Source organism: Peromyscus californicus, unplaced genomic scaffold, assembly GCF_007827085.1.
Source record: "Peromyscus californicus insignis strain IS unplaced genomic scaffold, ASM782708v3 Scaffold_11__1_contigs__length_118956290, whole genome shotgun sequence".
NCBI classification, from domain to species: domain Eukaryota; kingdom Metazoa; phylum Chordata; class Mammalia; order Rodentia; family Cricetidae; genus Peromyscus; species Peromyscus californicus.
In genome coordinates, this window is record NW_026294402.1 from 31,027,284 (window position 1) to 31,099,372 (window position 72,089).

Here is a 72,089-nt window from a genome sequence, read left to right on the forward strand (position 1 = left end):
TCTTGGACATTTGTGTTATAATTTTTTTGGCATTGGTATTTTCTTTGACTGATGAATCTATTTCCTCTATTGTATCCTCTACACCAGAGATCCTCTCTTCCATCTCTTGTATTCTGTCGGTTATGCTTGCAGCTGTGTTTCCTGTTAGTTTACTCAGATTTTCTATTTCCAGCATTCTCTGTGTTTGTGTCTTCTTCATTGTTTCTATTTCCCTCTTCAGGTCTTGAACTGTTTTCCTCACCTGTTTCATTGCTTTTTCATGGTTTCCTTTCAGGGATTTATTGTTTTCTTCTGCTTTATTTGTCTTTCCTCTAGTTTTTTAAAGGGTTCTTCCCATTTTTTGTTTGACTTTTCATTTTCTTTATTGATTTCCTCCACTTTTTTGTTTATCTTTTCCTCAATTTCATTTTTGATTTTTTCTTTAAAAGCCTCTAGCATTTTCATGATGCTATTTTTAAGGTTGCTTTCTCTGCTTCTTCCACTTTGTGATGTTCAGGCCTTGCTGTTGGAGGAGGGCTAGGTTCTGGTGATGCTGTATTGCTCTTTATGTTGTTGTATGTACTTCTGCCTGGATGTCTGCCCATCTCCTCGTGGATTCATTCTTGATCTTATCAGGGCTCTTGGTCCAGTCAGAGCTGACAGATTCAGCATTTCAGGAAGCCTGCCTTGGTCCAATGAGACATTGCAGATTCTACTTCTCAGAAAGCCACTCTTGGACTAATCAGGGCTGGCAGATTCCCTGTCTCTTGAGTTTACTCTTGGTCCAATGAGAGCTCTCTCTTTCTCTGGGCTGGGTGGGAGCTCTCTGGGCCAGATGGGAACTCTCTGGGTCAGATGGGATCTCTCTGGGTCAGATGGGATCTCTCTGGGTCAGATGGGATCTCTCTGGGCTGGATGGGAGTTCTCTGGGCCAGATGGGAGTTCTCTGGGCCAGATGGGAGCTCTCTGGGCCAGATGGTAGCTGGGGGCTGGTCTCCACTTGAATTCTTTGATGAAGTTTATAGTTTTTTCTTTTACATTCTGTGTTCTAGGGTTCATCTGGATAATTCTCATTGACAAACATTTCTGTAGGATTGTTAGGTTTAAGAGGAGAGATACCAGCTTTATCCTTCATGTTTCTTTTGTATTTTTGTGATGAGATTTGGGTAAGTGGACTTCTTTTGTTAGTTCTTTGTCTGATGTGGGCAAAACAGGCTAGAGAAGAAGAGAGAATGTGCAGGCTGGCTGGTCTTAGAGGTTGGAAGTGGCTTAGCAGTGACGTCAATAGACAGAGTAGACTGGGCTGGGTCAAATATGTGTCCCCGTCCAAGCCTGGAGTGTGGGAATAGATCTAGCAGTGTGGAGAGGTTAGATTTGGCATAGGAGAGGCATGTGGTTTGGGGCCTGTAGTGAAGATCCTGGCAGAATCCTGGAGGTTGGTTGTGGTGCAGACAGAATTGGCCATACAGGATTGCCATAGGCCTGAGCAGTGGATGTAGGACCCAGGCTAGATCTGGTGGTTGGGGAGGGTGCCTGGAGGGAAGACTCACTGGGTTAGACCCTGGAGAAGGAGGTTCAGATTCTGGCTCAGGAGAGAGGTTGGATGTGGTATGAGAGGACTAGAATGTATGTATGTATGTATGTATGTATGTATGTATGTATGTATGTATGTGTGTGTATTGTGTGTGGGATTGTGCACTGAGGAGGATGTAGTTTATGTGCTGCAAGTCTCAAGGCAGTGATAAAAGTAGTTATAATTCAAAGTCATCTTGGGTCTGGGCAGTAGGGGGCAGGCTGCAGCCGTAAAAGGAAGGAAGAGAACTCTGAGAGGTACCTGATTAGAACAGACTTGCTTATCAACTCTGTCTGGAGAGGGAGAGACTGTGACTGTGGGTGCTGAGATCTACGTGTTGGGAGCCAGAGAAAGGTGGCTAGAGGGTCTGTGATTTAACAGGTAATACACACTGTTTGAAGGCCAGTCCATCCCCAAGAGGTGCCAGCCACCAAATGATACTTAAGATCTAGAAAGTTGTAGAGTTGGTCAGAGGAGCACAGGGGTTCTGAGAGTCTTCAGCACCCTCAGGTCACACCTTCTCAGGTGTCTCTTTCCTCAAACCTAACATGACCTCCATCTTACCTCCCTCACTTGTGTGTGTGTGTGTGTGTGTGTGTGTGTGTGTGTGTGTGTGTGTGTGTGAGAGAGAGAGAGAGAGAGAGAGAGAGAGAGAGAGAGAGAGAGAGAGATTCTCTACACAGCCCTGGCTGTTGTGGAACTCACTATGTAGACAAGACTAGCCTCAAACTCATAGAGATCTACCTGCCTCGGCTTCCCGAGCCACAACACCCGACATGAGTAAAATACTCTGACACCTGTTGGCCTTTGCTATCAAGGGGCTCTTGCACTGAACATCCTTACCCTTGTTCTGGTCCTTATAGAACTCAGGGGTCACAGCCTGCTGAATTTTATCTCATCACTGGCCCATCCAAGGCATTTCTCCCAGAACTCTCAGCTCTTTAATGGGAAACAGAGATCTCTAATTTCTCTCTTTTTCATTTATAAGAGTTCATCTCACCCTTCATTTCCACTAGCATTTTTTATTTCTTAATTTTTTTGAAATCTTATTTTTTTTATTATTGTGCATGAGTATATAAGTGTTGGCACCAGGGCACCTATGGATGACAGACAACAACTTTGTGGAATTGGTTCTCTCCTTCTGTGTTTCCATGGGTCCTGAAGATTGACCTCAGGACCTCAGGCTTGTGTGGAGGCATGTTTACCTTCTGAGCCATATGAACCATCTGTCTGCTTTCTAGTGCCTGGGTATTGTCATTGTATTTCCTTAGTTCTGAGGGAGAAGTGTGAAGCCAGAGTGGAGAGTGCTAGCAAGGAATCCCTAGGAAGAAAACTGCTCATGTGGACCCAAGGAAGAAAGAGTAGACATGGACATGAAAGGAAGTGGTGTGTGTGTGTGCGTGTGTGTGTGTGTGTGCGTGTGTGTGTGTGTGTGTGTGTGTGTGTGTGTGTGTGTGTGTGTGTGAGATGTGTGCATAACAACAACTAAAGAAAAACAGAGCATGAATTTGAAAGAGAACAAGGTAGGGTATGTGGGAAGGAGGAAAGGGAAGAGGGAAGTGATGTATTTTTAATCTCAAAAATAAATAAATTATTAAAAATAAACAGATGGTTCCCTTGTAGTCTATTGATGGCCACCTCTCACCAGGGCCTAAGAAAGCAGGCAGGACTTTTTTGTATTTATTTATTTAAATTTTATTTTATTTTATGTGTATGGGTGTTTTGCTTTCATGTACATCGTCTGTGCACCATGCACATACAGTGCCCACAGAAGCTAGAAGAGGGCATCAGATCCTCTGGGACTGCAGGCACAGACATGTATGATCTGCCATGTGGGTGCTGGGAATCAAACCCAGGTCGTATGGAAGAATAGCCAGTGCTCTTAACCCCTCAGCTATATCTACAGCCCAGAATGCAGGTGTTTTCTCAAAAGTCAGAGCCCTAAGTCGGTCCAATTCTTTGTAGTCTACAGGATCTTATCTGTAGTATCTTCATCCCATCATCCCTGAGACATCCAGTCTACTGGCTCCTCCCATTGCCTCTTACTTATCAGGAAGTCTCTGTAACTGTCAAGTGCATACACGGAATGATCGGATGGGTTGTGGCCCAAGTTCCACTTTCTCATGGGTTAGCTTAGTTTCATCATCCTTGAATTGGGAAGTTACTAAGCTGTACTTCCTAATTCTTTCAAACAGTTCTAGCACCTGGAAACAATGCACTCAAATATATGAGCCTATTGGGGCCATTTGTGTTTAAACTACTACAGTTAGAAAGTGGGTCTTCTCAATTCCTGTCATTCTACAGTAGACTTTTAAAAATGACTTTAATCTAGAGAATTTAATTTTTTAATACTGTATGTTTTCTTTTTTAATATACAGGTAATAATGACCACATTTTGGTTAAAAAGAAAACCTATCCTTTTATAAATACCTCAAATATATTTTCTTACTTTCACACAACAGGAAGATATAATAGCAGTCATTCTGTACTTATTGTAAGTGATGACCAATAGTTTCCAAAGACTCTAATTACCAAAGTTCACAAAGAGGCAACAAATACTCATGTATCTACTGTGTATATTGGTTTCGCCGCTAACATTACTGCAATGAAAGAACAGATAGCTTCCTTGGTGAATTCTATCCATCATTTTTTTTTGGTAGAAATAACACCAATTTTTTACAAACTTTCTCTGGGCTTGAGAGATTGCTTAGAGGATAAGAGTTCACATCCAAGCACCATGTCAGGCAGTTGACAAATGCTCTAACTGCAGCTGGAAGGGATCTAGTAATCTCTACTAGCCTCCAAGAATACTTGCACATACATATGTACACACACACACACACACACACACACACACACACACACACACACAACCAAACAACCAAAACACACGTATTGAAAAGGAGTTATTTTTTCCTAACTCGTTTTATGGGGCCAGCGTTTTGAGAATAGAGACATTATAAAAAAAAGAATCTGATTTGTGGCGTGGCTTCTGATCTCTAGGATTTTAAACAACCTTCCTCTCACTACAATACTATTCTTCTTAATTCCATTCAGCCAAGTTTTGCAGTTCCTGACATCACAGCCCATCTATACATTACTCTTTCATACAAGTCTGTGGTTTTTCCTTCCTTGAGTAGATTGGAGTCCCTGAAGATGGACAATATTGTGAAACATTCTGAAAGGAGCAATTAGATTCTACAACCATAGAGTTCAGAATAGGCTTCTTGTCTGGAGAGATGAGTTTTAAATTCACCCACAGAGAAGTGGAGATGTTTGAAATGGGGCAAGGGAAGTTGCTCGACCAGAAGCAAAGTCAGCTTGTTTTATCCAGGCTAAAGAGGTTGAGGCTTAACCTTGGACTGTATCAATAGAAACCATCCCAAAATAACTTAATCAAAAGGCATGAGAAAAATATGTGGAATTAATCAGTGAGTTGTCAGAAGAGAGAGAGAGAGAGAGAGAGAGAGAGAGAGAGAGAGAGAGAGAGAGAGAGAGAGAGAGAGAGAGAAGAAGAAGGAGGAGGAGGAGGAGAAAGAGGAGGAGGAGGAGGAGAAGGAGGAAGGAAGGAAGATTAAGAAAGGAAAACAGCCGGGCGGTGGTGGCGCACGCCTTTAATCCCAGCACTCGGGAGGCAGAGCCAGGCGGATCTCTGTGAGTTCGAGGCCAGCCTGGTCTCCAAAGCGAGTTCCAGGAAAGGCGCAAAGCTACACAGAGAAACCCTGTCTCGAAAAACCAAAAAAAAAAAAAAAAAAAAAAAAAAGAAAGGAAAACATACCTTGAAAGTACTGTGGTTTCCTTAATACAGCTTTGCTGTTGTTTCTGTTTACCTGAGTAAAATTGAATTGTCGGCCGGGCGGTGGTGGCGCACGCCTTTAATCCCAGCACTCGGGAGGCAGAGCCAGGCGGATCTCTGTGAGTTCGAGGCCAGCCTGGACTACCAAGTGAGTTCCAGGAAAGGCGCAAAGCTACACAGAGAAACCCTGTCTCGAAAAACCAAAAAAAAAAAAAAAAAAAAAAAAAAAAAAAAAAAAAAATTGAATTGTCTCCACTTTGCACCTTTAAATTCCCTGTCATGTGAGTGGCTCCATCTGATATGGGGTCATTTTTAGTTCATTTTCTAGACTTAAATGTGTTATCTCCTGTCTACATACCGAAACTCTGAAGTAATCTTGGTCCTCACTCTCATCATGGAGTCCTCTTTCTTCAGCTTAATATTATTTTATATGGATGGGCTGGGAAATCCACTATATTCTATGTGTGCCATGCACTTGCAAGCCTGTGAGGTAAAGCTATCATGTCCTGCCCTTGACACTGGGGTTGTCTCTTGCCAATGTTATTTTCCTGGTCAACACCCTAGACTGGCTGGATTGGGAGAGGAAGCAGAACACCCACTCTGCAGAGCGGAGCCTAGCAGCACCAATAAATGGGCCACATTGTTCACAGCCCAGAACGTCATTCAGAGTGGGAAGCCAAGGGAAAGTCTCAGCTTCAGCTCCATCTCACATCCTGGCCAGAACACAGCTCCTGAACACCTGCTGGACATTGACAGCCCACCTCATCCCTCTTTCCTTTATTCCTTTCCCCAAACACATGGACTGGCTCCTGTTCCTGTTGCTCCCAGGAGTCCTCCTGGTTTTGTGTGAGTCTCATTTAATGGGTGAGTGTCAGGGCAGGATTACAAAGGGAGTGGGGCTCTGGGGTCTGGGAGTGCTGTCCTGAGCTTCCTAATTGGGAAGGGCAGGAACTATCAGGACAGCATTGGATCCAGGTCTCTGAGTACTCTGGCTGGCACAATCCCATATTCCACCTTGAAAGCTTTTCCTGGGGCCCCCGCTGTGCAGTAACTCCACCAGAATCTAGTTCGAGGGATTTAATAAGGAGGTTGTTTGATGGAGAGGGGGTGAAAATCACCATGGGAGCACAAGATTTCTCTCAGCTGAGGTGCAGACCATGGTAAGTAACTAAAGTAAGATCTCCCCTTTCCTTGTCCCCACTAGATCCCCAATCTTCTCTCTCAACCTTCCCCCTACCAGCAATGCCTTCCCCATCGTTCTGATACAATATCTATGCCTTGTAGGGGAAAGTACTCTTTGCATTTCTTGCGATGAATATTTTGAGAAGACCTGCAGAAAGAACATGGGGGTCTGTCGATCCAGATATCCTGACTTTGCATGCCAAACCAAAGAAGTATATTTTCAAACTCCAACTGGAGGTGAGGCGAAAGCAAGAGAAGGGGAGGGGTGGGAGGCTGACTTTATGACTTGGCTAAGGGAGGGGAAGAATGCTGCATCTGGAATCCTATCTGACCCGTTAGCATTGGCATTGACTTAGCTGGTGGTCTTGGACATGTTCCTTCCATCCTGAGTTCAAGGTTCTAATCTATACAATGACCTGGTTTAATAGGTGGCCTCCAAATTCCCAACCTTTTTTTATTTTCAGTGACTAAACTATCAGATGAGTCTGCTACATCTCTTCTGAGATAAGTGCATGCTTGTACTGGGGTTGGGGATAAATCGTCTTGGGAAGAGACCTTCTTTCTGTGGAGGAACTCTTAGTTTCCAGCTTGAAGGGGAGGGAGGGACAACTTGGCTACATTTCCTCTCAGTGGTTTAACCTGCATATCTATGTCACTGCCTTACTTTCTTCAGAATATCTGTACAAATACTCCACCTTGAGCTGCCCAAGAAGATGTATGGAGTATGTGCGCTTTGTCAAGATGGAGAAAAATATCTTCTCTTGCTGCAATGAAAGCTACTGTAACAGTTTCCCAGAAAAAAATATCATTGTCCCAGTAAATAATTTGGCCTAAGTGCCTCCCTTGGTTTGTGGGGGCTTCCTGCTGGCCATATTCTGCCCGGTTCTTCCTGAGCAAGCTTCAGTGTTTGGAAATTTCTTCACTCCCATCCAACACCCACACAGTCTGCCAAGAGCCAAAGGTCACCTGGCAAAACAGAGAAAAAGGTGGTGAACTTTGAAATGCCACCTGGGCCCCGTCAAATCCATCAGGCATCAGGATCTGTTATTCTGGTTCAAGTGTGGGTGGACTGGGGATCATGCTGTGTGAGGATGCTTGTTACACCCCACATAGGTTATCAAAAATGTTATAGTAAATAGTGTGACCACATGCAGAGGAGGCATGGGCTGTTTCCACAGTAGATCAGATAGGAAGGAAAGGATTCTTGGCTGAAAGTGGACTGTCAAAGGTTCTCCAAATGTCTAGGACCCTAAATTCTCTTAGATCTGATACTGACTGGGTTGGGGAGTTCTTTTTATGAGGATTAAAGAATTTAAAGTCAGGAATAAAGTTTGAGGTAAAACCAACATAAAGTTTACTGGGAAGTGTTACAGAATCTGAACAGAGAGCGGCATGTTTTTTTTTTTATTAAAACATTTGTTATTCGTTTTATATACCAATCATAGATCTCCCTCTTCCCTCCTTTTGTCCCTCCAGCTTTCCCTCCTACCCCCAATTCCCTCCTACAAGAAGGTAAGGCCTCCCATGGGGAGTCAGCAGAGCCTGGCACATTTAGTAGAGGCAGGTCTGAGGCCCTCCCCCTGCATCAAGGCTGTGCAAGGTATCCCACCATAGGTAGTGGACTCCAAAAAGACAGCTCATGCACCATGGATGGATCCTGATCCTTCTGCCAGGGGGCCCCTTAAGTAGATCAAGCTACACAACTGTCTCACTTATGCAGAGGGCCTAGTCCAGTTCCATGGAGGCTCCACAGGTGTTGGTTTACAGTTGATGAGTTCCCACTAGTTTGGTTTGGTTGTCTCTGTAGGTTGCTCCATCATGATCTTGCTGCCCCTTGCTCATAGAATTCTTCTTCTCTCTCTTTGACTGGACTTCTGGAGCTCAGCCTGGTGTTTGGGTGTGGATCTCTGCGTCTGCTTCCATCAGTTACTGGAGAAAGGCTCTAGGGGCCTGGGTTTTAATTTGAGCTTGAGTAGCCCCTTTCTGGTGATCTCGTTGTTCTCCTATTGGACCTAAGGTGTTCATGCATTCTTAATGCAGAGAACAGGTCCTGTGCTTCTTTCCATAAGATCAGGAGGAGCAACACGGGGATCCTTGTCCTGGCACACAAGCACCAAAGCAGCTGTGATAGTGGCCCTTGTCTTGGCGCACAGGATGGAGCTCAGTCGAAAGTGAACGCTTAAGGTCCTGTCTTTTCCAGTTTGCCCCGGGAATGTCCAAGGCTTTCAAATTTCTCATGATTCCATGGCTGCTTGCCACTATCACTAAGTATTGACTCTAGTTTATTCTCCGAGAAGTCAACTGCACCTTAACCTATTGTATATCTCAGTGAGTAATCTCTTCTTGCAGAGAGTTGTGTGTCTTTCAGCTCTTGTGGCTTTTGTAAAAACTTCCTTCTGCATTTCTGCTTAAATTCTGAGTTGGACAAAACAGGTGTGAATGCAGCCTTCCCCCATGGCTTCAAGCATACTGATTCACAAGAACTGGGGCCAAGATCATGAAAAAGTCCAGAAAAAGTTCAGAGCAGTTTAAGATTTTTTTTTCCTGATTGGACATTTGTCTGGCTTTTCTTAACCTCTGGCTCGTTCTCTGAAGGTTTGTTTGTTTTCTGAGGAGTCACAGAATGGGGGGCTTCTGTCACTCTGAAACCAACCTTTTTAAACAGGAAAGGAAGAAATTCAGAGTCCAGAGTGCTAATTATTCCTAATACAGAATTTTAAGAAGAAATTCTTCATGTGTATGAATCATCTTTAAAACCTAGTAGTTTACTCTATTTCTGGTGTTTTCACATCCAGGTTAATGGATTTCAAAGACTCTTTAAGTTCTCTGAAATTGTGAGGCTCCCAGATAAGTCTTAGTCAGGGCACAGCCATCTTACAACAAACTGGCCAGAAGTAGGGAAGGTAATGATGCCCTCAGCTGTGTACCTTGCTTTCTCCCTGAAGGTCTGTTTGTGCCTGTCTCACCTGTGATGACCTTGATTCTCAGTGTCTTACCTGTTGAGAAGGGAGACAGCTTCCAAGTCCTCAAAACTACCTACCCAGCACTCCTCCACATCCTGAGCGGGACAGGACACTTTCCTGGCTTATTGTCCTGAGTGAAGTAACTGGTGACCCAGACTCTTCCCCTGTAAAGTGCCCTTGGATTCTCTTTCTAGCTAAATAAATTACACCACCCTATCTAGTTCACAAACTGAGGGCAGTCCCAGTGCAGACACAAGAGTTCAGAGGACACATGGAAATGAGAACAGAGGAGGAGCGCTAACCAGGCCCATCCATCTGGACCTGGCCTCAGCTTGGCCTGGCAGCCTTCCTTCCCTCACTCTCCTCTACTTCTGGGTCTACACTCCTCCTGTACTAACTACTGGTCTTCTCTGCTCACTGTTTATGTATGTTAGTGCTTAGCCTATGTTTAGAACATTCTTGTTTCTCAGACTGATGGATTTTTACTTGTTCTTTGAGTTAACTATCAATATTTTGTTGATGTTCACCGAGTAGATTCAAGTAAACAGAGTAATGGTCTTGTCCAGGTTCCCAGAGTCAAATGTGTCATTATTTATTTATTTATTTATACATCCTGACTACAGTTTCCCCTCCCTCCTCTCCTCCAGTCCCCTCCCCCTGACACCCCCACCCAAGTTCCCTCTTACCCCTCATCATTTCTTTATTTGAGAACTTAATTGTACTGAAGCGTGATGACTCAACTTGATCATATTAACTACATGCTCTAATTTCCATAACCTACATACCTACACATTCCTTCTGCATTTTCTACTAGGAATCTTGCAGTTTCAGCTCCTCACATGTAGGTCTTTAATCCTTTCATTCATTTGCAATTTTTATTCATTGACAAGTGGAATTACAGGGTTTTTTTTTTGTGTGCGTGTGTTTGTGTGTTACTCTTTATTGAAGATATTGTCTTTTCTCTTTTTGCTCTTCTTTTTCTTTGTTTTCTCCTGTGTATGAGGTGTGCGAGTGTGCATGCCTCTGTGTGTGTGTGTGTGTGTGTGTGTGTGTGTATACATGTGGAGGCTCAAGGCTGACTTTCAGAATCTTCCTCAATTACTCTCCACCTTGTTAATTGAGACAGGATCTCTCAATTGAGCCTGGAGTTGCTGACACACTCCTAGCCAAGCTGGCCTGCTTGTCCTGGATTCTCAGTGTCCACCTTCTGAGCTCTGCCTGGAATATCAACATCTCCACAGGTGCTGGGGTCTGCACTCAGCCCTCAGGGCTGTGCTGCAGGCGCTTTCTCCGCTGAGCCCTCCCCTCAGGTCTCCACTTGTCTTTCCTGCTGCTGTTGCATCTGTTTTCTGCCAGATGGATTGCTTCCACCTCAGGTCTGGTGTAAGGCAAGAACGCCCATGCAGCCTTCGGTTTCTTTCTGCTGATGATAATGCTACCTGTGGGCTTACTTTCATAGATGGCTCTTATTATGTTGAACAGCTTCCCTTTTATACCTAAACTGTTGAGAGATATTTACCAAGAAAGAACAGTTAACTTAGTTGAATGTACCAGTTGATTTTTATATTTTAGTCTGCTAGTGTGATAAACCACATTGATTGACATGCACATATTGAATTAGTCTTACATGCCAGGGATAAATATCATGCATTCATGATGGACTATCTTTGAGATGAATTGGTGAATTAATCTCCTAATGATCTGAATAAGTATAATCATTTAAAGGGAAAATTAAGGGACTAGCAGCCAGCTCAGCAGTTAACAGTGCTTGGTCTCTTCAGAGGACCAGTGTTCAGTTCCCAGCACACACAATTGATTGGCTAACAACTGCTTATAACTTCAGCTCCAGTGGACCTGACACTCTTTCCTGGCCCCCTCAGGCATTCATATATACATGGCATATAGACACATCCATATTCACATCAATTAAAAAAACTTTATTTTTTTAAAAAGGAAAATTAAAGTGTCTAGTTATCCCTGGAGTTTCCCAGAGACTGTGGAGTAGCCAGTAATATTCATCCTTTGTTTTATGTTGGAGATTATTCTTCTATGAAATATTCAAGGATTCAAGAAAAACATTGAAGAATATTACCTTATAAATCCAGAGAAGACTGTATATTAAAAAAAATCACTCCTTTTCCTGCTTCTTTACTACAGACAGTCCGTCCTTAAAATCAGACGTGAACATTAAAAACAAGAAGTTCCTGTTACGGAAGAGTACAGTGGGTTTTCTCCATTTGACTAGCCTACTTTAGCTGGACCATTATATAATGTGCTTAAAACAACAGCAATATATCTGAGCCCCTTCTTGTGTTCTGCATCCTAAAACGATACTCCGCCCACCCCTGCCTTCAGCAGACATTGCAGCAATCCTCGGGTTTAGCATTTGTGACTCACTGATACTAGGTGTTTAATCACAGCGACCCAAAAGCAGCACAGCCATCTACCTGCAACTTAGGGAAGTTTCGGAACTGAGCAGAACTTAGAGAAGAGCGCAGAACTCAGAGATCTTAACTTCAGACAGGAATCTTGCCATTTTGCACCATCTTGCCAATGGACCACAGCCACGCCCCAAATATGTGCCAGCAGGTGGCAGCACATTTCACTGACGCTGCCATCTACAGGAATAAGTTTTTTTTTTTAAATTTTATAATTTAATTTAATCTTACATATCAGCCATGGATTCCCTTGTTCTCCCCTCCCCCCCCCCACCTTCCCCCCTAACCCACCCCCCATTCCCATCTCCTCCAGGGCAAAGACTGCCCTGAGGATTGAGTTCAACCTGGTAGATTCAGTCCAGGCAGGTCCAGTCCCCTCATCCCAGGCTGAGCCAAGTGTCCCTGTATAAGCCCCAGGTTTTAAACAGCCAACTCATGTACTGAGTACAGGACCCGGTGCTAGAAACCCCATCCAATGACTGAGGGAACCAGATGCAGAGATCCATGGACAGGCCCCAGGTGGAGCTCCAGGAGTCCAGTTGGCGAGAAAGAGGAGGGTTTGTATGAGCGAGAATTGTTGAGACCAAGGTTGGATAAAGCACAGGGACAAATAGCCAAACAAATGGAAACACATGAACTAGGAATAAATTTTAAAGCAAGAGAAGGTTGGCTGGCATGGAATGCTGTTGAGCAGAACATCCCTACTTGCTAGGCAAATGCTTTAAAATGTTTCCTATCCTACTAAGGTAAAGCTAGAAAGCACAAGATGGATTATATAACTTTTAACCATTTACAGTTTGTGAAAATTATATACATACATGATTCTAATCGACCTGAAAAAGTAAATCAAAAGCTGATGGAATTAAAGTGCAAAATGTGTAGTTCAACTATAGTTGGAGACATTCATACATCACCCTCAAGTGTGTATAGAACAGTTACACAAAAGGTAATCAGGTAAACAAGATTCACAGCACTCTAAGTCAGGCCTGATGGCACAGTCCTGTAAAGTTACTACCTGGGAGGACCAGGCAGGAAAACTAAAAGTTCAAAACCTGCCTGGGCTACAGAGAGAGCTCAATGCCTACCTGGGACACTAAGTGAAACTATCTCAAAATAAAAAGTTGAAAGAACCAAGACTGCACAGAGAAACCCTGTCTCGAAAAATAAAAAAAAAAGAAAAGAAAAAAGTTAAAAGAAGGTAGCAGACACAGCTCAGCAGTGAAGTAGTCACCAAGCATTCACGAGGCCCAGGTTCAATCCACATTACTGAAAACAAGAGATCGTAAATGGACCTAACAGATGATGCTTCATCCAATATCAGAAAAAGGTGTGTTCTTCTCTGGTACATAGGACTGTACGTAAACTGTTCCTTTAATATCTTCTCTGTACTTCTCATCTCCTTAGGAGATCACAGAGTACTCTATATGCCTGGGAACAGAAGTTACGGTGAATTGTTTGCTGTCTGTTCATTAGCTGCCTCCTCCTTCTCATAGTGTAAGGTATTTTATGCACTTAAATCCATGATGATATCTCTTTTTCAGGTTGTAAAAGCATTGATTAAGTTCAAGACTCAACTCTATTCATGCTAATTGTAGGCAAAATACCAAGGATAAGAAGTGGACTGTGTCATCCTTAAGACTGATACCAAAGATCTTTAGACCTTGGATTCTGTGACTCCTGCATGTCTGATGCTTGGAGAAGCCTTTAGCAGAGAAAAAAACTAAAACAAGCAAGGGGATCAGGCAGGAGATTTGAGGGAAGCAAGGAGACAATCTAAATGTACCCCCCTCTAAGACATTATAACTGATGACTTGAGATGATTGCAAAAGTCCCCAAATTACAGCAGCTTGTCAGCACTCTGCACAATCACCACAGAAAGCCTCACTATATTCACAGTGTTCATGCATTTGGACTCCACATGCTGTGTGTCAGCCACTGGAAGAGAAAAGCAGAAACAAGTTGTCACTGTGTTAGCTCGAGATCCAAGTTTGAGTATATATTAAATGAGAATATATTAAATGAGACTATTTCTTCCATAGGAGTTACCAGTCCTACACTGGCAGTCCTGCCATGCATTCTAACTGTATTTAGCAAGATCCCTTCTCCCAGAAGTTTTATACTCCTGGTGCTGAGCTTGAGGTTATAGAGCAGTCGGTCTCAACATTCCTAATGCTGGGACTCTTGAATACAGTTCCTCACGTTGTGGTGACCCCCAACCATAAAATTATCTTCTTTGATGCTTTATAACTGTAATTTTGCTACTGTTATGAATTATAACATAAATATCTGATATGTCGGATATCTGATGTGCAATACCAAAGAGTTTTTGACACCCAGACTGAGACCACTGTTCTGGGAGGTGATACACACAGTAGCCCATCCCTATCATGTGGACAGGCACAAAGCACATGCTGAACTCTTCTTGATGGGCTCCAGTTTCTGTGGTAAGCACCAGGTAGGTGAAGATCCATATCAATTCTTCTGTCAAGGACCAGGTACCTTGGAATGTCAGGTGATTAAAATACACTGTGGCAGATGTCCAGAGATGGGCACAGCAGCAAGACAGGAAGCACAGAGGGGAGCCATGTAGACCAGGAGTAGGTTTTCAGGACATCGGAGTCTAAGCTGAGGTCAAAGTTAGATCAGCATTGGAATAGTGGAGGAGGACAGAGTGTGCGGAGTGGCATGTCTAGGCCCAGCGATTTAGACCCTTTGCACCCTGAAGAAATAGTTGTGGCTGTGGAGACTCATAAAGAGATCACAAATAAAATGGTGGGAAACATCTCCTATCAACTCAATATCCTCTTCTTATTAGAATTATCAGATCTGTGCAGGAGAGATGGCTTAGTGCTTAAGGGCACTCACTGCTCTTTCAGAAGATACAGGTTCAGTTCCCAGAACTCACTTGTCAGCTCACAATCATCTATAACTTCAGTTCCATAGTATCTCATGCCTTCTTCTGGCCTCTTTAACACCAGGCATGTATAAGGTACAGATACATATATGCAGGCAAACCCACATATATACACAAAAAATAAAAAAGAATTGTCTAACAAAGATCATTATGGAGGGAGGGCCAGAGCCTCAAACATGGTCCTCATTTGCATATATATACATATATATATATATATATTTTTTTTTGAGACAGGGTTTCTCTTTGTAGCTTTGTGCCTTTCCTCACAGAGATCTGCCTGTCTCTGCCTCAGAGTGCTGGGATTAAAGGCATGTGCCACCACCGCCCGACCTCATTTGCATTTTTGGTTGACTTCTGAACAAGGGGAATTCCAACAACTTTCACTGGATCAATGAATACACTTACAGTTTTGTGGTTCAATCAAGACTCTATGGATCATATAAGCCTATGCACACAAATTTTGTTTCTTCTTCTTCTTCTTCTTCTTCTTCTTCTTCTTCTTCTTCTTCTTCTTCTTCTTCTTCTCCTCCTCCTCCTCCTCCTCCTCCTCCTCCTCCTCCTCCTTCTCTTCCTCCTCCTCTTTTTTCTTCTTCTCCTCCTCCTTCTTCTTCTCCTCTTCCTCCTCCTCCTCCTTTTTCTTTTTTTTCTTCTTCTCCTTCTTCTTTTTTGTTTTTGGAGACAGGGTTTCTCTGTATAGCCTTGGCTATCCTGGATTTCGCTCTGGAGACCAGGCTGGCCTCGAACTCACAGAGATCTGCCTGGTTCTGCCTCCCCAGTGCGGGGATTAAAGGCGTTCGCCACCACCACCCAGCCAGATTTTGTTTCTAAAGGCACTACAATATCTGCACAGAGGGAAGGCTATAAGAAAAAAATGAGACTGTGTTCAAAGTAGAAAGAAAACATTACTGTCACACTCCAAAGAGAGCAGAGACTCAAAAAATTTACCTTAGTGACACATTCCAAGCTACAGACAAAGAAGAGGAATCGCAGAGGGTTATGCGATTCTCACCTACAAGTGACAAGGTATCAACAGACTGGCTGGCAGGAGTACTAACACTCTGTGTAGGGCCACTAGCCCCAGGATTATCTTGTGGTTTACTACAGTGACCACATGTAGAATGGAGAGCACAGAACATCCCTTATACTTCCAGAATCTGAGCTAAATGTCCAAGAATGATAAGAGAGACAGTCTCCTCAGGTTGAACTGGAGGTTCTTATTCTTCACTCCCTTATTAAATTATAGTTTAGGGAGTAGAAAGTTCAGTGTCTGACATTTTCAGTGGCAGATAAGATTTGGGAAGGATCCAGGAAAATAAAAAATGGAAGAGATATCAAATAGCCAGGGATGGAAGTTCCCCTTATATACATTGGATTGTGTTCTTCATAATTTCACTTTGAAGCATAGGCCTAAGAGCATGGAAGAATGAATGTCCTGCTTAGAAATACACCAATGTTTACCCTTGGATGATAATTTAACTATTATCAAACCAACCTCCAAACATTTGCTAATCCTGTGCAGAGCAGAAGGAGACCCTGTTTCAGTAGGTTCACCATTGGGCACCTGCTGACTTTGAAGCAAGTTGTGTTAGAGATGAGGGGGCACTTGAGTTAGATGACTGTAGTTCACTGTCTGCTAAGATCATTCCCCAGTTATTATATAATATACTCGGGCAATGGAATTGGGCAAGAACTACAAGAATGGCCAGAAGCATACCCTTTGATACTATCAACACTTTTCCATGACATGTTTCTCTCTCACATCCAGACTGCTGGCTTTATTTAGTTCAATATATATATTGAGCTACATATACATATACATATACATATACATACACACACACACACACACACACACATATATATATATATATATATATATATATATATATATATATATAGAGAGAGAGAGAGAGAGAGAGAGAGAGCAACAAGGTAATCCCAATTTCAAAAACTTTATGGACACTACATAAAATTAATACCTCACTGCTTTAGGCTGGGTGTGTAACCTCTAGAAGAAATATGTTTATCAACCCTCTTCAGAAAATAGAATGACCCCAAGGAAATCAATGAGGGTCAAAGAGTCAGATGCACTCCAGGGAACTCTGGTAGTTGACTAGACATACCATTGTGTTCTTTCTTGGTACAGTGGGAGTCAATTGAGCCATGGAGATGGTCAAGATTAAAGAATGGAAGACAATGTTCCCACAAGATCCCTTTCACCAAAGCCTAAGCAGGAGGTGGAAATTATAGCAACTGGTACACACAATGACCATTAGAGGCCACAGAATTATTTGTCTTACAAATGTGCCCCTTGCTACCTGGAGAAATGACAGAATCAGATTCTGTTCTCTCAGGGCTCTCAGAAGCAGGTTTTCTCTGTCTCCACCTCCCTTCCCAACCCTCTCTCTTTAAAGACAGAGTCTCACTGTAGCACAAACTGATCTATACTTTATGATGTAGTCCAAGCTGGCTTAGAACTCATAGAAATCTTTCTGCCTCAGCCTCCCAAGTATTGGATATACAAACATGGTCCATACACTAGGCTGGAAACAGAACCATTTCTATTAACAGCCATTCTCAAGCCTAATTATAAATATATCAATATAGTTTTTTACCTCAGTTATTGCATTTCTTACTTTGTTCTAAGAATTTGAGATTATGTTGATCCCAGAGTGTAGTCCAGGAATGAGGTTAGGAATTTCACACATCAGTGATCCTTTGGTGACTCTGTGATTGGCATCAACTTCCTTTATCCTCATTTCCTTCTGTACCCCAATTCTGTCAAATCCTGAGATGATTTTTGTCATCCTCCATCTGCATTCATATCTATGCTTATATTATTCCTATGAAGAGAATTAGTCCAATATACACCTATTGATCTGATGTCCCCAAAGCTCAGATACCACTGTGGATGATTAACATGTGATCTACCATATTTAACATGAAGGACCACAAAGGAAGCATGATGATGAGTAGATCTCCAAAGCTAAATCTTGTTCACCACCTATTCTAGGGTGAAACTGACCCAATGCCACCAACTTGCCAACTTATAACAGATTCAAGTAATCTTGGAAATTATACTATCAAGGACTCTTGATCAGTATTTTTTTAAAAAGGATGTAGGAGATACTGTGCGTCATTGGGTGTTTGATCAGATTTGATGACATGTAGTCATACTATACGACTCTCAGCTTGTCCACATTTTTTACTATTGTAGCTCGTTGGTTTTTGATTCACTGTCCAGGCAGTGAGTTGGATGACCAGTTTCTAAAAACATTCATTGGCCCAGTCATCTTGACCATTGGTTGTATGCTGCCTCTTGTGTCTGGTTGCTATAAGTTGAGACAAGAAGATTTATCATGAGTGTACACTGGCATATATTCCTCATGCCTCCTTGTCTTTATCTCCTCAACTTGCTCCTTCTAGTCTCTTGACCCATTAAATATTCTCATACATTGCCCATCACACTGTTTGTCCAACTTCACGAGTATTCCTTTTTCATGAAAAGTGTTCTAGTTTTCCACGGCATAAGCTTACTTATAGTCTATCCAATTCAAAAAAAGTGAAAATTCTCCCCAGATATTATCTTTTCTTGTATTGTTGGGAGGAGAATGAGACCAGAATTTTGATGTATGTTGTAGTAAACACATTTTCATGTCCCATGTAAATAATCATTTTATTTTATTTTATTTTATTTTATTTTATTTTATTTTTTGGTTTTTCGAGACAGGGTTTCTCTGTGTAGCTTTGCACCTTTCCTGGAACTCGCTTTGGAGACCAGGCTGGCCTCGAACTCACAGAGATCCGCCTGGCTCTGCCTCCCGAGTGCTGGGATTAAAGGCGTGCGCCACCACCGCCCGGCAATAATCATTTTAAATGTATGTGTTTCCTACAATTTTTTTCCCACAATTTAATACATTTTTTTTTTCTGGAAACTGGATCATTAGTGGTCTGGAAGATGGCAGCGATACCCAGTACTCTCCTGTATGTCTACTAGATGACACTAAGAACATGTGCAGCTACATCATCAACCAAGGTTCCTGGAAGACAGTGAGAGCTGTGACCAGGTGAGATGCAGAAACCTTACATTTTAGGGTTAAAGGAGAAAACAGAGCACTAAGAGCAGTCATTCTGCTGCACAGGAGGAGGGGCAGTGTGATGGTAACAAGCTTGTCAGTGGAGCTATAGGTGAAAAGAGAATCACAGTCTCAGTGTTCCCACTGGTGCAGAATCTGGCACTGTGCACATTTATAGTCTAAGCACGTGGGGATCTGAGATCCACATAGGGAGCTGGTGCACTGGAGAACAGGCTCCCTGTATCTTAGAGTTCATTCGTGCAGTGACATATCTGGGAGTCATCTTAAGAAGGTTCTTAGCATCTGACTTTTCTGCCTGAGAGATCAGAGGCCCCTGCATTCTTGCATCTCTATGATTCAGAAGTCTCTTGTCTTGCTGGGTCAGAGTGTGGGTACCGTGAGAGACAGCGTGGGCCCAGAGCATTGACTGTGACTTTGAAACAAGTGTTTGAAAAACCTTATGTGGAAGGAAGGAAGGAAGCACAGGCTGTCACACAAAGGGGATGAGATTTTAAAATTGATGATGTAAGTTTGAAAAGCAGAGACCAACTGTGGGTGGATTCCCTTGATGCTGGAGCAGAGATCAGAGTGTCCAGGCTGCTGGATCACTCAATTCTAGAAGCTGATCAACTCAGCATAGATTGCATTTTTTCAAGCCGCTTCTAGGCTCTGAGGATGTCAGAACATATGCAGTATGAGACACTTGAACACCTACCCTCCCATGGGTCTGCTGTCAGAGGGTCTCGGGAGAGAAATTGTGTATCCACTTGATTACTATCTAGGCCTAGTGGGTGAAGGGACTCATGGGTTGCACGTGTAGTGACAGTGATTCCTCCCATGAGTGTTTGGTGGTGACAGGGATCTCTTTTTGATAATCTGTGGGCCCCACAGGGCACCAACTTGGCTCTGTATCAAAGGGAAACTTATTTTCTTTTAAAAATTCAGCTCCCATAGGTGCTTGAGAACAGGGCTACAAAGTCAGGAAGCCTGGATTTAACCCACTATAGATTCAGGGTAAAAGACTGCCTAGGGAGCAGTTATAGAGAGCAGGAGGGCTGGACGTGACAAACAAAAATGTGAAAGTGGCAGGAACCCAGACTCAGCCAACTGTGTAAGGAAATGTAGGACTGCCTATGGTTTCCAGACATAGACATTTTCAACTGAGAATAACGATGGAGTTTGATTTCCCTGAGCCTGAGATTGGATCATTGATCAACTTTAGGTGCCATCATACTATCACAAACAACATGGGTAGCCAATTCATGGCATAAACATTTAAATTAAAGCTAGGGCCTGCATATGAGAGAAAACATGAGTATTTGTCTTTCTGCTACTGGGTTGTCACAGTTACTATAATATCTTCCAGATTCAGGTTCATCACTTTCCTGCAAATTCCATGTTTCCTTACAGCTGAATGAAATTCCATCGTGTTTTTGGTTGAGAGAGAGAGAGAGAGAGAGAGAGAGAGAGAGAGAGACAGAGACAGAGACAGAGAGAGAGAGGAGAAAGAGAGAGACAGAGAGAGACAGAGAGAGAAACAGAGACTGAAATGGAGTTTGGTGGGTAGGGAGGTGGAGCAGATATGGGAGGAGTTGGGGGAGGGGAAAACATAATCAAAGAATGTTGTATATTTCTAATGAAAAGATATGCTTGTTACTTTTGATTGACATTAATGTCATTTTTGCTTAAAGTAAATCCAGTTTTTCCTCTCTATGACAATATTGAGGTGATCATCAGTTAACAAAATATGAGAAGCAGTGTGTTGTTTGGTGTGAAGAATTTCTTGTTGTTACATTTAAAATGCATGCAATAAGCAGTTGCTATAAAAATCCCTGTTCCTAGAGTGAATAAACCAAACCTCTGTTCATAAGTCAAATTTGCTATAGGTCAAAGTAACTGTTCATTAAATTGTAGATTCCTTTAAAACCAGAACCAAATACATAGAAATAACAGAAAGGCTATGATACTCACACTGACAAAGCAAAACTGCAATATGATATTCATCTAAAATGTCTTACTAGTATTGAAAATGGACATTTTAACACACTATTCTTCCTTAATAACTAGGAGAATTAGAAGTAATTAAATATAGTCTATCAACATGTTGATTTGATAGAATCATGTAGAAATGATGCTCTACATCATGCCTCATGTTGTTTACTTTTACTGATGTATTAATTATACATACTATGACTGTTCAACATGTGCATACAGCACAGACAGAGCAAATCAAGATCTTAGTTCCTCACTTACTCAGCGTCCATTTTTTGATTGGAACCTATAAGCCTCTGTCTTTGGATTGTTGACAAAACATACACTGGATTCTTGTGAAATAAACTTATCTTGCATGCCATGTACCAAAACTTACCCGAACAGCCTTACTGACATATGGACGTCTAAGAAGAAAACAAATGTCAAGACTTATATCAGAAATAATATTTATCATAGTGTTTTACTTGTAAAAACATCATAACATTTTTATAACGTGTGTGTGTGTGTGTGTGTGTGTGTGTGTGTGTGTGTGTGTGTGTTCACTTGCATAGTACCTAAGTGGAGGAGGTCGGAGGGAAACTTCAACTGACAAGAGTTGGCTCTCTCTTTCTACTATGTGGGTCCCAGGGATCAAACTCAGGTCATTAGCCTTGGCAGGAAGTATCTTTGTTCACTGAACCATCTCTTCAAACCATTTCATTTCACTAAAGATAATCAGCCTCAGAAAGGGAGCCTTTGCCTTCATTTATTTCTTTATTATGTAAGAAGCTTGCATACTCTCCTCCACATTATAAGTAGGTAAGTGGCAGGGCATGATGGTGCATGCCTTTAATTCTAACACTGCGGAAGCAAAAAAAAAAAAAAAAAATCCAACTTCATCTACATAGCAAGTTTCAGAACAGTCAGGGCTCACACACACACACACACACACACACAGAGAGAGAGAGAGAGACAGAGAGAGAGACAGAGACAGAGAGAGAGACAGAGAGAGAGACAGAGAGAGAGACAGAAAGAAATTTACAGAGAGAGAATTTTCTTCTAATTTTTAAAGCAACTCCTAACTTGAATCAACAGGAACCTAGTAACGGCGTTGTCTACAGTCACAGATAAAAAGAGGAAAAGCTGCTCTTATTCTGTGAAGCCAGTGGTATTTGCTGGACTGTGACACTGGGAGCACAAAGGATAGTACATAATGTGGGAAGACGGCAATCTTCCTCAGTGGTTTCTGGATTGACTACACTATTAAGCAGAACTAAAGTTCCATGTTAAAGACAACCTTTCCCATTCTCTCTACAGTGACTTTATTGTCAGACAACACTGGAAACTACTGGGCAGAGGCTTTTTAGTTAGATTTATCCAGCTGTTCTTATCCCAGTTCTTTGTGATTCCTCAGCTCTAGTTTTCTCTTCAGAAGATATTATGGATAAAGTTTTTGTCCTTAGAATATGTTAGCAATAAGACCCCTAGGCTTCAGGAACATAAACCTCATTACACAGAAGAGGAGATATTAAGTTCATTCAGGATAGCTCTTCTAATTCCAGATGGTTCTGATCAGCCCTATACCACTTACCTCTGCACAAGTCCTCGATTTACCCACTAATTGTCTCTGTACACCTCTGGCATAAGGATAAGGATCTGTTTGGCACAGAGGCAACCATTCTGGAATCATCTGGGGCTTTGAGGATGGAAGAGACGGACTCATTGGAACAAATGTCCAGGATTCCCCAAGAGCTCAGTGCTTAGGACTGCAACCAATTATCAAAAGGAGTTTTAGCTCCTGAAAACTAGTTTAAGAAGACGAGTGGTGGTGGTAGGGGATCATTTATCTGAAGAATGACTGGCATGGAAGCATGAGGACTTGAGTTTGGATCCCTAGAACCCACATAAAGCCAGCACAGTAGCATTTATCTATAACTCCAGCACAGGGCAGCAGAGACAAGTGGATCCCTGAAGCTCATTGGTAGCCAAACCAGCTAAACTAATGAGTTCTAAGTACAGTTAAAGACCCAGTCTCAAAAAATAAGGCGGAAAAGGATAGTGGAAGACCCCTGACATCCGAACTGTCCAATCTCAGCAATTCTCCAGATCCTTCCTCAGTGTCCCACTTCTTTCTTCATTATTGACTGAGACTTTCTTATTCTAAGAGTCCAACAACATATAACCTACAGATAATTTTTCATGGTATGTGTGGTAAGTGAATATTCCTCATTGTACCAAGCTGTGTGTAGTCTTTAGAAGATTTGTAAAACAACTTCTTTTGAATCAAAGAGGAGAAGAGCAATCATAATGAAAACAATGAGGGATCATCGCAGAGTCAAAAGCACGAATCCGGAACATCTGTGTTCACAGAAAGATCCAGAATGGTCTTCATAGAGCAGAGATGTGATAGATCTTGAAAGAGGACAAGTGTACAATGTGAGATGAACTTTCCTGCAGACATTACCTTTCATTAGAGATGAAAAAGGGATGGAGAAAACAACAGTTGAGTTTGTAAAGGCCTTCAAAGTTCACAGAATCAGTGGACTTCCACCACATGCCTCTTAGTACTTGAAACCATAGTACTCTGGTGTGCTGTGATTCTTTTGTACTTGTACTTTTGTACTTGTGATCAGAAATATCAGTGCTATATATATACATATATATATATATGTATATATATGCCAATATCTATCTATCTATCTATCTATCTATCTATCTATCTATCTATCTATCTATCTATCTGTCTGTGTGTGTCTATCTCTATCATCTAATCATCTATCTATCTATCTATCTATCTATCTATCTATCTATCTATCTATCATCTATCTGTTTTCTTCTCTTGCTTTGATCAAATGCCTGACAGAAACAATTTAAGGGAAGAGAGTTTATTTCTGATGCATGGTTTCAGAATTTCTATCTGTCATTGCGGGGATGGCATGGTGGAGAAGCACAGTAAAGCACGTGACAGCCCAGAAATCAGAGGAAAATGAGAATCCTGATGGAGGTTCCAGTAGCTTTCTTTATTTCCCCTTCTATTCCATCTGCGTACCAGACTATGGGATGGTACCAACCACATTAAGAAATCATCACTGGAAACACTGTCACAGGCACACCAGGGACATACCTCATAATCTCTTAGTGATATAGATACAAACAAATCCACAATGAAGATTAATTACCACAAGAGGAATCTGGAAACATTCTTTTTCCTGCTCCTAGCCAGATGCACTCTTTAAGATGCAATGACAAACTTCTATCCTATTTATCTCAGTCTTTGTCTGAGGAATGTGGGATTGTGTTGACCACCAATATGGACTGGGAATGAAGCGAGAGATTTTGCACATTGTACAGCCATAGTGTCTCTAGAATTATCAACAACCTCTGGGTTCTTCATTCACCTCTGTTTCCTTGTTCTACCAAATCCTTAAGTCTATTGTCTCCACTTTCAACTGAATTTTCTTATCTGTGCTTCTCATCCATGTGAGGAGAACTATATAGTCCAACACATTCCATTCACCCAATATGTAAGGACATTCCATTTTTCAAATCTGATAAAGCACAATGGAAGACTTACCCCATCCCTTGCCTTTGTTGCTCCCTGCAATTACAGGAGCATAAAATGAGTAGAACAGAGAGGATGTTTCACAACTGAATCTTAATCAAATTCACTTTAGGGAGATAATGATCCAATGTCCTCAATTTTCCACCTCCTGTATAGTTGTGCCACTGTAAGAAAACAGGATCATCAAGGTCTTGAGGTCAAGAGTTGCTGTAGATATATCACGATTAGATTGGTTAGCAGCAGTTACCTTGTGTTAGCTGCATTTTCCTCATTGAGGAAGTGACTCCATCAGATTGGCCTGTAGGCAAGTGATGGGCATTTTTAAAAGTCAATTTTGATGTGGGCAGGCCTTGCCCACTCTATGTAGGGGCATCCATAGACAGGTGGTCCTGGAGAGTGTAAGAAAGGAGAATGAGGAAGCAAGGGGGAACAAGCCTGTAAAAGAACTCTTCAGTCCTGCCTCCATAGAACTCTTCAGTCCTGCTTCCAGATTCCTGCCTTGAGTTCCTATCTTTGTTCATTTTGTGATGGACTGTAAGATGAAATAAACCTTTTCCCCCCAAGTTGATTATAGTTATAGTTTTTATTACAGCAATAAAAATCTAACTAAGAAAAAAATTGATATCAGGTTCAAAGAACAGTGCTTTCACAGACCTGACCATATTTTTGGAGGGTAATCAAAAGTCTTTGGAACTTTGGGTTGGAAAAACCTTTGAATCCTGAATGGGCTGTTCTATAGGAGGTTGGGAGATAATGTTGAACAATGCAGATGATAGAGGCCTGGCTAGAAAAATTTCAGAGGGAAGCAAAGAGTATATCAGGGTTGTTCCTGTAATGTTTTGTATTAAGAATCGATGGAAGCAAACTGGCCTCCCTGGGACAATAGAAACTGGTCAGCTAGGGCTGAAGAATTAGTTGTGTTTATTTGGCAGGAGACCAGTGTTGCTGTAGTTTTCCTGCCTGGCCCATAGTCAGGACAAATCTCTCTCATCCGCCAATCCCAAGCCGCTTAAACCCGATCAAATAAACACAGAGACTTAGATTGGTTTCAAACTGTATGGCCGTGGCAGGCTTCTTGTTAACTGTTCTTATAGCTTAAATTAATCCATTTCTATTAATCTATACCTTGCCACGTGGCTTGTGGCTTACCGGTACTTTACATCTTCCTTGTCCTGATGGCGGCTGGCAGTGTCTCCCCTTCAGCCTTCCACTTCCCAGCTCTATTCTCCTCCTTGTCCCACCTATACTTCCTGCCTAGCCAATGGCCAATCAGTGATTTATTTATTGACCAATCAGCAACACATTTGACATACAGACCATCCCACAGTAGACCAGCATCACCTAGGCAAATCTACTGGGAAGTGCTTCCTCAGTGTCAGCTGTGTGATAAGCTATGTGTGCTGTGAATGGTGTAACCCAAGAAATGTAGTTGCCCAAGGCCTATGGAGCCCAGAAGGTCATGAGTGAATCCCAGGTGTGGAATACTGTATTACAGGATATGGTTTATACTGCTGGACATTGGTTTTGGTTTGCTTTGGTTATGGTACAGCTCTGGGTTTTTTCCCTCTTGGAGTAGAAAGTATTTAACACACACACACACACACACACACACACACACACACACACACACACACACATATATATATATATATATATATAAATTTTTTTATAGGAATCTACAGTTATGAGGACTTGTCTATTTTAGAGAGACCTTGGGCTTTTAAAGAGACATTACATTTTAAAAGAAAGCTTGGACTTTCAAAGTGTTAAAATTATAAAGACAGTGGGACTTTTAAAGTTATACTTTGTTTTATATTCTGATACTAATATTAACATGACATACTGGAGACACACAAGAAATGAAAGTTTATGGTTTAGTAGAGATGTGATTGTGTTGAGGTGACAAGGTATCAATTATATTGTCTAGTTTTTTTTTTTTGTCAACTTGACATAAGCTAGAATCATCTGAGAAGAGGGAACTTCAGTTAAGAAAATGCCTCAATCATGGGCCCATAGGAGCAGTTCTTGATTGATGATTGATGCATATATTCTTGCTCAGTCTCTTACGGGCAGTGCCATCCATAGGCAGGTGATGCAGGAGTGCATAAGAAAGCAAAATAAGCAAGCCAGTAGGCAGCATTTCACTATGGACTCTTGTTTTAGATTTCTACTGCCATAATAAATCGCCATGACCAAAAGCAACTTGGGGAGAGAAGAGTTTATTTCACCTTCCAGCTTCCAGTCCTTTATGAAGGGAAATTGGGTCAAGAACTTAGGGCAGGAGCCTGGGGACAAGAACTGGAGCAGAAACCACAGAGGACTGCTGCTTACTGGTTTGTTCCTCGTGTTTTGTTCAGCCTGCTTTCTTGTATAACCCAGGAATATCTGCCCCAGGTTGGCACCATGCCCAGTGGGCACAACCCACTCGTATTAATCATTAATCAATAAAATACCATACAGATCTGCATACCGGAAATCTGAAGGAGGCATTTTCTCAGTTGAGATTACTCTTCTCAGATAATTCTAGATTGTGTCAGGTTTACAAAAAACAAACAGAACAATTAATCCTTTGTCAATGAGACAATGTATTACCTTCAAACAATAACACTTTATTTTTAACTTGTTTCCAAGAGCTCAACAGTGTCACAGTATAAAACACAAGTAACACAAAACTTCCAGCCTTTAAAAAAATACAAACATTATAAAAAGGGTATTTTCAAAATAGCCAACCTGTCTTTTGAATTCACAGCACACATTGCACTTCTCAGTTGATGATGTCCTTGGAAGTCTTCCCATAGTATTGGTATCTCCATTATGTGGTGGTCTCCACCGGAACTGAGGCCTCTCCTGGCCTCTCTTCAGGAGCTTTAGCCCTGCCACACAGTGGCAAGCTGCAGCTGCTCTCCATGATGTCTTCATTCCTTTAAAGCCAGTACCATGTGGGTGACTTTTATACAATACCAAATTTGACTTCCAACATGAGATGCAGCCTTGGCCACCGTGGACCACAGCTATTCTGTGCTGACTTTAAGGAAATATTTTCCCAAAGATTTGCCTCAGTGATGTTGGTCTCTTCTAATCACAGCTGATTCCTCAGACCCAGCTAACCAGTACCACTAGTCCCATTAAAGAAAAGGTTTACTTCAGTGGTACTGTTCTCTTGTTCACCACACTTTACAGTTGAAGATGAGGAAAACCAAAGGTTTTTAATTTAAAAACTACACAAATCGTCCTGGTAGATTCTATGCCTCTTTCTGAACTTTTACAAGCCAGGCCTCCACAACTTGCATCTTCTTCAGCTTTGCTATCTTTCCATAGACCATAATATCCCATTATCAGTAAGCACTCAATCTCTTTCCCTGCCTGAAATTCCAAAATCCTTCCAGAGTCTTCCCCAAACGGTGAACTTTGATTGGGCACAGCGGTATCTGATGCACCTGGTACCAATTTCTGTCTTAGGTTTCTATTGCTGTGATAAAACCTCATAACCAAAAGAAACATGGGGAAGAAAGGGTTTGTTTCACCTCACAGCTTACGGTTTTTCATGAAGGAAAGTCAGGGCAGGAATCTGGAGGCTGGAACTAAAGCAGAAGCCACAGAGGAATGCTGCTTACTGGTTTTCTCCATTTGCTTGTTCAGTCTGCTTTTTTATATAACCCAGTATCACCTGCCTGGGGCTGGCACCACTCTCTGCGGGCTGAGCCCTCTCATATCAATAATAACAACCACCCTGTAGCATGAATCTTAAAAGTTCTTATTAATACAATCAAACCTGAGCCAGGTAATGGGGTGAACACTGGAAGGTCAGAAAGATAGAACAAGCCACAGCTACCCTCACCTGGCCAACTTCTCAGCTGGTCCTGTTTCCTCAGACTGGAAGCCTCTGTGTTCTCATCCCAATGGCTCTCAGCTGAACTGCTGCTAGAAGCCTGAGTGCTTAACCAGCCAAATGCTTAACTAGGCAAATACTTCTAGTTTCTGGTCCTCACGCCTTATAAACCTTTCTGCTTTCTACCACCACTCCCTGGGATTAAAGGCTGCTTTCTGGGATTAAAGGCATGAGTCACCACGCCTGGTTGTTTCCAATGAGGCCTTGAACTCACAGAGATCCAGAGGGATTTCTGTCTCTGGAATGCTAGGATTAAAGGCATATGCTAACATTTTCTAGCCTAAGTATCTTGTGGCTTTTCTGTTCTCTGACCCCAGATAAGTTTATTAAGGTACACAATACTTTGGGGAACACAATACCACCACACCACCCTTCTAATCAATTATTGAGAAAAGACCCTACAGACTTTCCTACAGGAATTATGATAAAGGCATTTTTCTCAACTGAGGTTTATCTTTTTGAATCTTTCTAGGTTCTGTCCAGTAGACAAAAAACTAAACAGGACACCACTGCCCTGGTGAAAATAACTATGGTGTAAGCAGGGTGTTGACCCTGAAATTCACTGAATCCTGTCTCAATTAAAGTGCTACTTTCAAAGGATAGTTCAGGGTTTGGAGAATGTCTTCAACCAAGATTCCAGTGATTACCTGCAGCCTCTGTGTCCTCATAGGGACTGTAAAGTTTTTAAAATAATGAGGTTTCCAGGAGAGCGGAGGCAGTGATCACAATTGTTCAGCAAAGAACATCCTTTACAACTCAGCAAATCATTTAGTGGATTTATTATCTAATAGCCACATAAGAACAAACAATACACGATGATTTTCCATTCTGATGCTGGAGAAGTCTCTAGTCTGAAGTAAAAATGAAACTTAAGGAAGGATCAGAAATAAGATGAGGAAGACAGGAGGGAGACATAAGATAGTCTGAGGGTTCTTTAGTACCATTCATCAATTGGTACTCTGATGTCATTGCAAAAGTCGTATGTATCACAGCAACTTGTCAATACTGAATGATCTCCGTACTCATAATCACTTATTTTACAGTTTTTCCAGCATCCAGAATATCCATCTGTTGGATCATTCACTGTGAGAGATAAAAATAGAGTCAATATATTGCTTTTGGATGAAGCAAGCCACAAATCCAAGTAAAAGTGAACCAAGAGTATGTTTAATGACAAACTATTTCTCTATAATATCTATTAGCCCCACACTGGCTTGACATTGTAGATAGTGAAGCAAACAGTGGCTGTTCCCTCTCAGGTAGGCAGGCAAAAACCATTTGCTGGATTCCAGGCTCTGCAGAGATCTTGAGTTCAAATGATTCTACTCTTAGTGGTACCATATCATCGGAAGGCACTTGAGCACTGAAGAGGAAGAGGCATGGCCATTGGTCTTCCATGTTAACCAAATTCACCACTTACCACTGTGAGGAAGAGCCCAGATTTGAGTAATCATACAAGATTCATCATCTTCTGCAATGCATGTTTTCATTTCATGTTTACATTTCTTATTGAAGTAAGATGAACATACTTTACAACGGAGAGCTAAAGCTGCAAGCAATAAAGAGAAAGACTGTGCTGAAAGGAGGGAGACACCCAAGCTCCCAGGCAGCTTGACTTCATTAAGGTTTTTCCTTACAGGTATGTACCAGGCAGCAGCATGTTTTAAACCATGAACAGGATAGGACAAATGAATGATCATATCCCCTCCGTATGGAAGCCAAGGAAAAACAGGTAGGAAGACTGAGGATTTTCCACAGAACTATACTGCCCTTGGTTCATTTTCTACCTTACCAGTTGATGTAGGTAGAGGGAAGAGCACGGAGTTTCCCTTGAGCTTCCAGAGTTGGGGCTAAACTCTAGGTTCAGATTAGGGTGAAGTCCTCAGGTTGCTGCGAATTCCTCACTCCACAGACTAAATCATCATTCAGGGAATATAGAAAACATAGAGGTCATGTCAGGTCTCTAAAGAAGTACAGTTTAAAGAAAGATCCATGCAAGCCTAAACAGAAGTTGGGTGGTCAGGACTGGGGCTTCTCTTTGAAACTGGACATTGTTCCTCAGAAGCCCAGTTTAAGCTCACAGACACAAAAATCAAAAGTTTCACTAAAACTATGTCAAGGTTTAAACTCAGTTGATCCCTTAGCTGTTATGAGACTATTCTCCCAATATTTACCAGTTTGTATGCAGAGCAACAGAACAATGCCCAGTTCCCGTAAGTTTCCCATTGAGGATCCACTAACTTCTGCAGCAGGGGTGGAAAAGAGGGCTTGAGCTAGATGATGGCCTAGGGCTACTAAGTAGCCAATAATTTTATAACCCTCTTCATTGGGCAATATCAGCCAGAAAGGCAAAACCAGATCTGATCTGGGAACCTGGCAATTTTCTAGATCTTTCTTCCATGACCTCTTTCTTTCCTTGTTCCTCTTCAGATCTCTGGTTTTAGGTTTCCAAAACTGTAAACAACCACAGAAATAATCCCACCACCAGAATTTTTCTGTACAGTATGCAGAACATGTAGCTCACATAGTCAATGTGTATGGGGATTCTTTTTTTTTTTTCATTTTTTTAATTAAGAAAATTTCTACTCATCCTACATATCACCCACAGATCCCATCTCCTCCCTCCTCCAACCTCCATGTCTCCCTCCCAAGCCTCCCCACATCCCCACATCCTCCAAATCAAGGTCTCCTATGGGGAGTCAGCAAAGCCAGGCACACAGAGCCAAGGCAGGTCCAAGCCCCTTCCCGCTGCACCAGGGTTGCGCAAGGTGCCACACCACAGGCACAGGCTCCTAAAAGCCTGCCCATGTACCAGGGATGGATCCAGATCCCTCTGCCCGGGTGTCCCCGTATGGGACTTCTTGAAGACATTTGTAAATAATCCCTTTTCCCAATCACAGAAAAGAGTGATCAATCAGAAACAAGAAAGTGGAATGTCACCACAGAGTGAGCTGCTACCACCAGAGACTCCATATACAAATTCATGAGGGTCCTAATACAGAAAGTCTCAACTAGGCTTTGAAGACAGTATAGTTTAGAGAATAGAAGACAGTGCTTCATTAAGATCCAGATATCATTGAGGAATAACCAGTGTTGGCCATCACACTGAAAGGGAGAAATGGTGGCCCTTGAAGCTCACAATTCTCTTGCCTTCCAGTGCTGGCCCATTCATACTTGAAAATATAGTATTCTCAAGGTAGATTTTTTTTTTTATCCTTGGATGAAAACTATCTGGGAAGAGATATTATTCCTGCTCAAAGCCACTCCCAGATACACCTCAAAGAAAAGCTTCTATTGCAGAGTGTTTTTCCTTTTTTTTTTGCTTTTTATCTATTTTTCAAATAAAGGGGGAGTACACCACTCTCCCCATTTTAAAGACAATAAATCAGAACTAAGCAGATAAACAGTACTCTTTAAAAGACAGTGCTAAACAAAAAGAAAACATTGATCTCCTTTGAAACTTGGTTTGCATGAGTTCCTCATCTTCCCCATGGGAAAGGCACACACTGCTTAATTAAGCCCAGAGCAACACAAGTTTGAATGCTCATTTCTTTAATTATTACTATTATTATTATTATTAAGAAATTTTCTATTTATTTTGCATATCAACCACAGATTCCCCTCTCCTCCCACCTCCCATCCCCCAGCCTCCCCCTCAACCCACCCCCGATTCCCACCTCCTCTAAGGCAAGGCCTTCCATGGGGAGTCAGCAGAGCCTGGCACATTCAGCTGAGGCAGGTCTAATCCCCTCCCCTCTGCACCAAGGCTGTGCAAAGTGTCCCCACCCTAGGCACTGCGCTCCAAAAAGCCCACTCATGCACCCAGGACAGATCCTGATCTTACTGGCAGGGCACCCCCTAAACAGTTCAACATACAAAACTGTCTCGCCTATTCAGGGGGGTCTAGTCCAGTCCCATGGGGGCTCCACAGCTATTGATCCACAGTTCATGAGTTTCCACTAGTTTGGCCTGGCTGTCTCTGTATGTTTTCCCATTGTGATCTTGATGTCATAGATTCTCTCCTCTATCTCATAGATTGGACTCCTGGAGCTTGGCCTGGTGCCGGCTGTGGATGTCTGCATCTGCTTCCATCAGTTACTTGATGAAGGCTCTATGATGACTGTTAGGGTATTCACCAATCTGATTACCAGAGTAGGCCAATTCAGGCACCCTCTCAACTTTGGTAGCAGTCTAAAGTGGGGTTATCCTTGTGGATTCCTGGGAATTTCCCTAGCACCCTGTTTTTCCCTATCCCCATGAAGTCTCCATTTATCATGGTATCTCTTTCCTTGCTCTTCCACTCTGTCTCTGTTTCAGCTCGAAACTCCCATTCCCTTATGTTCTCATCCTCCATCCTTTACTCTTCATTGCCCCCCCACCCCAGTTTACTCATGTAGATCTCATCTATTTCTCCTTCACAGGGCAATCTATGTATCCTTCTTAGGGTCCTCCTTGTTAGCTAGCTTCTCTGGAGCTGTGAGTTGTAGTCTGGTTATCCTTTGCTTTATATCTAGTATCCACTTACAAATGAGTACATACCACGTTTGTCCATCTGAGTCTGGGTTACCTCAATCAGAAGGATGTTTTCTAGTTCCATCCATTTGCCTGCAAGTTTCATGATGTCATTTTTTTTTTTTACTCCTGAGTAGTACACCATTGTCTATATGTGCCACATTTTCTTTACCCATTCTTTGGTTGAGGAGCATCTAGGTTGTTTCCAGGTTCTGGTTATTATGAATAATGCTGCTATGAACACAGTTGTGCATGTGTCCTTGTGGTATGATTGAGCATTCCTTGGGTATATGCCCAAGAATGGTATAGCTGAGCCTTGAGGCAGATTGATTCCCAATTTTCTGAGAAACTGCTATACTGATTTCCAAAGTGGCTGTACAAGTTTGCACTCCCACCAACAGTGGAGGAGTGTTCTCCTTGCTTCACATCCTCTCCAACATAAGCTGTCTGCAGTGCTTTGGAAATTAGCCATTCTGACAGGTGTAAGATGGTATCTCAGAGTCATTTTCCTAATGACTAAGGATGTTGAGCAATTCCTTAAATGTCTTACAGCCATTTGAGATTCTGCTGTTGAGAATTCTGTTTAGTTCTGTAGCCCATTTTTTAATTGGATTGTTCAGGATTTTGATGTCTACTTTCTTGAATTATTTATATATTTTGTAGATCAGCCCTCTGTCAGATGTGGGATTGGTGAAGACCTTTTCCCATTCTGTAGGCTGTCATTTTGTCTTATTGACCACTTCCTTTGCCCTACAGAAGCTTCTCAGTTTCAGGAGTTCCCATTTATTAATTGTTGCTCTCAGTGTCTGTGCTACTGGTGTTATATTTAGGAAGTGTTCTCCTGTGCCAGTGCATTCAAGACTACTTCATACTTTCTCTTCTATCAAGTTCAGTGTAACTGGATTTATGTTGAGGTCTTTGATTCACTTGGACTTGAATTTTGTACATGCCAATAGACATGGATCTATTTGCAATCTTGTACATGTTGACATCCAGTCATGCCAGCACCATTTCTTGAAAATGCTTTCCTTTTTCCATTGTACAGTTTTGGCCTCTTCTTCAAAAATTAGGTGTTCATAGGTGTGCAGATTAATGGAAAGGTCTTCAGTTAGATTCCATTGGTCCACATGTCGGCTTTTATGCCAATACCAAGCTGTTTTTATTACTATAGCTCCATAATAGAGCTTGAAGTTAAGGATTGCGATGCCTCCAAAGGTTGCTTTATTATACAGGATTGCTTTAGCTATCCTGTTTTTTTTTTTTTCCATATGATGTTGATATTGTTCTTTCCAGGTCTGTGAAGAACTGTGTTGGGATTTTCATGGGGATTGTATTGAATCTGTAGATTGCTTTTGGTAAGATTGACATTTTTACTATGTTAATCCTTCCTATCCATGAGCATGGGATATTTTTCCCTTTTCTGATATCTTCTTTGATTTCTTTCTTCAGAAACTTAAAGTTCTTGTCATACAGGTCTTTCATGTGTTTGGTCAGAGTTACCCCAAGCTATTTTATATTATTTGTGCATATTGAAAAGACTGATGTTTCTCTGATTTCTTTCCTGGCCCATTTATCATTTGTTTATAGGATGGCTACTGATTTTTTTAGTTAATCTTGTATCCTGCCACATTACTGAAGATGTTTATCAGCTGTAGGAGTTCTCTGGTGGAATTTTTGGGGTCACTTATGTAGACTCTCATATTATTTGCAAACAGTGAGAGTTTGACTTCTTTCTTTCCAACTTGTATCCCCTTGATCTCCTTTTGTTGTCTTCTTGCTCTAGCTAGAACTTCCGGTACCATATTGAATAGATATAGAGAGAGTGGACAGCCTTGTTTTGTTCCTGATTTTAGTGGAATGACTTGGATTTCCTCCCCATTTAATTTGATGTTGACTGTCAGCTTGCTGTAAATTGCCATTACAAGGTATGTTCCTTGTATTCCTGATCTCTCCAGCATCTTTATCATGAAGGGGTGTTGGATTTTGTCAAGGTTTATTCAGCATCTAATGAGAAGATCATGTGGTTTTTTTCTTTCAGTTTGTTTATATAATGGGTTACAGGGATAGATTTTCATATGTTGGACCATCCCTGCATCTCTGGGATGAAGCCTACTTGATCATGGTGGATGATTTTTTTGACGTGTTCTTGGATTTGGTTTGCCAGTATTTTATTGGGTATTTTTGCATCAATGTTCATGAGGGAGATTTGTCTGTAATTCTCTTTCTTTGTTGCATCTTTGTGTGGTTTGGGTATCAGGATAACTGTAACCTCATAGAAAGAGTTTGACAATGTTCCTTCTGTTTCTATTGTGTAGAACTGCTGTGGGATGTTCTGTATGGCAAATGTGTTGCTGATTAGTCAATAAATAAAACACTGATTTGCCATTGGCTAGGCAGGAAGTGTAGGTGGGACAAGGAGGAGAATAAAGCTGGGAAGTGGAAGGCTGAGTCAGAGAGACACTGCCAGCCGCCATGATGACAAACAGCATGTGAAGATGCCGGTAAGCCACGAGCCACGTGGCAAGGCATAGATTTATAGAGATGGATTAATTTGAGCTGTAGGAACAGTTAGCAAGAAGCCTGCCACGGCCATACAGTTTGTAACCAATATAAATCTCTGTGTTTACTTAGTCGGGTTTGAGCAGCTGTGGGACTGGCAGGTGAGAGAGATTTGTCCTGACTGTGGGCCAGGCAGGAAAACTCTAGCTACAGTGGAACAATTTGAGGAGTATTGGTATTTAGCTCCTCTCTGAAATTCTTGTATAATTCTGCAATGAAACCATCTGACGCTGGGGTATTTTTTTGGTTGGGAGACTTTTAATGACTGCTTCTATTTCCATAGGTGTTGTAGGTCTATTTAAATTGTTTATCTGATCTTGATTTAATTAGGGTATACAATACCTATCCCGAAAATTGTCCATTTCTTTTAGATTTTCCAATTTCGTGGAGTACTGGTTTTTGAATTATGATCTAATGATTCTCTGGATTTCCTCATTGTCAGTTGTTATAGCTCCCTTTTCATTTCTGATTTTGTCAGTATGGATAGTCTCTCTCTGTCTTTTGATTTTTTTGTATATGGGTTTCTCTATCTTGTTTATTTTCTCAAAGAACCAATTCTTGGTTTCACTAATTCTTTGTACTATTCATTATTTCTATGTTTTTCAAATTATGTCCTCAATTTCATTTTTTCCTAGTGTCTATTCTTCCTGGGTGACTTTGCTTCTTTTTCTTCTAGAGCTTTCAAGTGTGCTGTTAAGTTGCTAGTGTGAGATTACCCCAACTTCTTTATGTAGGCATTTAGAGCCATGAAATTTCCTCTTAGTACTGCTTTCATAATGTCCCACAAGTTTGGTTATGTTTTGCATTCATTTTTGTTGAATTCTAGGAAGTCTTTAATTTCTTTCTTCATTTCTTCCTTGACCAAGTGATGATTTAGTTGAACATTATTCAGATTCCATGAGATTGTAGGCTTTGTGTAATTTGTGGTGTTGTTGAATTCTAACTTTAAGGCATGTTGGTCTGACAAATACAGGGGATTATTCCATTGTTTTGTATCTGTTGAGATTTGCTTTGTCACTGAGCATGTGGTTGATTTTAGAGATGGTTCCATGGGATGCTGAGAAGAAGATATATTCTCTTGTGTTGGGGTGGAATGTTCTGTATATGTGTATTAAGTCCATTTGAGTCATAACATCTGTTAGTTCCCTTATTTCTCTGTTAAGTTTCTGTCTGGCATACCTGACCATTGGTGAGAGTGGGGTGTTGATGTCTCCCAATATTAGTGTGTGGGATTTAATGTGCAATTTAAGTTCAGTAATGTTTCTTTTATGTATGTGGGAGCCCGTGTATTTGGGGCATCAATATTCAGAATTGAGACTTCATCTTGATTAATTTTTCCTGTGATGAATATGTAACGTCCTTCTTGATATCTTTTGATTAATTTTAGTTTGAAGTCTATTTTGTTAGATATTAGGATAGCTACATCATCTTGCTTCTTAAGTCCATTTGATTGGGAAGACTTTCCCCAAGCCCTTTAATCTGAAGTAGTGTCTGTCTTTGAGGTTGAGGTGTGTTTCTTGGATGAAGCAGAAGAATGGATCCTGTTTTTAATATCCATTCTGTTAGTCTGTGTCTTTTTATAGACAAAATGAGACCATTGATATTAAGGTATATTCATGACAAGTGATTGTTAATTCCTATTATTGTTTGGTGGTAGTGTTGTAGGTTTCCCTTCTTTGGGATTTGCTTTGTGTGGGATTATCTATTGCCTGTGTTTTTGTGGGTGCATCTAACTTCCTTAGGTTGGATTTTTCCTTCTGGTGCTTTCTGTAGGGCTGGATTTGTAGATAGGCATTGTTTAAATCTGGTTCTATCGTGGAATATTTTGTTTACTCCATCTACGGTGATTGAGAGTTTTGTGGGGTATAATAGTTTGGGATGATATCCATGGTCTCTTAGTGTCTGCATAATGTCTGTCCAGGAACTTCTGGCTTTCAGATTCTCCACTGAGAAGTTGGATTGTTATTCTGATGTGTCTGCCTTTATATATTACTTGGCCCTTTTCCTTTGCAGCTCTTAACATTTTTATCTTTATTCTGTATGTTTAGTGGTTTGATTATTATGTGGCAAGTGGACCTTTTTTTGGGTCTAGTCTATTTGGTATTCTGTAAGCTTCTTGTATCTTCATAGGCATTTCCTTCTTTAGATTGGGAAAATTTTCTTCTATGATTTTGTTGAATATATTTTTTGTGCCTCTAAGCTGATATTCTCCTTCTTCTATCCCTGTTATTCTTAGGTTTGGTCTTTTCATGGTGTCCCAGATTTCTTGGATGTTTTGTATTATGACTCTGTTGGCTTTAATGTTTCCTTTGACTGACAAATCTATTTCCTCTGTTGTATCCTCTATGTCAGAGATTCTCTCTTCCATCTCTTGTATTCTATTGGTTATGCTTGCCTCTGTTGTTCCTGTTCATTTACTCATATTTTCCCCTTTCCAGCATTTCCTCAGTTTGTATCTTCTTTATTACCTCTATTTCAGTTTTCAAGTCTTGAACTGTTTACTTCACTTGTTTGCTTTTTCCTGTTTTTTTTGGGGGGGAGGCTCTCTTCAAGGGATTTATTGATTTCTTCCAATTTATTGTTTATCTTTTCCTCAATGTCTTTAAGGGAATTTTTTTATTTCTTCTTTAAAGGGCTCTATCATCTTCTTAATGTCATTTTTAAAGGTCTTTTTTCTACTTCTTCTGCATTGGGAAGTTCAGGACTTGCTGATATAGAATGACTAGGTTCTGGTGGTGCCATATTGGTCTTTATGTTGTTGAATGTATTCTTGCATTGGCATCTACCCTGGTGTGATTGACTAGGAGAGCAAAAACTCTCCTCTTGGTCCAATTGGAGCAAGTGGAGTCTGTGTCACAGACAGCAGCTGCGGTCTGGAGAATGGGTGGCTTTGGGTGGTGGAGTGGGGCTTGTAAGTTACATGATCGGATGGGGAGTGGTGGTGGTCAGGCCTGCAACTGGGACTTCCAAGTGTAGATTTTTAAAGTGTGTCCTTGTGCTTATCTGGATTTCCTCGGTATCTGTTGTTATTTCCCCTTTTTCTTATAATTTTTTATAATTGGCCTATTTTCTGTCTGCAATTTCAGCTTTAACAAAGAAGGCTTACAGTTTGGATGCTCTGAAGGCAATCCATCAGATTCTTCTCCAGACCTGCATGTACCATATCTTCCCATTTTACTCTAGTTGTCTTCTCTTTGTCCACTGTATCTGTCCCACATCAGTGCACTTCTTTCACCATACTAAATGTTCTAGTTTGCTATGGTGTCATAAGTCCACTCTAGTCTCTCCAAGTTCACGTGAAAGCTCTCCCCAGATATTATCTGCTGCTAGATTAAAGCAGAATGCAGCTGTAGTTTTCACTAAACATCTTCCCATGAGACAATCAGAAATCACGTTCACGTGTATATTTCCTCTTCTCTTTCTGCCCTTCTTTTACATTCACTACTCTACATGTGACAAAAGATGAGATCAATGGCAGCATAGAGCTTCAGATACCTTGACCCTTAGAGAATATTCTGTGGAACTATGAATATGGAAGTTGAGTTTTGACAGAATCTCCAAGATATTGGAGATGCTAGAGACATGTGACCTTAGCCAAGGGAAGCTGCATACAAGGAGTGCAACCAGTTCAAGATAGTTGTGTTGCCATCAGCAAAGCTGGCAGGGTAGAGACATGTAACCTCGACACTAAAGCTCCAGGTGCTGATCATGGAACTTCAGGATTTGGTGTCTTCCCTGATGGGTTTTGGTCTTACCTTGGTCAGGTCTTGTCTGCTCCTATTCTCACGTTTTGGAATGAGAATGTATACTTTGTTGTACTGTATGTTGGGAAAATTTGGCTTTGTTTGTTTATTTTTCAATGATGTCATAGCTAACAGATTGGCATGAGAAGAGACTTTGGACTTTAGAACAGTGGTGAGACTGTTAAAGACTGTAAGACCTTTTGAAGGTGGACCAAATATATTTCACATATCATGACAGTCTATGAAGGACAGGGATAGATTATAGTGGTTTCAATGACAAATTTACTCCACAACCTCTTGTGTTTTGAACCCTTGTTCCCCAGCTGGGAGTGCTAAATGGGAAAGTTTTAGAACCATTTATTTGGTGGCAGAGCCTTCCTAAAGCAATATGCCACTGGGAGTGGCCTTTGAGGTTTTATTGTAGTCAGAAAGTTTCTCCAGTCCTGCCAGGACTCTGCACTCCCATGGATTGCTTATAAAATATTTACTCAGAAGCTTATATTAATTATAACTGCTTGGTCATTAGCTCAGGCTTATTACTGACTAACTCTTACACTTAAATTAATCCATGATTCTTATTTATGCTTAGCCACATGGCTTGGTACCTTTTCTCAGTTCTGCCTTGTCATTTTGCTTCCTCTGTGTCTGGCTGGCACTCCCGACTCTGCCTTCCTCTTTCTAGAATTCTCTTTGTCTGCTTGTCCCTCCTATACTTCCTGTCTGGCTACTGGCCAATCAGCAGTTTATTTATCAACCAATCAGAGCAACACACATTCACAGCATACAGAACGACATCCCACAGCATTTTATAGCCTGTCCCCACTTCCTCTTCTCTCTCTTTGCTTCCTGTGTGTAGTTGAGACTGTGATCAGCCAGCCTCTTGCTCCTGCCAACATGACTTCCTTTCCTTTTCTGTGCTTTCCTGGCCATGATACACTAAGTCCTTTTAGCACTAGCAACCAAAATAAGCCCTTTCTTTTCCATGTTGCTTTTGGTCACAAATCTAACTAATATACACAGAAAAGATCACCAAACTTAAAGAAATCCTTAGCTCTAGTGAAAGATAAGGAGAGGGGAGGCTCAATCACTAAAACCAGGCATGAAATTTAGGGACTATTACTAAGCTTGCAGAAATAAAGCTAGCCATTGAAGAAGATTATGGGCAGAAATAGACCAACAAATTATGTAACATAGATTTATGTATAGAATCCTGCAAACAATGAGAACTCATTCAAAAACATAAATTATAGTAGCCAACTGATAATAGATTAAGCAAAACGTGAAAGAACCACATCATAGGGTATTTGTCTGCCTTAAAAAATAACAAAAAGATGCTTCATGGATGAACCTTGATGATATTATACCAATAAAGGAAGCCATGATGATTCCCTCAGACTGTACAACAGTATTCATATGAAATGTTGAGACGAGTCAATTTTGTAGAGATAGAGACTTTTGGTTCTAGATTGTGAGGAGAAGAAGCATGAGCTCTTACCAGGTATGGAATATGAGAAGCATAATGACCCTTATTTTTAAAACATTTGTTTTTGAGTGCTGTGGTTCAGGTAATAGTATTTTGGTAAAAGTGAATTTATACCTTATCTTGAAATGCAATTATGAGAGAGAAAAGAACATTCAACACAAAAACCTGAAAATAATTGCTATACATATAATGGCAGGTGATGTGAATTTTACATAAAACACGTTTCAAGAGTCAATAAAATAAACCTGAGTATTTGTAATGATCTATTCTAGTCAGGCAAGTATTTTACAGATTATTCATAAATGAGAAACAGATATATTAACATGAATCATGAAGACATTGAAAGACCATGTAAGAGATTTTTATTAGATAATGTGGAGCAAGATTTATTGGTATAGACTGTTTAAATAATTCATAAGATGAATTGCCTTGCATATTTCACTAAGTTTTTATTTTGTAAAAACATTTGTTTATTAAAGGAGATTTTAGAAAATGAGCTCATAGCATACATATTTTGATAGGAGGATTTTAAAGAAATTGAAGTCCATTTTTACACTTCAGTAGCTAGAGTTTTCCTGCCTGACCCACAGTCAGGACAAATCTTTGTCACCTGCCAGTCCCACAGCCGCTCAGACCCAACCAAGTAAACACAGAGACTTATATTGCTTACAAACTGTATGGCCGTGGCAGGCTTCTTGCTAACTGTCCTTATAGCTTAAATTAATCCATTTCTATAAATCTATACCTTGCCATGTGGCTCATGGCTTACCAGCATCTTCATATGCTGCTAGTCATGGTGGCGGCTGGCAGTGTCTCTCTGACTCAGCCTTCCACTTCCCAGAATTCTTCTCCTCCTTGTCCCACCTATACTTCCTCCTGCCTGACTACTGACCAATCAGTGTTTTATTTACTAACCAATCAGAGCAAAACATTTGCCATACAGAACATCTCACAGCACATGTGAACCCAAAGCTTTTCCCCTTTGAGATGGAGTTTCCCCATATATATATTATAAAATATTATGTGCAGAAGTATACCAAAAAATTATGTAGCATCTTTTAGTGTCTTCAAACTCTCCATTATCTTGCCCCCATTTATTAAATGCTGTGATTCTAGGTGGGTGCCACCACATTAACCTCAAAGACAGAGTTTTAAGTAGCATATTATATGTTGTTCATTTTTAAACAAATATGATGAATAAATTTTAGTTATTCTTTGAGAATTTCATTCATGCATACAAATTATTTGGTCACAGTCACATCATTCATTCTTCCCTCCAGTCCTTTCTAGATCCTCTCCATGCTACCTACTTCATGGCATTAAAAAAGACCAAACCACTGAATCAAATTAGTGCTGTTCAAACAAACATGGTTATGGGGACATCTATCAGAGCATGGCCAATCTACCAAGGACCAAACCTCTGAAGAAAACTGATTCTGTTTCCCTTAAAGCCATTAACTGTCAGTAGCCCCTCAGCTAAGGGTAGGAAATGATGTCCCTCCACCTCATCCATGCTGGAGTGCTGACTAGCTTGATCTTGTGCAGATCTTGTGTAGGGAACCACAGCTGCTATCAGTCCATGAGTGCAAAGACCCTGTCATATCCAGGAAACAGTTCTTCCCCAGGCCTACACCATTTCTAATGCCTTCAATGTTTCTTCCCTCTTTCCTGTGGTACAACTGAGCTCTGCATGGGAGATATGTGGCCTAGATATTCCATATCTGACTAAGCACTCCACAGACACTTTTCCCTTTTCCACCCATGATGCTGACAATATATGCAATTAATAAAGGGAAAATGGTTGTGGCTAATAATTGTTTAATAAATCCTCTTAGGATTTATTTTTAAACTAAACTAACAGGTTGATGACTTACTGATTTATGTGTATATCATGCACATAGAGAAGAAATCTGATTAAATTGGGACTAAAGTGTAATCATAAGGAGCCTGGGCTTAGATGGGACAGGGAGTGAGGGCTTACAAATAAATTTCCCTCTTAATGATACAAAGGCAACATGGTGGAGTAGTACCTTCCTAAAACAGATGAGAGTCAACACCATTTTCACCCATGATTCTACATGTTCAGAAAGAACAACTTTCAAAGAAGAGGAAACATTTGGTGGATTTATTTTCTGGCTGCAATATAACAGAAACATCAGGTAGAGATTTTCTTCACTGGGTGAAAGTTGGCACTATGATCTTTTAGTTGTCATTTTCTCATTCATGGGAACAAAGTCATCCAGATGTCTTCCTTCTCAGCTGTGGGGCCTGCATAGTGAGAGGGGGCCACTGAGTGTACTTCTTGAAATCCTTATCTTGCCACAGTCCTCTCTCTGTCTTGTTTCTTCCTGAACACCATGAGGTGAGCAGTTTTGGTATGCCATGGCCTTTGCTGTTTAGCTTTACCATAGGCCCATGTAATGGAGCAAGACAATGAAAGACTGAAACAAGGATCCACATCAACATTTCCCTTTGAATTGTTCTCTGGAAGTGTAAGTCACAATGATGAGAACTAAGCAAGTTCCTAAAGCACATGTTGTACAAAGGATACTCAGCTTCTTCATCCTCTACGGTTCTTTTATCTATTCATCTGTCTTGTCCATCCACACTGAGGCGATAAATGCATTGATGAAAACCATGTGTCAGTTATATTCATGGTGATGAGGGCTAGGGCATATTAGGAATAAGAATTAAGTGATATAATTAGATATACTTTCACAGTACCAAGGTTCTGTGCATTTCTTGCACAATTGTGAGGCTTAGAAAAATCTCCAGTCCAGAAAAAAATTAAACCCAAGGGAAGAAAAGAAAGACAGGGAGGAAAGGAAATGACAGATGGGTCCACCTGAAACTAGCTCACACTAAGTCATCACTATTGGTAAATCAATGCTGTTGCAGAAGTCGTCATAATCGCAGCAGTATGTATGTATTGTTTCACCTCCCGAATATTTTTCATCAAACTCACAGAATTCCGTACACCCCAACTCCGCACTTTTCAGTTTACCATCTGTGGAAGAAGATTGCAAAAAGATATAATTTTGAGAGCCAGGATCCAACCTCATATCCAAGTACATTTGGACTGAGAATGCTTTCACTGAAAGAATTTTCTTCCATAGCAGTTAGTGTCCCATGTTGGCCTTCCCGCCACATTCTTTTAAACTACATCTGGAGAAAGTCCCTTTACCCAAGAGCCTTTACGACAGGAGAAACATGTGCTTAGTGTTGAGCTTGAGACTCTACACGTTGGGGCACATAGCATCATCTCCCCTCAAGCAGATGTGCGTAACGCACTTCCTCAATACATGCTGGCATCCAGACTCCAAGGTGAGCAGTTGGGCAGGTAGAGATCAAGATAATATTAGCCCTCAAGAACCAGATTCTATGGAATGACAGGAAGGACACACCATGAACTATGCCAGGAGATAGATGAAGCAGGAAGACTTGCGAAGCACCTTGGTGTCCTGTGGATGAGCAAAGGTTTTCCAGAGAAGGTGGCTCCAGGCTGAGAGAAGTTCTTTGAACATTACAGAAGCAAAAGCAACCAGGACAGAGTGTGGGAAAGGACACTTGTAAGGACTGATATTTCGTAGCCTGTGGACAGTGTGGTGGCTTCAATTACAACAGCCCTCATAGGCTTGAGTGTTTCAGTGCTTGGCCCCCACTTGGATGAAGTGTTTGGGAAGAATTAGGAGGTGTGGCCTTGTTGGAGGGGGTGTGTCACTGGGGATGGTCTTTGGGGTTTCAAAATGCCATTCTCAATCTCTATCTCTGTCTCTGTCTCTCTCTGTCTCTGTCTCTCTCTCCTTCTCTGCCTCAAGGTTGTGACTAAAAATGTAAGTTCTCAGCTCCTGATCCTGTACCATGCCTTCCTGCTGCCATGTTATCTACCATGATCATCACGGACTTTACTCCTGGGACTTTGAGCCAGCCCCAAATTAAGTGTTTTCTTTTGTAAGTTGCCTTGGTTACTCTGTTTTGTCATGGGAATGGAAAATTACCCAAGACAGACCCTAAATCACAGAGATGTTGGAAATCAGAGACTGATCAATATGTCAATACAGTGATGGAGAGAAGCCCTGCTCACTCAATATATGCTTAGCTTTACCATGGGCAGAGCTTTACCAGCACAAGGTTTGGAATATCATACCTAGATATCATTTGACTCTTTTTCTTTAACTACAGTATCTTAGAGGTGGTGCTTGGAATCCTGAAGGAGAAACAGAAATTCTCCAGAGCACAGAACACATACTCACATTCAATTGAATTCCAGATTCTGCGGATCATACAAGTTTCGCCAGGTCGTGCAGTGCATGTCTGATTCCCATTAACACACTCCCCATTTTTGTAAGATGGACACAGTACACACTGTAAAGTGAGAGCTGCAAAGATAAAGACTGCTTAGAGGAGACGAGTGCCACACTGTCACTTCCCAACGAAAGCGTAGGTCACTGGACCTCTGGATTGCTTGGCTGCACCCATGTTTTGCCTAACATATGTGCTCCAGTCAGCATGTCTTAATACCACAGACAAGGCAGGATGAAATGAGAAGAGATTTAACTTTCTTTCTACAGCCGATAAGGGATCAAGTTGCAGACAATACTTACCGGTTTCAAAGCAGAGAAAGAAGAGACACAGCTTCAGCAGGTTTTCCATTTCTCCTGAGCCGGTTCTTGCAGCAGGCTGTGTTGGTGCCAGACAGCTGGTGATCAGAGACCACTCACAGAAAATACCAGCCTCTAGTGAATTTATAGTCCACTCAGGCAACAGCAATGGACAGTGGGTGCCCAGAAGCAGATCTCAATGTAAACCCCTCCCACACTGGCAATACACCAAATCCCTCTTCCGTGACTTATTTATTTCCTTATTCCTCTCACTTTTCATTGCTTCGGGTGGCAGTAATGATATACATGACCTGTGAGGTAATCTTACCATCAGAGGCACATGGTGGCCCCCTGTGCTTTCCCTTTCTGTGAAATGAGCTCAAACTGCTCTGTTGATGCTGGAGATCAGAACTAGGAAAGGAAAAACCTTTGGAAGAAGGCTTTTATTGAGCCTGAGTTGCAGCTCGACCAGACACCACTGAAGTGTGTCTCCTGGATGCTGGAAACAGCCTGCTTGTCTAGACAGAAGCTGATGTGTAAAGGGTCTGTGCACATCCCTCATCTAAAGGAAGGACCATGTTATTATGAAGTCCTTAGTACCAAACAGAGAGCTTCTGTTGGAGCACCTCAGGAGGTACTTCTTGTCTGGCTGGGGAGCAAATAGCTGCTGGGCTAGAAGGGTTATCTGAGGTCATCTCTGCTTTGTAAGGCCATGCGGGCTGCCTGAGCACATCCTTGATGGTGGCTGTATTGATCCTCTGCAGTGACTGTAGAGAGTCCCACACAACCAGGCTGCCATGAGAGAGAGTCTGGTCAATTGCTGGCCAAAGGGCTACTTGACTGTTACTTTCCCTGCTCAAGGTTGCCATGCACCAGGGAAGGGCCTGTTTAATGGCCTGCTGTGGAATGTTGTGATCACACACAGAAAGCATTGGATGGTGTTAACAATAAAGAGCTGCCAGAATCTTAACATAGAATGTATATTTCTAATAGTATTAAATGTGCCTTATAATATAATGTTATTATATTATATATCAAACATATATACATTTGACCTAAAGTCTTACTATGTAATCCTGGCTGGCTTGGCTCACTATGTAGACCAGAATGGCCTCAAACTCACACTGATCTGGATGCCATTAAAAACATACTCAAAATGTTCAAAAATCACAGTTTCATTTTTCTATTGAGTCCCAAATTGGTCAAATGCTCTTATCTAATTGGTTGCTAAATTATTTTAATTACAGATTAATAGGTTTGCTGTTACATGCAAGTGTGTTCTAGGCTATATTATGAAGTTTCTTCTTTAGAACTGGTATTATGTATTTATCTGAGGGGTCAAGGTCATGTTAGCAGTAAACTATTTATAGTCTACAATTGAGGTATCATAGGCATTCATTGATACTAAGTTGGTCATTATTCCTATATTTTGTCTGTGAAGAGACATAAAAGTTGTTATTTTATTTTCCTATTTTATTTTATTTGAACAGAATCTGCTGTACAAGTGTGCATAGTGTTTGAGTTTTGTTATGAAAGATAGTGTCTTAATCAATTTTTAGTTGTATAAAAGTCTCCTTATGTAACTCAGTACCATGTATATTCAAAACAATTAAAAAGTGCACATGCTAATAATTTTACACTCAAGTATATAACTATGGGATTATTCTCATAGTTCTTTTATTAACTCAGTGGCTTTTTTGGGTGGTACTTCTTTTCTATACACTGAAAATTAGATATTGTATCAAAAGGCGTAGCAAAGTCAGTCTATCAAGTGAGTGTAAGCTAAACACCTGCTGGAGTAGGGGGCTGTTCTTATATCCAATAGAGTCTGACCAATAATTAGTCCAAAGTGATAAAGAAGGCCAATGCATAATATAAATGGAACAACCTTTAAAGGAGCTATAATTGTTGTAAATATATGTGCACCGAGAGTTGGGGGTCCCATTTCCATAAATAATCACAAATGGACATGAAAGTCTCATAGACCCAAGAGCAGTAGGCCCTTCAATACCTCACTCCCATCTTCAGGTACATCCTTCAAACTCAACTTCAGCAAAGCAATGCCAGTGAGATGGCCCAGCGCTGGCTTCCAAGCCTGGTTATCTAGTCAGTCCTGGGAACCCAGTTGGTATCATAAGAATAGAAAAGATTCCCAGCTGTGGTTCTCTGACATCCCCACATACATGCACACATACATAGAAAAAAACCTAAAAATAATTTTAAAAGTTTAAATCAAGAATTTTAAGACTACAATACACCATAGTGTACCTGACAGCTATCTACAAAATATTTCATTTCATAGGAAACAAAAGTACATGTTCTTCTCCACACCCACAGAAACTTCTCTAAATGAAATGTCACCATAAGCAACAAAACAAGGTTTAAGAAGTACCAAAATCAAGATAATATCTTGTAATTTTTCAGGCCTACTGTAATAAAACAAAAAGTCAATGATCAAGAGAAATTATAGATGCTACAAAAATACTTGAAAGTGGTGGGGTGGGGCTTATTGAAGCTTGGTGACAGAGAGAGTCCTGGGGCAACCAGTTGGACAATAGTGTTTCTATCCTGTCTGCTGCCCTCTGCTCCTAACACTATGAGGGCTAGATGTTCAAGGTTAAACTCTGTAAGCACGGGCATGGTTTGTGTTTGTCCTTGGATGACCAGCATCCTGAGAATCAGCTGTGTGCAGGAATGCAGGGTCTTTGTTCCTTCTCACAGATAACACTTGCCACATACAGAAATGTATCCCAGTGAGACCTGTTGTTCTTTCAGACAACAGCCACATGGACATTCCAGTCCCTGCTCCTGCACATCACTCCTTGGCTTTCCCCAAGTTGTGGGAATGTTCAGAAAGAGATTTTTTTTTTAGTGACAGAATAGTAACGTTAGTTTTTAATTTAAAAGTAGAAACATTGAGAATTTCTCATGCACTGACTCTATTCACATCATTTTCATTTTTCCTCCTCCTCCTCCAACTCCTCCGGTGTCCCCCTCCCAATTTCTCTTCAATTTCACAAACTCTTATTTTTAAATTAGTATTGTGATACCTACACATGTATGTATGTATGTGTATATATGTATGCATGCATATATGAATGTATGACTTATGAATGTACATATATATGTATGTGTGTGATGTATGAATGTATTATATATGTATGTTTGTATGTTCATATGTATAGCCTGGTGACTCCATTTAGTTTTGCTTGTATGCATTTGTATTAAACGTTGTCCACTTGGGACTGGATGACCTCTCATGGGGCTCGAATATGCAGGTTCTCCCTTTCTTCTCAGACACAGTTGCCTGGAGTTCTTTGTCTAGTGGTGGAGCCTTGAGAAGTTCTCTCCATTCCCATTGGTATGTCACTGTAGTCATTGTACAGGTCTTGCTGAGGCAACCCTACTCCTGAGATTTCGTGGGTGCATCTTCCCTGTCACATAGAGGGAAGATAACCCGTTGGAGTGGATGTTCTGGTCCTCTACTCCTACCATCTTTGGGTACCCTCTTGTGTGATGATTCCTCTGTTTTAGGAATAGGTGTTGCATTGCAGGTGCATCAGCTGTGGGTGAGAACCCCATGGTCCTTTGCTCTCTGTATTTTGTCCAGCTTCTAGGCAGGCACTCACTAAACAAGAAGAGTGCAAGTGTATGCATCTCACCAAGTTGCTTGCTGCATCACTCCAGCTCGCTCCGCACCCCGGACAAAGGAAGGGACACCAGTAGTTTAGATGGATGCTCAAGGACCCCAGTCATAACACAGGATAGATGCTGTCACCTAGGGGAGGGAGGCCCAGTGGTCTGCGCTTACCCAGGACGCAAGGAACACACACTGTCTTCAGCTAAGTGCTTCCTGCCTTGCCTCAAGCAGGGGCATAGCCTGAGCCAGGACCTGATGCTGGAGCAGCCCCACATGTGTCTGGGACCTTGACCATAAGGGTAGAGGTTGGATGACTTCATCTTTTTTTTGCTCTTTTTTGAGCATTCACTAAAGGATATTTTAGATAAAACACAAATAATAAAAATTCATATTTTTATGCCTCAGTAACCTACTCTTTTGCTCCATTGAGTCTTGGGCAAAAGATTCCCAGCCCCACTTTCTCCTGTTCTCACTGATGTAACTAGGGTGGAGATGCCGCCAGAGTGAATTTTAATAAGATGTATGCTAGTCTAAGTCAAACCAGGTGTCTGAGACGTTTTCTCTGGGCCTCAAAGGACAATTGACATTCAATGTGCACAGTCTGTGCTCCTATAAGATTAAGTATGTATTCAATAAGACATGTTTTTTGCATGAGTGTTTACATGTTTGTATATAAATAGAGAGCATGAGTCACATTAGAACACTGATCAGATTTGGTGGTGTTTTCAATGCCTTTTGATTCTACACACTTTGATTTACTAAAAAAAATTAAGAATCCTTCAGTGAAGTCAATTGTATTCCCCTCTGTTTCTCCTCTGAGTAATAGCTAATGGTAACATAGCAGAGTCATCACAAATAATTACCCAATATGTGTAAAATATACAATTTTAGATAAAGATGTGATTCCTTATGGATTTTCAGACATTATCATTGTTATTTTACTTTTTTCTTCTCTTCCTTCTGTAATTTATATCCTTTCCTCTTCCTAAGGAAAGCTCCTCCTCCCATTCCTCCTTCCTTCTTCAAATCCCTTGTATTCCACTGTTCACATTTCTAGTGCTCCCACTATGGCTCCTTTTTTGTCCTCCTGGATTCCATGTTTACTACAGATCCATACTTCTTAATAAGAGCACTCAGATCTTATAACGGGAACACTGGAGACTTAAGAGTAGTGAAAGGGAGAGAGTTTGTTTTATGGTCTTCCTAAGTTGAGCATCAGTCTAGAATATTGAGATGCTCTGGCCAAGTGCAAAGAACAGTCTATAAACCGAACGAATGGCCCTTTCTCCCTTTTTTGAATAACCAGGAGGGTAAACTCTTACATGAAATTATGTCTCATCTGTTTCTCTATTGCTTATATCTGCCTTTTTCTTAACAGAAACTGATAGCTTGTAAAGAAGTTTATTTCATGCTGAACACATAGAGGGGAAATTGAGAGATACTTGGGGGAGGGTACAGGGTGCACAGTGCAGAAGCCAAAGGAATTGGCAGTTAGAAAATGTCCTTCTTCACTATTTGGCCATGATATCTGTTGCAGAAATCTTCACCTTTGCAGCAAAAGGTAGATATCTTCAAGTTTCCAAAATACATGTTTTCAGCATAACATGCTTCAGAACAGTCCAATTCGGTGTGATTGTGAACCCATCTACCTAGAAGATAAAAGCATTTATACTTAGTGACCCAAACACCACTTGGCATCAGAGCAGGAACATATACACCTCTTAGCAAGACTGTCTTCAAGTAGCTCAAATACATTACCTGTTTGTGAGAATATGTAGAAATTCCTGGTTCTGCATCCAGGGCTGTATTGTGTAGTGCAGTTGCTCTTGCCTACCAAACAGTGTCCTCTTTTAAAAGACTTGCAGACCATGCACACTGTGGCTTGAACTAGGCAAAGCAGACGTAAAGGTTGAACAAAGACTTGAAGTGCCTAAAAGTGCTTAAGGATTAAGGAATTCAGAGACAAGGCACAACTCTTAGTAATTTTCCTAGTACAACCTCGGGTCCTGATGTATTGCATCAGATTGTGTCCACGGCTTCCTTAAGAAGCTGAGGGTCTGACACCACACTTTTGATTGCATAGGAAATAAAGTGATAGGTAATCCCCTGTATACAGCACTATCGTGCAACAAAGTATGAAAGGATCAATGCAAACTAACCTGACACTTAAAGTTCTTTTTTAAATGCATGATTATAGTAATAATAACATCATGGGACTAGTACAAAAATATTCCTGCAAATCAATGGAATAGAATAAAGGGTCCAGATAGACGGCCATGTAACCACAAGCACTTGAGTTTTGACAAAGGTGCCCAAAAGACACATTGGAGACAAGACAGAATCTTCAACAAATGATGCCGAGAAAACCAGATACCTTCATGTAGAAGAATGAACTAGATTATTTTCTCTCACCTTGCACAGACATCAACTCCAAACTGAGTAAAGACCTCAACATGAAACTGAACCTGCTAGAGGAAAAAGTAGGAAGTACACTCCAAGGACCAGGCACAGGGGAGGGCTTCCCGAACAGGACTCCCTGTTGCCCTAGGGATTGGGGGCAATAATGTCAATTATCCACTAATGGGACTGTAAGTCCAACAAGATGAGAAGATGGGGAATTATGGTGACAGGGGGAGAAGACAGGGATAAGTTCTTCCCCCACAATCTGACTTGATTGTACCCTGAGAAAGGCAGTGAGTTCAGACTTCACCAATACAGACTAATGGCCACAGACACAATGTGTTTCCCAAAAGACATCTTGTCAAAGATAACAAGCAGATTGTGTTCACTTAGCACTAGATGATAAATTCCAAGAGACACCTCAATCAAGGGTGTTAAGGACAGTAATTAGGTTGTGCTTACTTAGGGCGATGGTGACATATATCCAGGACTTCCTTGTGCACCTCCCCCTTTTTTCTGGATCTTAATGGTGTCCCCCATAAATAAACCTTCCAACTTCGTTCACTGAGAAAAGTTCTTAACTTTATTATGAATTATATTGGGCAATGTTACAAAGAAGGGAGGCAGATTCTTACCATGCTTAGAGATGTAACTGCTCATTGCTGCTGTATTCACAATAGTTAGAAATTAGAACCAGCCTATCTGTCCATAAATTGATGGATGACTGACAATGTGCTTTAAATGCACAATGGATTTCATTCATTTGCAAAGAAAAGGGAAATTTACAGGAAAATGGGGATTAAACTAAAAAGATGTTGTAATGATCAGAGTGACTCAGTTCCGGAAAAACAAACAGCACATGTCCCCTCTCTTAGGTCAATTCTAGCTTTGGATTTTTAGATTTAGAATCTGTGGTGTAGAGGGCAGAGAAACTAGGAAGGGAACACTGGGTGATGGGGTCCTTAGAAGAGAGATGGTAATAGAAGAACATATGTGACATGAATGTAGAGGGGGAAATCCTGGACTTGGAAATGTTTAAACAGGGACTGGAGCAGAGGGATAGGGGAGAGGGTTAACCAGAACTAACAATACATGAATAAATTCTTATGGAAACTTACTACTTTGTGAGCAAATTAAAAATATAATTAAAATGGAAACTCATTACTTTCTAAGCTAATTAAAAATACAGTTTTAAAAAGGAATTTAAACAAAAGTACAATGCGTGAGTGGATAATGCTTCCCAGAGGAGATGGGTTGTCAAAAAAGAAAATCTCAATGCTAGGTGCAGGGTAACTTCCTCTGAGTTATTGGTTAAGAAGATCCAAGAGGTTCCCAAAACAACACAGGCCATTGCTACCAGTCCTGGTTCCCTATCAGAACTGGATAGGAAGACCTTATTGCTGAAGATACAACATGTTTTAGTTGTAGGACATAAAGAAATCAAACTGGAACTGACCTGAAAACTTGCTTCATGGTGACTAATGTTCATAGTGCCAGAAATGCTCTGCAGGCTTCTGGGGGATAATATTCATCAATTGTTTTACCTACTGGTGAACCCTATATGCTACAATACTGGCATGTCAGGCAGATGTGCTCAATGGTGCAAGAGAGCAATAAAAGTTATGTGAGTAAGCACCTGCTTTGATTAGTTCTAATGACTGCTTCACTGCAGGTAACTTCATGCCTGGTACTATGAAACTAGACAAAGTCCCATGTCTCAAAGGGTCATAGGCCTAAACGGAGAACCTACTACTAAGTTTTTTTTTTTTTTTTTTTTTTGCTAAATGGAGTTGTCAAAACACTCTGTCAATATTTATGTATACAGCCAAAGATTAGCATTGCCCTTGACCTTGACCAGAGAAGCTTCCCTCTACAGTGGTTGTTGGTTAATGCAGAGACTTGTAGCTGATCAAAGTGCTAAGAGTAAGTGACTATTGAGAGCTCATCCCTGAATGGGATGTTTCCATCACCATCCCCACAGTATTCAGGGAGCACTGTGGAAGAGGAGGTAAAGGATTGTCAGAGTTGGAGGATGGGGAGGAGTACTGTGAAACGCTGTCTCCTGGAGATGGCATGGTCAATGACTCAAGAACTCTCAGCATCTGTGTGTACTGGCCTAAGACCTGCACAGTATCAAGCAACTCCATATTCCATCATGAACTGGGGAAGGGATTATGAGGTCCCATGCCTCCCTGAGGAACTATTGGCTGTTAACATGCTACAAGGGAGGGAGTTGTTTTTCTCAAGTGATGTAGCTAATGTTGTCTGTGCTCCAGCAAATAACCCAATACTCATGCTCATGCAAGTGAACCAAATTAAATTCAGTGGTTTATAAAAGAAAAGAGACGAAAAAGAGGTGAGGACCTGCTGTGGAGAAGTGCTCTAGAAGGAGTGGGAAGGGAACAAAAGTAATGGGATATGGTAAAAATAAAATAAATCCAAGACCAAAAATAAAACGTGTGGAACCAGTGAGATGACTCAGTAGGTACCTCCTGTCAAGCCTGTGACCTGGGTTCAATCCCTGGGAACCGCTTGGAAAAGCAAGACAATTGACTTCCAAACATTGTCCTCTGGTCTCCACAGGAATGCTATGGCACGTGCTAGTGTATACGTGTACATGGGCGCACGCACGTGCACACATGCACACACACATAAACACACACTCACATGTACAGATAAATAAATGAATGTAATAAAAAATAAAACGCATGAGGAATAGATACTGTCCTAGTGCCAAAGAAAGGAGGCAAGCTCACAGCATTTCATAGCATATACTCTCTCCCCAGAGGCATCTGATAATCAGATCTACTGATCAAAGCAATGCATTTGCTATGGAAAACTGGCTTAAGATAAGCTCTGCAGTGGCCTCTTCCTAACAGATGACTGTGCTAGGCAGCTTCCACAGATAGTCTTAAGCTGCTGGTCATGGAGGCAGACTCAAAGACATAGATGTAAAAGGACACACAATCTCATCCATCTGTAGGGAGTGACTGTCCCCTCTCTGGGAGAGACCTGACCTCTTACTCCAGCAAGAGCAGGGTGGAGTCAACACAAAGATGACCCAGTTGTATTGGGTCAGCTTGTCGTAGAATCCTGACCTTGACCTCTCTCTGCTCCCACACACTACTACCCCAGCCATAAAGGCCATCATCCCAGGTCTACTCTCAGCCATCTCCAGGCCCTGTCCTCACCCCCATTTCAGCGTCCAGGGCCTCACTCTCACCTTGGAAGAACACCAGAGAAAAAGCCCCCAGCATCAGGAGAAGGAACATGAACTTGGCCATCTCAGTCTGGGCTGGCAGGGAACATAACAGAGCAGCTAGCAACAAGTACCCAGGAGGGACCAGGGTAAATGAGAGCAGGCTGCAATCTGCTCTGAGCTGCTCCCAGGATGTGGGCAAGAGCTTCCTTCCACACCTGCCAGTGGGTGTTTGGCAGTGCCCAGGCTCAGGAAAGCATCCCACAGAACCAACTCCCTCAGAGCTCCACAGGGCAAAGGATGTGCCTGGATCCCTCTCATATTCCTTCATGGGTGAAGCTAGGATTGTTCACTTCCCAAGTGAGATTCCCTAAGGTTGAGCTCAGAGCAGGACCACAGACTTTTTATTCCTATCCAGTATTGGCAATGGTGAGGTAGCTGCAACAACGGAACCTTGTTCAGAAAGTTCTGTAACCCAAGATGTGCACCCACAGCCATTCTGTCTCATTTATAGGAGATCATCAGTACTATATCGAGGGCCATGGTAGAAACATAGCCAATGGCATCTGGATAACATGTTTGAAAGGGACATTGTAGATTTTTGGATTGTTTTACAAAGTACAAAACAATTTCTCGTCATGTAAAGTCTTAGCTACCTAGTTTCTAAATATCTTTATAAGCCAAGTAGGATTTTCTCAAACACAGAATGACACTCATATAAAACACTCAGAATTTCTACACTTTTCCTCATAGACCTGGCCTGTGTGTGGCACACAGGGCACAAAATACAAAACAGTATTCTAATTTTTAAAATTATATTTACACTGATATTCTCTAAGTTATCTTTGATTATATCATCATGCTTAAAAAGAACCAACCCTGCCCTGCCCCCCTGATACTCAGCATGCCTACACATTAAGCCAGGGGAAGAAGAAAGAGTACCAGTGCAAGTTCACCAGCTGAGCAGACTGGGGCTAGGGAACATCCCAGGTGGCAGAAGATGTCTTATGCTCCCTCTGCCACCTTCCTTGTACATGAGTCCTTCATGACGTAGCCCGTCAGAGAGGCTCACTCTGCCTAGTTCATGAAGTGTGAGAAGATCAGGCACCCCGTTTTCATTAATGACTAAACAAAGGATAAAAGAATGGATGAATGGATAGATGGATGGATGGATGGATGGATGGATGGATGGATGGATGATGAGTGGATGGATGATGAGTGGATGGACTGATAATGAATGAATGATGGATAGAAGATTGAATGATGGTCTGTGTGTAGAAAGCAATGACTGGAGGCTGACAGCCAGGATCACAGATGCACCACACTCTGAGTGCCTGGTGCACTTCATGCTTTACAAGTATGACTGGTATACATGAGAGCTCCTTGTCTAGCTTCCCAACACAAAGGTAGGGGGCATCAGACACTGGAGGAGTCTAAGATGCATGGGTGCTAGGCCATGAGAGTTAATAATTCACTCAGTTACAAGCTGATTTCCTATGCTGTATCACGCTGTTTATCATGGTGTTCTCCATGCCTCTCTAACGTTAAGAAAGGGATTCTGAGTTCTCAGAGTTTCTAAGCCTTTGACCTCACTGTAATCATTCTAGGAAAGAACAAAGAAAGGAAAACAAGACTAGTCAAATTAATGCCATTTCTAAGGAACATATGTGTTCTTGTGAGGCATCAATTTGCTAATCCACTCTGAGTTTTACATTCTTAATGTTCTACTACCAAGTGGCACATGTGTGCTGTTACGGAAGCAGATGCAGAGATCTGCAGCCAAGCACTGGGCTGAGCTCTGGGGATCTTGCTGAAAAAAGGGAAGGAGGGATTGTATGAGCCAGGGGGGTCATGATATGGGAACTCACAGAGACAGCTGACCTGAGGTCATGGGAGCTCATGGACTCTGGACCAACAGTTAGGGAGCCTGTCAAGTAGGGTTTACATATCAGTCTGATAACATGGAAAGAGAAGTTGAAGCAAAGAAAACAATGATCTGGGTAAATATCTTGAGGAAATTTTTGGTTGTCAAATCTGATATCATTTTCTGATAAAAGAATGGTGGGTACCCTCAAATGGATATTTTTAGAATATATTTATTTCTTTAAGGATGCCAGTCATAAAGAAATCTCCACTTAGGTATTGATGGTACATTCCTATACTAGGAAATGACATCAGTCTCATGATGGAAACATAAACTGACACATTGGAAGATCACAATAGCTCCATTTGATGTTAAGTTTACCAAATCCCACCATGGCTGCCTCCCAGACTCTCCTAAAGTTCAATAAGGTCTAGTTATAAAAATTCATGCCTTAAGTCTAATCTTAATTACCAATAAAGGCTCCCTTTCCTCCTACAAAGAATCCCAGAGTTTAGCATATTGCATGGCCAGCCTACTCTGAGGTCACCAGACAAAATCCCCACCACCACCATACAGGAAGTCCCTTCTCTGATCATTCCAGACAGTGGGTGGTCATAACCACCACAAGCATCCAAGCCCACACTAACCTTATCAGATCTTCAGGTGACAAGCCTTGGCTGAGATCTAACAAGGCTGAGTGTCCTGGCCAGAGCACAGAGCTTTCTAGATGCGTTTAAGTTTGAAGCGTCACTTCAGCATTTTTAGATCCTGAGATAACTAAGTCATTCGGGATCCAACATAGATGGGTTAAGCCCATCTCATGAAGTAAGTTAAAGTTCTGGAGACATGTACATTTGTGTGTGTGTGTGTGTGTGTGTGTGTGTGTGTGTGTGTGTGTGTGTATCTCATGTGTGTTTCAGTTCTAGTGATAAATACATTAGAAAAATTCTATACCAGAAATAAGCCACAACCCCAAACCCATGGTGGGTTTGTTTAATACCCAGTCACATCGGTGTCTGTGTCTCCTACCACACATTTCTTCTCTCAAAGAAGATCAGCTCTACCCTGACACCTGCTGTTATGGTTCAGGACAAGAACAAAGTTGCAAAACAGGATGCTATCTCCTGAGAGGATGAGCAAGCTGACCTTACAACTTGCCTGGCATCAATTGTCAGATAATCCCAGTGAACTGGTATCTCACATGGATTCGTTTATTCACAGAGTATATTCTGGAAGGAGTCTTACTTAGCCTGGAATATGAGGTAAAAATCCACAGTTACAAATGGTCAGATCAGAGACCCTCAAAGCTCTCCTGTCTGGCTCACTCTATCCCTTTGTCAACACAGTGTCGACCACCACAGTTGGCCAAACCTACCAAATACATTTATTCCACGCTTTTTTCTCCTTTTGGCTGTCACTGTTCAGAAGCCAGGGTTTTTCCATTCACACGTAGGTTTAGGGAATGGGTGAATGATACAGTTAATTAATTCTGAGTCTTTGTGCATACTTCTCAGATGACAGTGGTATAGGATTTTTGTCCCAAGGTTAGAACAATGCCTTCTCTTTATCTCTTTGCCGTCGCTTCTCAGTTTCCAGACCCACTCCACAGATAGACAGGAAGGACCCATTCTGAGAACATTCCAGGGGCCCACTTGATGAACAGAATCACCAGAGCCTTATCTGATTTCCAAATCAGAGGTCAGGGTCATGGTGTTGTCATCCTACTGCAGGACCAATAGTTGCCCTGCTCTGCCAGTCTCTATACACTGTAGCTAGAGTTTTCCTGCCTGGCCCACAGTCAGGACAAATCTCTGACACCTGCCAGTCCCACAGTTTAATGTGCCACTCAGACCCGACCAAGTAAACACAGAGACTTATATTGGTTACAAACTGTATGGCCGTGGCAGGCTTCTTGCTAACTGTTCTTACAGCTTAAATTAACCCATTTCTATTAATCTATACCTTGCCACGTGGCTTGTGGCTTACCGGTACTTTACATCTTCCTTGTCCTGATGGCGGCTGGCAGTGTCTCCCTGACTCAGCCTTCCACTTCCCAGTTTTTTCTCCTCCTTGTCCCGCCTATACTTCCTGCCTGGCCACTGACCAATCAGTGATTTATTTATTGACCAATCAGCAACACATTTGACATACAGACCATCCCACAGCAATACACCATTGTAAACCAAGGTCTATTTCCCTCTGAGGTGGTCAGGCATTGGCCATGGAGAAGCTCAGATGCCTATGTGCTTGCCGCTAGACTTTATGCTCTGTAGAATACCCAATAAAGCATTTCTGGCTAAGTCCATTTTGTGAGTTGGACTGACAGCAGGAACCTGAATTACAATACTGTACTGTACAATACAGCAGTTTCTCATTATAATCTTTAAGGAAGTGAGTAAAATAGACCAAAGTTAAGTAAAATAGACCAAAATGCTCTCAATGGACTTTGAAGTTTTCTGGAAAAAATTGTAGTTGGCTGAAGAGGCTTGGGACCTTCATCAATGGAGTGATTTGATTTGATTTTTCACTTTTTAAGGTATTTTGTGGCCACTTTTGTTAATTTTAAGAAGATTTTGAACTACACGATAAAAACTTTTCATTGAGAGCATAATGTAGTTTAATGTCTTTTAGGACACTGATGTGCTGTGTGAATTTATTGATCAATTCTTTCAATTTCAGTGGTGGTAGAAGCCACCATGATTTTAACAATGACGACAGTTGCTCCAAACTTTGGACTTAAGAGGGGAGGTTACTTTGAGGCAGAAGCTCTGAAACCTGTGGTGATGAAGGCTAATACTCTGGCAAATTGAAACCAAGATGGCCACGGCCATTCAAGCTTAATTTGCAGCAGCGGTGGCTATGGCAACGGTGGAGACGTGAAGAATTTGGAGAGCCAGAGAAGTGAAGGGGGAACAGCAGACTTGTGACTTTAGTTGAACGTGGTAGTAATAGGGCCACTACAAAGAAGAGAAGAGCTAGACATTTCCCTATATCAGCCAAAATTCTCAAATACTGTGTTCGTCACTAGCTAAACAGTAGCTTATTTTGGCTTCTGTTCTGTGGAGGACTTTAGTGAAGGTGTCTACTTTGTCTCTGTGCTGTTGAATGCTAAACCTAAGATTCTGGTCATGGTACTGGATACATGCATCTGTCACTAAAATATGGTATCCTATGAACCAGGAAGAGGGTCCCCTCATCAGGTTAATAGGTGAGGGGGCTTCTTGATCTTGACTCTGCGCCTTTAGAAAGTAGATTTCTATTGTTTTAAAAACCGTATAGTTTATGCCATTTTGTTATAGCAGTCTGAGAACTTAATATGGTGTTTTAAGTAAGCTGGTTTCAGGAGTGTTTTTAAATGTTTGGGTCTGGAGAGAGAACTCAGTTGGCAAAGGTGCTTTCTGTACAAGCATGAGGACCTGAGTTCTGATCCCAGCACCAATGCAAAAGGCCAGTTGAGGAGGTGTGTGTTGGTGTCACAGTTTGGCAAGTATTCACCTAGATTATTATAGGGTCCAAAACTCATGCCTCAAAGTAACCTCCCTTCCTAGGTTCAAACTTTGTAGATGATCTGTTATTATTGCTAAAAATCTCTGTAATTTCTCCCACCCACAAACTTGCATTCATTGTATTGAATACATTGCAGCCAACCCTGCTGCCACAAAGCCAGCATGACCAATGAACTTTTCTTTACAGGGGCACTGTGGGAGACAAAGACAGGTGGATCTCTTGGTTTTGCTGGCTGACAGCCTAGCTCTATGTCCAGTGAGAGATCCTGCCTCAAAGGAATAAGGTTTAGAGCGATGAAGAAGGCCATCTAATATCTTCATCCAACCTCTTTCCTTGAGTATAGGCATGAACAACTTCATGCACATGTGCTTATTTGCTGTGCGCACAACACACACACACACACACACAAATAAAACTACATGTGATTTAATAATCAAAAGCCATTTTAATCAACTTTAGAATTTTGGAAAAATAAAAATATTTTTACTTATTCTGACAGTGTCACACATACATAATGTTTTCATTCACTTCATTTTCATTCATCCCATTGCTCTCTGGTCTCCTCCCACTCCTGCTAACCCCTTGCTTCTTTCAGTTCACTCCTACTCTCAATTTCTTTCTTGCATGCTTGCAGATCTTACATCATATTAAAACAATGAGCTACAAATCCTTAACTGACTTAACATATACCAGTCTATAAGAATGGTGGTGTGGACAGTAAGAGAGAGCCCCATTTCTCTTCTTTACTGTGCTTCCTCACCCTTTTCTGGGCTGTAACAGGTTTCCAGACTTCCTTGTAGTTTGTGATTTGATAAGGTTGAGTGATATGGAATTGGGACTTTTCACAATGTCTTTAGATTTTGGTTCATCTCATTTGTTTGGGAATTATAGTTACAGAGGACAGGGAGGACACAGTGCTGAAGTGTCATTTGCTCCATAGCAGAAGTGTTTCTACCAACCCCATGAGCCCCTGCAACCTTGAGCATCAGTCTGAGGTTAATATTGACTGGGCTTCTACTGGATGTGGTTCAAATCCACTCACTGGGTGGATTGCCCATTGTTTCAGTTTTCATTGCTCTGTTAACTCATTTATATTGCTCAAATACTTTACAAGGTCCAGGATTTACAATGCTTGTGTGAGCATAGACTAACAAGGAAGTTTTGAAAATAGTAAAAGTATTCTCACTAACACTGTCTGAACCTCCATGACCTATCTGTGATTGTTTTGAGGGGGTCAGGTAGAGAGACCCACCTTCACTTCAGTTCATCATCACTGAGGTACTTATTGTTGTTGATTTACCAGCTTTTAAAAATGAGCTCTGTTCTCCACAGTAGCCTTTCAAAGACCCCTTCTATCAGTTCCAGTTTGAAAGGGAAAAACGTTAATGAAAAAAGTGTAAACTTTATAACCAAGAATGTAAAACTAGATTTATAGATTTTTCTCATTTATTCAACAAGAAATTCACTCAACAGAAGTCAAGCAAAATGAAGTTATTTCTAGCATTCTTTGTAGAAGCACAAAATACTCCTCTTCTTTTAAAAGTATTCATGAGAAATATATAGTTGAATGCTGTAATATGACATAATAACAGTGTTCTTCACATTTGAACTGCCACTTGGGAAGAAAAGAGAACGAAGAAATGATCCAGAACAATGAGAATTTAACACAAAGAAAAGAGACCAAAAAAAAGCAGGGGACACCATGTATTAGAAATGTAAGAGCTTTCTAAAATGTTTAAAATGTTAAAGAGCAGGAAGATGGTGGTAGGGGACTCTGGAGGGAGCTTGAGAGAACTACTTTATACTGAAGTGAGTACTGAAGATGCTTTGGACTTGAAAGCATTAATCTCAGTCTCCTTTAAGGAGAGAGAAAGAGAAAGAGAAGAGAGAGAGAGAGAGAGAGAGAGAGAGAGAGAGAGAGAGAGAGAGAGAGAGAGAGTCAGTCAGACAGATGTTTTCTAAATTCTTTCTATTTTTTTCAGACTTGAATACATTATTATCTTCCTGGCCACAGAACTCTCATTTATCAGTACTATAGTTTCATCCCAATTCTGCACAGAGCCTACACTGTTAATACCCCTAAGATGTTCCAGAAAACAGAGAAACAATTGGTCCTCCTCCAATCTTTCCAACCACAACCTATCAATCTTCTATGGTAGGACCTGCACCCACTCTACTGTGTGTCTGTTCCTGTCTGCTGTGACCAAAGCAGCCCTGTCCTTACTCTACTCATTGACAATCCTAGATCTCATAACTTAGCTGTCAGGAGGTCCTGGCTATGTGTTCAAAGCTGTTTATCTCAGCTTGATGACTCAGGCCTTCGTTTCTTTCTGAACTTTAGGACCTCTCTACCCATTGGGCATTTTCTCTCAGTTTTTCTGTGGAGCCTGTAACTCTTAGAGTAAAGGGGAGTCCACCACATGGGCAGACTCTCTCAATAGTCGTATCTAAGTCAGCAGGACTAGAAGTCAGGCAGCTCGACAGTCAGAGTAACTCGGTGACTAAAGGCAAGACTAGCAAGACTGGTGGTGATTTTCACATGGGAACGAAGAAGAGAGAGGAAACAAGGGTGAAAGGAGAATGCTTGGTGTCTGATGTACGGTAGAAGGAGTCAGTATCCGGGACAGAGTGAAAGAAGGGTGCTCAGGAGTTCCAGGAGTGGCTCCATCCTCAGCAGAGCACGTGTGGGGATCCAGCAGGTGAACAAGGGAAATTGAAGCAGGGAAAGGCACTGGCCATCAGTTAGCATACTTGTTCACTAGCATTCCTTTATATCTATTACAGAAATCTTGACTTTGGCAACAAAAGCTTGAAATTTTCATATGAAAATAACTCTTCTTTGAAGGATTACATGGTTTAGAGCACTCCAGTACAGTGTAGTTGTAGAGAAACCCACCTGGAAAGAACATTGATATTTAGTATAAGAAAACAAGACTTGAAATTCAATGCATGAGAGTCTTTGCTACCCACACCAACCCTGCTCTTCCACAGGAAAGACCACTTCCTTGCAAAGCTCTCTGGGGTTCCCTGTAAGCATTACCTCTGACATTGGAAAGATAGATATCCCTGGTTGTGCACGCGCCCCCTTCCTCCATGATACATTCACCCTCGCCTTCTACACATCTGCCATTCATAAACATGTTGCAGGCCTTGCATATTCTTGCTTCAGCTAGGAAAAAAAACCAGACAGACATGGGCTAACTGGGCTAGGACCAACATGGATGAGAATAGTTAGGGAATGAAGCCTCATGATGAAAAATTCTCATAACCTAGGACTGAAACTATCCTTACATTGTTTCCATTGGACTTCAAGATTATGCCCGTCATTGACCCGTGGATCTGAATTCCATTAATCATAAAAATCCCTTTGCACTTTTAGTAGGTAAAGCTGTGATGTGTTAATTATTTCACATAAAAGCTACTTTTTATAAAAGGAATCAATAGAATTGGAAAGATGGCTCGATAGTTAAGAGCAGGTACTGTTCCTGTAGAGGATCTGTGTTTGGTTCTTGGCGCTCAGGTCAGGCAGCACACAGCTGCCTACGACTCCAGTTCCAGAGGCTCCAACGTCTTCTTCTGGGCTCTAGAGGTACCTGCACTCATGTGTACAAATGCACATGCACACTCATACACATACATGTAATTCAAAAATAAATAAAAAATAAACTAAGGAAAAACATGCTTTTTGTCAGCTGATGTGAACAAGGCTAGGAGGTATGATATAAGGGGTGTGATTGGACAAATCAAATCCATATCTCACACTTGCACAACACTCACAAAGTTAAATTTCACTCCTTAAAGCCCATATAACCCCCTGGTACCAATTATGCTTAATAATACGTGCTTGCTAAGGGCTAGCAAAATGGCTTACCCAGTAAAGGCAATTGCTACAAAGCCGGGCAACCAGAGTTTGATCCCTGGAACTCACATGGTAGAAGGAAAGAACTGATTCGCACAAGCTCTCCTCTGACATCCACACATGCACTGTGGTATACTTCCCTCAACCCAACACACATATAAATAAACAAACAAATAAACGACATTTTAAAAGGATGTTAATGACAAGCTCCTCCACTGGCCCCTTCCCAACAGATGACTGTGCTAGGCAGCTTCTACAGAGAAAGTCTTGAACACCAATTGGCTGCCACTTGGAGACTGGCAGGCTGACTCAAAGACAAAGATGCACAAGGACACTCAAACTCATTCTTCATTAGGGAGTGACTGACACCACTCTGAGAACCTAGGAGAGAGACCTGACCTCTTACCCCAGCCATTCAGGCCATCATCCCAGGTCTACTCCCAGCCATCTCCAGGCCCTGTCCTCACCCCCATTTCAGTGTCCAGGGCCTCACTCTTACCTTGGAAGAACACCAGAGAAAAAGCCCCCAGCATCAGGAGAAGGAACATGAACTTGGCCATCTCAGTTTGGGCTGGCAGGGAACACAGCAGAGCAGCTAGCAGCAAGTACCCAGGAGGGACCAGGGTAAATGAGAGCAGGCTGCAATCTGCTCTGAGCTGCTCCCAGGATGTGGGCAAGAGCTTCCTTCCACACCTGCCAGTGGGTGTTTGGCAGTGCCCAGGCTCAGGAAAGCATCCCACAGAACCAACTCCCTCAGAGCTCCACAGGGCAAAGGATATGCCTGGATCCCTCTCATATTCCTTCATGGGTGAAGCTAGGATTGTTCACTTCCCAAGTGAGATTCCCTAAGGTTGAGCGCAGAGCAGGACCACGGTCCTTCCTTCCCTGGTTGGTAATGATAATAGTAGTCTTAAGAACAGAGCCTTGTGTATGTTCTGTAGTCCAGGATCTACATTCATTACACCATGTCTCATTTGTCACGGATTTCTACTCTCCTAGGAATCTATCAAATTCATATCAAATATCATCCAAACAACATATATGTAACAGAGGCAATAATAATAATAATGCATGTTGTTTTTCCAAAATAGGAATCACTTCCTATTCCAATTAGGTCTTTTTTTTTTAGTTATCCCAAACACAGACCCACACATGACTAACCAAGCAGATTTACATACATACTCTCAGTTTCTGATCCATACCTTATAGAAATACCCAGACAGAATTTCCATGCATACTTTTTTTTTTTTTTTTTTTTTGGTTTTTTGAGACAGGGTTTCTCTGTGTAGCTTTGTGCCTTTCTTGGATCTCGCTCTGTAGACCAGGCTGGCCTCAAACTCACAAAGATCCGCCTGGCTCTGCCTCCCGAGTGCTGGGATTAAAGGCGTGTGCCACCACCGCCCAGCAGCATACTTCTTCATAGGTTTGTCCTATGTATGGTACACATGGCACAAAATATAAATATTTTCCTAATTCTTAAAATTCTACTTTTCTACTTATGTGCTCTTCTACCAAAATGCCTGCAGCTCTTTCATCATGCTTCATAAAAATAACCAAACCTCCAGGCACCCAAGATCCACCCAAGGGAATGAGAACAAGCAAGAAGCAAGTTCACTAACTAGGCAGGCTGGGGCTAGGGAACATCCTGAGAGGTAGGAATGATCTTGTACCCCTCCTCCTCAGCAAAGGAAGCAAGGAAAGGAAGAAGGAAGGATTGAAAGAAGGAAGAAAGGAAAGAAGGAAGGAAGGAAGGAGCAAAGGAGTGTAGCAAAGAGCAGGAGAGGGCAGCAAAGAACAACATATGGCAGGACATATGTACGTATATTTGCACATACCACAAACCAAACGCGTGCACGCGCGTGCACACACACTCGAGCATACACACACATGACTACTCTAAACGACACTTTCCTTGTACATCCCAGTCTTGTACTCCGTGAACACCATCTCCAATCAGATGCAAAAAATATTTCAAAACATTGCCAAAGATGCCCTCACAGGTGAAGGATCATTTGAAAACCAGTTAGCATAAAACATCCACTCTTACTACTGAGCCAACTCTTTAGCTCTGAAAGTTAACTTTTAATTGGATTCTGGACCCACAACACTGCAACTTTTCCCCAAAACTTTGAAGCTTTAATTAATCATCCTTGCCGAAGGTTCAATGGAAAATGTAAGCTTCATTCTAGGAAATTTTTTTTCACAGTTCTCCCTGTGCAGGAGCCACAAATTATTTAGTACGTCTTATTTAATGTCCTTCATTTTTAGGAGGGCTCAGCCCTACAGTTTGATATAGATGAGACTGAGTAACAGGACAGTCATTTCTAGGAGGAAAAATAGCTGGTAAAACCATTAAGGAAGAAACTCCTGGATCGTATCAGAGCTATTAGCCATCAGTTTCTGGATCTGGCTTTTGTTTCTTTTCCATCCTGTGCTTCTGCCATAACATTTACATGTGACATGTTATTAGTTTATTATACCTAAAATTAAAATAATCAAGAACACAGATTGGGCTGAGCAGTGGTGGCACACGCCTTTAATCCCAGTACTCTGGAGGCAGAGCCAGGCACCAAAATTATACAGAAAAACCCTGCCTCGAAAAAACCAAACCAAACCAAACCAAACCAAACAAACAAACAAACAAACAAACAAACAAACAAACAAACAAAAAACCAGATTGGCCTAATAAAGTGAAACAGCAGATGATGAAAGTGGGCATCCTGTGCAAACACTCCTCTTTGTGTAGTATGCTGCATATCCAGGCCAATTACATATTCCCCCATGTCTGTAGTCATTTTACTTTATAAATCATTTTGCTGGATGGTTGGTATACTTTAAACAGTTAGTTATCCTCCAACTCTAATTTTTCTTCTGACCACTTTGATTGCATAGCCGTAACCTGGTAAATTGGTTATCTCTAATTCTAGGAAAGCTTGCTCTTCAATATCTTAAATTATTATAACTCTTCCTTGTGGGTAACAAACTTATCTGACCTATTAGCTTTGTATTATACCAGACTCCAGTTTAGGAAGTAATGGACAGTTGCATTGCAGAATATTAATATTAGGGTATGATTGTGAATTCTTTTTCACCAGAATCAACCCTTTCTCACCTACCAAATATTATTTGTAAAAGGACAGAAGCAAGTGGCCAGATCTGTGAGAGGTGAGTATCCCATAGGTTTTCTGTAAATAACCAAATCTTATTTCTCACTTCACAGTCCAAGAAGAAAGTAGAACTCCAGTGGGTCAGAGTTGCTTGGTAAGATTGCCCATCTGTTTCCCATTAGCAGGGTATGAATCTTTTAAGTATTTTTTAATTGCATTGTAGAATCTTGTTCTTTGGTCCATGAGGCTGGATGCTTCAGCTGGTCTTCAATATACACAGGAATCCTGAAGGGATGAACTTGACATCAAGAGTGAGGGCAAGTAGGTAAAGAGCAAGAGCTACCTTCTTCCTTGTTTGTTATATAGGCTGCCACCAGAAGGTATGGCCCAGATTTAAGGTGGGTATTCCCATCTCAAATGATCCAATCAAGACAAAGTTCTCATAGGTGTATCCCCCTGTTTGAGTTTTAATAAATTCTATGTGTAGTCAAGTTGACAATAAAAAATACCCTTCACTTGGTACTGGCATAAAAACCTACATGTGGACCAATGGAATCGAATTGAAGACCCTGACATTAATCCGCACACCTATGAACATATAATTTTTGACAAAGAAGCCAAAAGTGCACAATGGAAAAAAGAAAGCATCTTCAACAAATGGTGCTGGCATAACTGGATATCAACATGTAGAAGGCTGCAAATAGATCCATATCTATCACCGTGCACAAAACTTAAGTCCAAGTGGATCAAGGACCTCAACATAAATCCAGCTACTCTGAACCTGCTAGAAGAGAAAGTAGGAAGTAGTCTTGAACGCATTGGCATAGGAGACTACTTCCTAAATATAACACCAGTAGCACAGACACTGAGAGAAACAATCAATCAATGGGACCTCTTGAAACTGAGAAGCTTTTGTAGAGTAAAGGATACGGTCAACAAGGCAAAATGACAGTCTACAGAATGGGAAAAGGTCTTCACCAACCCCACATCTGACAGAGGACTGATATCCAGAATATATAAGGAACTCAAGAAATTAGACATCAAAATGCCCAACAGTCCAATTAAGAAATGGGCTATAGAACTAAACAGAGAATTCTCAACAGAAGAAACTCAAATGGCCGAAAGACATTTAAGGAATTGCTCAACATCCCTAATCATTAGGGAAATGCAAATCAAAACAACTCTGAGATACCACCTTATGCCTGTCAGAATGTCTAAGATCAAAAACACTGAAGATAGCTTATGCTGGAGAGGATGTGGAGCTAGGGGAACTCTCCTCCACTGCTGGTGGGAATGCAAGCTTGTACAACCACTATGGAAATCAATATGGCACTTTCTTAGAAAATTGGGAATCCATCTTCCCCAAGATCCAACTATACCACTCTTGGACATATACCCAAGGAATGCTCAGTCATACCACAAGAGCACTTGTTCAGCTATGTTCATATCAGCATTGTTTGTAATAGCCAGAACATGGAAACAACCCAGATGCCCTTCAACTGAAGAATGGATAAACAAAATGTGGTACATATACACAATGGAACACTACTCAGCAGAGAAAAACAATGACATCATGAAGTTTGCAGGCAAATGGATGGATCTAGAAAAAATCATCCTGAGTGAGGTAACCCAGACTCAGAAAGACAAACATGGTATGTACTCGCTCATAGCAGGATACTAGATGTGGAACAAGGATGATTGGACTGCTACTCACATCACCAGGGAGGCTACCTGGAAAACAGGACCCCAAGAAAGACACGAGGAAAGCCCAATGACAGAGAAATGGAAGAGATCTACATGAACAGCCTGGACATGAGCAGGGGTAATGAAGGTCGAGGGTCGAGGGAAAGAGAGCTTGGGGGAGCGGGAGATCCCAGCTGAGGATCCAGAGAGGGAGAACAAGGAATAGGAGACCATGGTAAATGAAGACCACATGAGAATAGGAAGAAGCAAAGTGCTAGAGAGGCCCACAGAAATCCACAAAGATACCCCCACAACAGACTGCTGACAATGGTCGAGATACAGCCTGAACTGACCTACTCTGGTGATGGGATGGCCAAACACCCTAATTGTCGTGCTAGAAACCCCATCCAACTACTGAGGGATCTGGATGCAGAGATCCATGGCTAGGCCCCGGTTGGAGTTCTGGGAGTCCAATTAGCGAGAAAGAGGAGGGTTTATATGAGTGAGAATTGTTGAGACCAAGGTTGGATAAAGCACAGGGGCAAATAGCCAAACGAATGGAAACACATGAACTATGAACCAATGGCTGAGGGGCTCCCAACTGGATCAGGCCCTCTGAATGGGTGATACAGTTGATTGGCTTGATCTGTTTGGGAGGCATCCAGGCAGTGGGACCGGGTCCTGCGCTCATTGCATGAGTTGGCTGTTTGAAACCTGGGGCCTATGCACGGTCGCTTGGCTCGGCCTGGGAGGAGGGGACTGGACCTGCCTGGACTGAGTCTACCAGGTTGATCTCAGTCCTCGGGGGAGGCTTTGCCCTGGAGGAGTTGGGAATGGGGGGTGGGCTTGGAGGAAGGTGAGGGGGGCGGGAGGGAAGAAAACAAGGGAATCCGTGGCTGATATGTAGAACTGAATTATATTGCAAAATAAAAAAAAATAGCCATCACATGGAGCCATGTTTTTTTGTGATTTGTGATAGGACCTAAGCATCGATACCTAGGTCATTAGTAATATTTCTTGATATGGCCAATTGGTATCACCTTTGCTCAGTAGATATTTGGGTATCTGTTTGCTATTACCCCAATTTTTAAGGCTATGGGCCAGTGAAATGGTTTGCAGGGTCAGTTTGGGGGCAACCTAGTGTTGATGTATAAACAGGGCATTGAAAATGATCCCAAATCAACCAGGGCTAAGTACAGCTTCTAAGTCCAAGAGCAGATGTTCTATAAAGTTATAAGAAGTGTGTGGAAGGCTCACCAAGTTCTACATGTAGTCCTTGGGTTGTAGAAGTGGACAGTGTTACCTGGGGTGAGGTGTGCACAGGACATATAATCCTTACATGGTGGAGATGAGGAATTGCAGCAGGATCAGAAGTCCCTACAGGACTGCAGGAAGCATGGGACACATTGTCTGTAGGTGGTAGGTGGGTAGAGAAGGGGCAGCTGGAGCTAGTGGGTGTCCATCTGAAGCTTAATAACCATTTTAATTCTTATATCTATAGGTCTTTCTTTAGTCTCTCAGCTGACTCAATGTATCCAAACTACTGTTCAAAATGCTACACAGACCCAGGTGGACAATATTTTTGTAATGTAAGAATCCAGATATCAGCCTTTGACCCAGAGAATACCAACTGACTTTTTTTTTTTTTTTTTTACAAGATGAGAAGACCCCAGTCTAATCCAAAGATGCCAGACTGGACTATATGAGACCTTGTTTCACAAACCATGATTAAAAAAAATATTGCTAATAGTATGTTGAAAGTAAAAAAAAAGGAGGAAACATGGAGGGGTAGGAAGAAAAGAAAAGCTGAAGTATTGCACCAGTTTCTTCCTGGGTTCTTGAAAATTAGACTTGAAAACAGTGTTTCTCATTATTTATGCTGGTCTCCTAGCTCTGCTAGAGCTGTCTTCTATTTAAAGTCTTAGGTTTGGGGCCATCCTTGGGAGGTTGTTGTTGCTGTTGTTGTTGTTTATACGTGCCATTGCTGCCCACATTTCTCTTTTCGGTTGGTGGACTGCTCAAGCTGCTCCCTGCTCTAAAGACTCTACAGTTTTCATCTTCTGTCTCAGGAGTGTCTCTGAAGAGTGTTGGGAGTAGGAACAGGAAACACAACACTGTGTAGATGAACCTGCCTTCGTGCTTTCAAAAATCTGCTAAGCGTTTGCTTCACTGGATAAGGAATATTACAGTGCACGTCAGAAGTCACCTGGGTTACAGAGTTTCCGGACTCTACGCGGCAGACAAGTGGCCCCACAAGTTGAGCCAACATCAGGCTTGTGGGTGTCAGACTCCATGGCGATTATCAATTGATGATGTTTGCGCCCGGACAGCACAGGCAGTGCTACTTTCCTTTACATAGTTCACTGTCTGCATCGGGCCCCCTGCCACGTTCACATTTTAGCTTGTCATAGCCAGCTCCCGCTCTCCACAACTGCTTCCTGTGCAGTCTCCTGCCTTGAATCTGTAGCAGGTTAAATCCAGGCTCCCTGACTTGTAGTCCTGCTCTCAGGCACCTATGGGAGTGAGTTTATACACCTAAACACAAACAAACATAAATATACATACACATGCATATATGTACTATTTGGTGTGCTCTTTGGGAGGTTGTTGTTGCTGTTTTTTTTTTTTTTTTTTAATGTGCTGCTGCTGCCCACATTTATCATTGCAGTCAATGGATTGCTCAGATTGCCCCCTGCTCTAAAGAATCATCAGTTTTCATATTCTTGCTCAGGAATGTCTCTTAAGTTTACACACACACACACACACACACACACACACACGCACACGCACACGCACACGCACACGCACACACACACACACTCTCTGTGGGACCCTGGCTAGATCTGATGGGTTTCAGAAAAACAAGAATCTAGTGGGGGAGCAGTCCTCATGAGGCTAGACTCTGAGGGGGACATAGAATGTCTGTGTATGGAGTTGGGTGGTGGAGTTGACACACAGGGTCCTGTGGGTAGATGCAGGGATGGCAGTTCTATGAGTCAAATGGAAAGAGCCCATTATCCATTGTGGACCATTCACGAGAGGGATCACTTTGTCACCAACACTTGCAACCCATGAGTCTCTTCACCCACTAGGCCTAGATAGCAATCAAGTGGATGCACAATTTCTCTCCCGAGACCCTCTGACAGCAGACCCATGGGAGGGCAGGTGTTCAAGTGCCTCATAATGCATATGTTCTGACATCCTCAGAGCCTAGAAGTGGCTCGAAAAAATGCAATCTGTGCTGAGTTGATCGGCTTCCAGAAGTGAGTGATCCAGCAGCCTGGACACTCTGATCTCTGCTCCGGCATCAAGGGAATCCACCCACAGTTGGTCTCTGCTTTTCAAACTTACATCATCAATTTTAAAATCTCATCCCCTTTGTGTGACAGCCTGTGCTTCCTTCCTTCCTTCCACATAAGGTTTTTCAAACACTTGTTTCAAAGTCACAGTCAATGATCTGGGCCCACGCTGTCTCTCACGGTACCCACACTCTGACCTAGCAAGACAAGAGACTTCTGAATCATAGAGATGCAAGAATGCAGGGGCCTCTGATCTCTCAGGCAGAAAAGTCTAAGAACCTTCTTAAGAT

The 72,089-nt window shown here is 41.6% G+C and overlaps 3 protein-coding genes across 3 annotated transcripts; all 3 read right to left on the reverse strand.

Moving 5' to 3' along the window:
- Positions 1–41,780: 41,780 nt before the first annotated feature.
- LOC128103301 (acrosomal protein SP-10-like) lies at positions 41,781–45,428 on the reverse strand. Its single transcript, XM_052727559.1, has 3 exons — positions 45,245–45,428; positions 44,894–45,019; positions 41,781–43,647 (listed from the first exon to the last, which is right to left on the reverse strand). The coding sequence occupies exons 1-3, from the start codon at positions 45,291–45,293 to the stop codon at positions 43,502–43,504; spliced, it is 321 nt and encodes a 106-aa protein (XP_052583519.1). The 5' UTR covers positions 45,294–45,428; the 3' UTR covers positions 41,781–43,501.
- Positions 45,429–50,372: 4,944 nt separating this feature from the next.
- LOC128103307 (urinary protein 2-like) lies at positions 50,373–54,565 on the reverse strand. Its single transcript, XM_052727571.1, has 3 exons — positions 54,505–54,565; positions 50,640–50,768; positions 50,373–50,530 (listed from the first exon to the last, which is right to left on the reverse strand). Exons 1-3 carry the CDS (start codon positions 54,563–54,565, stop codon positions 50,373–50,375), a joined length of 348 nt encoding a protein of 115 aa, XP_052583531.1.
- Positions 54,566–62,589: 8,024 nt separating this feature from the next.
- On the reverse strand, positions 62,590–64,270 carry LOC128102535 (prostate and testis expressed protein 13-like). Its single transcript, XM_052726389.1, has 3 exons — positions 64,210–64,270; positions 62,892–63,020; positions 62,590–62,747 (listed from the first exon to the last, which is right to left on the reverse strand). The coding sequence occupies exons 1-3, from the start codon at positions 64,268–64,270 to the stop codon at positions 62,590–62,592; spliced, it is 348 nt and encodes a 115-aa protein (XP_052582349.1).
- Positions 64,271–72,089: the final 7,819 nt, after the last annotated feature.

Excerpts from the sequence above, each read along its gene's own strand:
- LOC128103307 (XM_052727571.1), bottom strand. The coding sequence starts at position 54,565 with ATGGCCAAGTTCATGTTCCTTCTCCTGATGCTGGGGGCTTTTTCTCTG. Across the intron at positions 50,769-54,504 it reads TTCTCTGGTGTTCTTCCAAG|TTCAAGCCACAGTGTGCATG; the intron begins GTGAGAGTGAGG and ends TGCTTTGCCTAG. Across the intron at positions 50,531-50,639 it reads CTACATATTCTCACAAACAG|GTAGATGGGTTCACAATCAC; the intron begins GTAATGTATTTG and ends TTTATCTTCTAG.
- LOC128102535 (XM_052726389.1), bottom strand. The coding sequence starts at position 64,270 with ATGGCCAAGTTCATGTTCCTTCTCCTGATGCTGGGGGCTTTTTCTCTG. Across the intron at positions 63,021-64,209 it reads TTCTCTGGTGTTCTTCCAAG|CTGAAGCAAGAATATGCAAG; the intron begins GTAAGAGTGAGG and ends TTTTTTTCCTAG. Across the intron at positions 62,748-62,891 it reads CTATCTTTCCAATGTCAGAG|GTGGGTTTCTCTACAACTAC; the intron begins GTAATGCTTACA and ends TGTTCTTTCCAG.
- LOC128103301 (XM_052727559.1), bottom strand. The coding sequence starts at position 45,293 with ATGGAAAACCTGCTGAAGCTGTGTCTCTTCTTTCTCTGCTTTGAAACC. Across the intron at positions 45,020-45,244 it reads CTTTCTCTGCTTTGAAACCG|CTCTCACTTTACAGTGTGTA; the intron begins GTAAGTATTGTC and ends TTATCTTTGCAG. Across the intron at positions 43,648-44,893 it reads AATCTGGAATTCAATTGAAT|ATGGTAAACTGAAAAGTGCG; the intron begins GTGAGTATGTGT and ends CTTCTTCCACAG.